The sequence below is a fragment of the Rhipicephalus sanguineus genome, chromosome 1 (assembly GCF_013339695.2).
Source record: "Rhipicephalus sanguineus isolate Rsan-2018 chromosome 1, BIME_Rsan_1.4, whole genome shotgun sequence".
NCBI classification, from domain to species: domain Eukaryota; kingdom Metazoa; phylum Arthropoda; class Arachnida; order Ixodida; family Ixodidae; genus Rhipicephalus; species Rhipicephalus sanguineus.
This window is the reverse complement of record NC_051176.1, coordinates 141354696-141426784: the sequence shown is the minus strand read 5'-3', so window position 1 is coordinate 141426784 and position 72089 is coordinate 141354696. Positions and strand designations below refer to the sequence as shown.

The 72089-nt window shown below is 44.0% G+C and overlaps 2 protein-coding genes and 1 long non-coding RNA gene across 4 annotated transcripts in view; all 3 read right to left on the bottom strand.

Annotated features, from left to right (window-relative positions):
• The window catches only part of LOC119399184 (nose resistant to fluoxetine protein 6), a 37106-nt gene extending 10656 nt beyond the window's left edge, over window positions 1-26450 (bottom strand). Inside the window, exons 1-10 of one of the 2 annotated variants that reach the window (XM_037666014.2) lie at window positions 25752-26450; window positions 24384-24592; window positions 19431-19551; window positions 19216-19303; window positions 17961-18052; window positions 15463-15648; window positions 13380-13473; window positions 13181-13282; window positions 5661-5826; window positions 1893-1975 (exon numbers count right to left, since the gene is read on the bottom strand). In XM_037666014.2, coding sequence (XP_037521942.1) covers window positions 1893-1975; window positions 5661-5826; window positions 13181-13282; window positions 13380-13473; window positions 15463-15648; window positions 17961-18052; window positions 19216-19303; window positions 19431-19551; window positions 24384-24592; window positions 25752-26010 — 1400 coding nt within the window. In that variant the 5' untranslated portion in view covers window positions 26011-26450. Of the gene's footprint in view, window positions 1-1892; window positions 1976-5660; window positions 5827-13180; window positions 13283-13379; window positions 13474-15462; window positions 15649-17954; window positions 18053-19215; window positions 19304-19430; window positions 19552-24383; window positions 24593-25751 lie in introns of both variants that reach the window. The other variant, XM_037666000.2, reaches the window with a different exon arrangement.
• A 7689-nt stretch (window positions 26451-34139) lies between these two features.
• On the bottom strand, window positions 34140-54770 carry LOC119399208 (nose resistant to fluoxetine protein 6-like). The gene is made up of 6 exons (XM_037666027.2): window positions 54751-54770; window positions 53529-53651; window positions 40538-40658; window positions 39445-39631; window positions 37703-37845; window positions 34140-34614 (listed from the first exon to the last, which is right to left on the bottom strand). Exons 1-6 carry the CDS (start codon window positions 54768-54770, stop codon window positions 34429-34431), a joined length of 780 nt encoding a protein of 259 aa, XP_037521955.2. The 3' UTR covers window positions 34140-34428.
• A 2331-nt stretch (window positions 54771-57101) lies between these two features.
• Window positions 57102-65208, bottom strand: LOC125758987 (uncharacterized). The gene is made up of 3 exons (XR_007416534.1): window positions 65112-65208; window positions 60955-61050; window positions 57102-57261 (listed from the first exon to the last, which is right to left on the bottom strand). It is a non-coding gene; the product is annotated as an uncharacterized LOC125758987 (long non-coding RNA).
• Window positions 65209-72089: the final 6881 nt, after the last annotated feature.

Here is a 72089-nt window from a genome sequence, read left to right as displayed (position 1 = left end):
GCTTTCATATCAGTCTAATAAACCCTTTGAGCCCTGAATTTTTTATAACGGGTAGATAATTTTTTTTTCTTGTTGAGATTGCTTTTTTTATCACCTCAAGATCACGAAAATTATCTTTCCTGAGCATCCCATCAGTGTATGAGAAAAATAGCGTCATGTCCTATATTTAGGACGCCAGGGCTTAATGGTTGTGAAGGGAAATATGGTGAATTTCGATATTGCTATTTATTTTACTCTGTTTACACCTGAAATTGTTGTGAAGCTAGCATGCCAGCAACCATATATTAGTTACTGCGTTTCAAAGGTCCAAAAGCAAGTTTTTGCACTCGTGACACAGTGTTCTTCAATGCACCTGAATGGCAATTATCTAATTACTGCACGCCTTGTAAGATCTAACATCATAAAAGGTTGCCGTATCCTTCTTTGGTGCGCCGCAATTGTTGTCGCGCGTGCCTGCATGGGTAAGCTGATGGAACTGCACATCATCCTCGTTATCTTCAAGCCCTCTCATGCACCATTCTTACACTGCAGCAAACGTATTCAGATCAATTATGTACAATCTCGCTGTTGGGACCCCCTTGCAAATTAGCAAGAAATGCAGGCTCATTTCCCAAGGAGAATAACAAGAAATTGGAAGCAGACACAAGCGCTACGGCTCCGGGTCATCATGCAATGCATTCAAAGATCTCACAAGCACTAACCCCTGGTGTCCTATATTTAGGACATGAATATTTTATGTTGCAGCTGCCTAAGCGGAAGTGTTAGGGAACGACCACTTTGTAAATAAGCCGTCAAGCACTTTAGAAACACAGAAAAAATTATGATAGCTACAGAAAAAATAGTTATTTAGAAAAATGTCATCAAATATTTGGTTGCGGCGTTTGTCGTCTTTTTCACCTTCCGCCGTCTTGTTTTCAACATTGCATACTACCGAGGAAGAGGATAATGGAAAAACCCCTACATATGTTTGCACAGGTGTATTGGGGATACCACAGACACATTTTTGAATTTTTCAGTAATTTATGTCACAATTTATAGCAATCTTTCTTCGTGTCCTTTTTATAGGACACCAGGGCCGAAAGGGCTAATAAACATTACATTTGAATTCCTATGATTCAGCAAGCTATATTGAAGCATTGCTCGACCCCGGTGGAATACATTAACGAAAGTTACGTGCGATATTCACATGATTGCACCATAAAGTGCACTTAGTTTCGATAATACTGACGTATCTACTCTAACGTGAGGGCTGACATTACGTCGCACCATAAGTTACCCTTTAAACGTCAGTGTTGTCGACGTGCCTGGTAAGCACACGATGCGCAAACAGCTGCTACACTTACAAAAACACGTCGATCTACCTCGTAATGCTTGGCTGAAAGCCATAATGTACAGCATAGAAGTACTCGTTGACTGCTTCGCATGAAACCGATTCCCACAACGCGTGGGATCTGCCGAATTTTCTGCACACCATGCGTAGTACTTAATGTCCTAACATCCGTCCAACAGATGATAAGAAACTAGCCGGTTGCTGGTATTCTTTTTTTCGTAAAGAAGTTAATATGTAGAAACCTTGGTTGAAAATTTTTTCAATAGTTTTGCTGTAGATGTTGCAACCGGCGCATATTTGGCAGTACAAAAATGATTGTTGAAAAGCCTGAAAATATGAAAGAATGGTAAAAGCGCACCTCACAGAGGCTCTTAGCGGCACAATGTAATGTGCACATAAAGGGTATATTCGCAGAGTATCAATGGTAACAGGAACACACGGACTCCGCCGTCGATTCACATTCTTTATGAACTAAAGCAACGTGATGGGAAGGCCTTTAGTAAAAAAATTGCTATTCCAAGAAATCGAAAGGCATAGCAGCGTATAAATTGAATGCACTTACCAGACAAAAAGGATCGTGAGCGGAAATGCTATCACGAGGAATATCTGGATATCGGTGCTCACGTACCACAGGTGGATCATGCACTGAAACATGCCAGAGAACAGGAAAACGACATATCACTGCTACTGCAACAATTCCTTCGCGATACAATGAAGTAAGACATAATGACACGTCAGTAGTTTAATTATGTGCATTCACAGAATCACTTCTGCACGGATGGTTCTCGGGCAGTGAATATATGATTTACTACTTCGAAATGTTCATTTCTGTCCCCATATACAGCAACTTCAACTGGTGGCCGCACATAGCAGTATAGTAAGGATCGTGCTTTGTTTTACCATTGAACCCACTCGCAATCATTCGAAAGTTAAGTTTATTGCTTTATGACAGATGTATTTAAAGCCAGCCAAAGCAATCCGAAACGAAAGGCTTGAGATGTCACTATGGTTGTCCTTTAACATACCAATAAAGCGCACACGAGAGCACGAAACCTAGAGGGTTCTTGGAACCTCGAAAATTTAGACGCTCATTCATGCCGAAATGAGATAGTGACATACCTGTTGGCTGCATGTTATAATCACGATTATCCTAAGCCTGGCTTGTTGGTTTACTTTCTTGACGACTTCTCATGACAACATGTACCTTCCCGACATGTTTCACTAGGAAAGTTGATTTTTTTCCCCTTTAAATTTCTTGTTTCTGATTGTTTCCACGAGCTTTAGAAAATTTTCGGTCGATCCATGTCATAGTTTTTCCCGTTTCTCGTGTTGTTCATCCTTTTCTAGTTTTGCGATTTCTAAACTGTCACTCTTTGTTTTAACCGCATTTTCTTAATGGCCGGCCCCACAACACATAATATACAGAGCTTGTTGACAGTGTATTCTACCCTTATATGCTGCGTTATCCAGAATAAAAGTCGTGTTATTGTCACCTAACCTTCCCTGTCCATAACTCTTGTCCCGTAGCTCGCACTGTTCTCTATGACTCACGTTTGTATGCCGAAGAGATGAGTCTCTTGGATAGTTTAACACGTCACGCTTGACGTCCGTTTGCCCATAGTGGTCTAGTCAGCGCCTACGCCGCTGTAGCATTAGACAGATGCAGCTCGAAGGTTTCATTCAGGATTTATGGGTAAAAGTGTTGGGTTCCACGCTGACCTATATATATGAGTTCCACGCTGACTTATATCATCCGACTTCTATTTCTGCTTTGTGGAGAACATTTTAAGTCTTGTGCGTCCAGTCGCATGAACCTAACCTTTATAGGAGGCTTTAGTTGTGGACTAACTCAAGTACACCTACAACGAAGACATGCCTTTCAAAGAACCGCTAAATTGACTTGAATGACTTTTGTTGGTGCAGAATAACAAGGAAGTAATTCTAAGATCTCATGTGTTCAGAATAAACTGCCGCAAGCTGGTAAATTTTAAATAATAGGAAGCACGAAGTTTACAATCCCATAACTCTCTACCAGAAATGCATATTGCCTGTAGTTCTGTCAAATACATCTGTTAAATATCAAGTGGACAGATCTGTCATATCAATTTACAGCTTACGTACGTGCAATGTTTACAACATTTACGAGAGTTCTTTTTTTGTTTAAATTTATGCTCGGAAACTGGCTGCAGTATGATTTAGAGCGATGTATAACACTTCATTTGGTGCAAAGTTGAAAGAATTGTAACATCATTTTTATTCCTGTATGTTATATTTGTAAACCGTCCTGATAGCTTCATAGTCTTGAAACCTGATGCTGTTCTTACCGAATTATTAATCTAGTTGAGCTTCCTACCTTTTGTTACTGCCTTTCTTATCTATCTATCTATCTATCTATCTATCTATCTATCTATCTATCTATCTATCTATCTATCTATCTATCTATCTATCTATCTATCTATCTATCTATCTATCTATCTATCTATCTATCTATCTATCTATCTATCTATCTATCTCTTGCAATTTTCGAGGTAAATCGACTTTATTGCTAGATCCTACCTTCTTGCTAGATCCTACCTTCTTTTAAAGCCAACCACTCTCATAAAAATTGGCGAATATGTTGCCGAAAAGAACGGTTTATTCATTCTTATGCATTTAGATTTAAAACCAACAAGCTTCCTCGGTATCTGCGATGTACTTGTGCGCATTAAGCTCAACTTGAGCCCTTGGAAACGGCGTCATCATGTGCCTGCGCAAACGCGAAGCATATTACATGCCCCCTGATTTTATTCAGTGTTCTCCAATAAATCTGAAGACGCGGTAGACGATTTAGTCCGTGTCCTCAGCGAGCGGATTTCCGCTTTATAACGTTATAACAGCTGAATCAAGCAATAGCTGCTAAAGGGCTTTTCTCGATAAAATGTGTATTTTAAAAATTTGCGATCCATGTTTACACTTCCATGAGCATGCAGACGGATGCGGACGCGTGTCTACTTCTCTGTCACTTCTGTCCCGCCTATACGTTTTTCTTTTCTTTTTTGCACTTTTATGAACTTTTTTTAAATTGAAATATTCTTTTTTCTTTATTTTTTTATATATTCATTCTTTGGCAAAACGCACACTTATCTTTTGTCTAGTAGCATGTCTGCGGCGTATATGGCTCAAGACAAATGTAATAGCAAGCTTCAGTGGCCGCAATTCCCTTTATTCAAATATTCTAAAAACCACTTTACTTAAACGGAGCCTCAGTGTCTAGCTGTGTTGTCACCTTCTGGTGGCAAGCAACTTTTCTCTCTCTTTTTTTTTTCTTTTTCATGGCAGCATACCGCATTAAGATGTGAGCCCGGGCGAAGCTTTCTTTTCTTTTTCAACGCTGGCCTAACTTGAAAGCTTCGTCTTCAATTGCGCATCTTCCTGCGTAACACGAGGAATCTGTACACTCGAGGATAGGCGCATTTTCTATGTATTTTCAATGTCTCCCATTTTTTTCCTAATACCCTGCATTATGTTGTACTCTGCGCCACAAAACTGACCGTCCTAAGAGGAGGAGAGAGAATAGTGGTGGCAGTGCTTGGCGAGTACTCTCTGGCAACACGCTACCCCGTATTATAGAACAAAGTCCCACTCAACGTTCCACCTGGACTTGAGAATGTCGATGGGAGCGCCATCTCTAGGCAAAAGAAGTCACTGCGTATCAGTGATAATATGCAGCAACTCCTGACAAATGAGCCGTCATTTTTAGTAGAGCAACGACGCTGTACACAACTGGGTCAAGGGAAGGATGAACTTCGAATCGATGCTAGTCTGAGAATATGGAGGGCAGTCATTGCGCTTTATTAGAGCTTGTTCAATATTCGCGTCATTCTAAGGCTTAAATTACTCAGCGCCTTATATATAACTGTTCTTTGCATTAAAAAAAAGTCACCCAAGTTGGTAATACTACTTTGAATGTTATCGTATGGGCATGCCGGCCAGATATTTGTCTTCAGGTGCGGTTCCCGTTTTCGGGTATATGTTGGATTCATAATGCGAGGCGCACCGCAGACGACCTGCTGGCGGCATGATTTGTTGCTTTTAGGCAACGTGTCACTGGTTTGGGAACTGGTTCATCTGTACGTCCCGTTGTGTGAATCTAGCTGCACGATCGGCGTCAGAAACGCAACCCGCTATTCCGTTTGACTAGATCACATTTCCTCGCGTGGGCGCAGTAAATATTTCGTCCATATAGTCCAAACTAAGTCCCACGCTAAATCTGGGCTTTTTTCTCGCCCAAGAGGACAACAGTAAGGCACTACGCAGCCCATCGTACTGGGATCTACGGAAAGCATCTCACCATTTTGTCAACGGTGTAGAAGTTGTTGAAACTTAGTAGAACCGCCCACCAACGGTGGATGCACCCGTCCACCTGCTGTTGCAAGAGCTCGTGGTCGGCAGGGCCGTCAGCAAAGTGCGGTAGAAGGAAGCATGCCATCACCACAGATATGATCGGAACCATTAGCCTGCGTACGGAAAGCGGTGTGCAGAAACTTAACGAGATTTCCTGTGGTACAAGATAAATCATAAAAATAAATTTGTAGACCTATGTGTTTCGCATCAGACGAAGCCGTATTTTCAGCATGAGTGCGAAGAAATAGTGAGGCTGAACTGGCTAGACGCTACACGCGTAGTTTTGTAATGCGTCCCTGAGCTCACTTCTTGCCTTAACGGCGGCCACTGGCATATGGATCACTTTGGCCATCGCTTAGCTACGCTTACGTTCGCGATTTTGTTAACACTGGCTATTAACGAGCAGCTCGATAGTGTCCACGGCTGTTCTGGCAGGGCTACATAGCCTTTGGCGGCATAGGCCGTGACAGTAACCTAAGGTAGCTGCTTAGTATATATAATTAGTTTTGCAAGGAATGAATATATATTGTGCCCGGCTTTCAATTGTAATTGTCATTCTCTAAACACCCCGAGCCGTGCAGCTTGTGCACTATGTTGAACTTAAGGCTGTACATTTCGGCACTATAGGTGATGTGGCAGGGGCCTTTGTTGTAATAGAGTAAATAGGCTCCGCCGATGGAGGAAGTTGCCGTAATTATGCGTGCTACGCAACGTCACCAGATCGTTTGTTCACCCAAAATTCTATTACGCATACTAGTCGGTTCATGTCTTAGTCGGTTCATGTTCTTACAGAAGTCACGGATGTGGCTATTTCGCGCAAAGAAATCACAAGGGAAGGGTTAAGGGGAGCGCAATGCATGCGCTCCCCTTAACCCTTTCATTGCGCGAAATAGCCACCTCGGTGGCTTCTGTAAGTAGGTACTGGGTGGCACGTGCGCTTTTCGGCATTTTTCTCCCTCTTTCTTCTGTCGCGGAAGGCAGCTCGCAAAACGCTGTGTGCCTTCCTCGAGCAGTCGGATTTTGCTGTTCGATTGCTAGGCGAGACCTAGTGGGCGGGGCAGGATGACAAACACTCTTCAGGAAGTCAATCAGGAAGTGAACTACGAATAATTCTGTCACTCCATTGCAAACATGTAGATAGCCCCTCTCTATATTCTCCTATGTTCTCTCCACTTTTCTTTACTCTTCTGCTTCCACCCACACTACTGACCTCCGTTCACGTGTCCGCCGTTCGTGCTATACGGTTACATCGCGGTAAGCGATAAATGAATATTTATCTAGCAGAGTGTGACGTTGGGCGAGTTGGTACATAGCTTAATAAAATAATTGTGGCGCAACTGAGACAAGCAAGGAAAAAAAATACAGTGAAACCTCGGTGATACGATCACGGCTCATACGAATTTCGGGGTGATGCGAATTTTTTTTTTTTTTTTGGTCCCGGCCAAGGCCCATTGGCCTGCAGTGTAATGGAGTACGGTTGTTGCGAACAGATTTTCACCCCACGACGTTTGATACGAACGTACGCTACCGCGCAGGTACGAAGGGGCGCTGTCCGCGCTGTCGCGGAAGACGCGTCAAACACGTGCGGGCGCAGAAACGCAAGCGCGGGCATGCGCTCCGCGCCGCTAATTCGTCAGAATCGCGGCGTAAAAAAAATAGTTTTCTTACACAGTGATCAGAATAAACCTTCCGTGACGAGTCGTAGCCTCCGAGATTGTGTGCGCGAATCTTGGGGGCCCTAATGCGCCTCCGTGTGCCTTCGCGTTTAGATTACAAGCCATGTCCTTCATGCAAGCGATGTCCTCGCGCATCAGACACCCTATGAAAGGTGGACGAGGACCTAAAGAAGACAAGGGCGGCCTTGGTGAAAGAGCTAGGCCTCACAACGTCAACATGAACTACTGTTTGGGACGCACTTGTGCGGGCACGGCCCTAAATCTCTCGAAAATCATCCCCAACATCACCGCGATAAGAAAATAATAACGTAGGACCAGCGGTTGTGAAATTTTCTGGCCATCATCTATCGCGTCAAAGCGCTCCTTAAGTCACATTCACCGCAGTACTTTTGTTTCTTACGGAAAAGCATACTAAGGGTCTTCTAGCCTTTGCGCCTCACAACACACCTGGTTCGATAATTACACACGCGCGCACGGTCCGTATATTTACGAGTGCAGGTATGATTGTTGACGTCTAAAAACTTCACTGGCAATCGTTTATAGCTGTTCGTGACTTTGATGAGGCCCTGAAAAAGAATTTCGGATGATACGAATATGTTTGGTGATCCCACGAGATTCGTATCACCGAGGTTTTACTGTGCAAGCAAGGAAAAACAGAAAGGACAGGTTAGGGCGCCAGACAGGATAGGGCGCATATCTGGAAGCATATATATTTGGGTGATGTGAGGAAAATAAAACTAGTTGAAAGTCTGGCGCCCTATCCTAGCTGTCTTCTCTTTTTTTCCCTTGCTTGTCTCAGTTGCGCCACAAATATTTTATTAGACTATTTATTTATTTATCTATCTATTTATTCGTTTATTTATTTGCTTATTTATTTCATTTTTCTAAATAAACAACAGATGACTATTGCCGTCTTCCTTTGCTTGTCATTGCCTGAAGCACTCAGTGCTGCCAGAAACATGTATTGTCCATCAGCACAACCTCTTAAGGTACGCGACACAGATGGTGCTAGATGATATTAAGATGTGTCTATATAACTGCAACATTCTAACAATTCCGAGATATGAGTTATGCGTTATGCGATCTGCAACAATCAATAAGGTAAATACATAATCCCATAGAGCACGTAGATGAATAGCGATTGAGATGAAATGCACAGGAAAGGCAGGTAGGTTAACACGGTTGCATCTAATTTGCCACGCTACTCTGAGGATAAGCAGTGGGAGCGGAAAGAGAGAACAAGTGACACGTGCGCACACCTAACAGCGTTCATTTTGCATTCACTGACGGTCACAGCGCTCGCTGATCGGATAACTACTTTAGAATCCGGTTCTTCTCCGGTTTTCGCAGTGGAAATGGGGGCACAAGATGGCAGGGATACTGAGCCTTATGTGCAAAGCAGACTGTAACACATGTTCTTTAGCTGCTAAAGAAGGCGCAATATATTCTTGCCAGCAACTTTTCAAGTCTCACGTCCATTGTATTCAAAGGTTCCTTATAAGTAGTATATCGATATATTTGGGCCACTGAGATGATCCAGTCTTTTGCTGCCGCAATATTGTGTCTCGATCGCAAATATTGCTGGGGCTTCCTCAATTTCTGGGGCACATGCGGCTAAGAGTTCTGCGTGCATAGGACGGAAGAATTTTGCTTCCGCCTAGCCATATACAGCTTTGCCCTAACAAAAAAAAAAGGAAGCGTTCTCTACATTAGTATTTGTCACGAACGTGACAAAAGAGGATAGCCGCCACTTCGATGGGTGCTGCCACGTCTGCCGACGCACAGGTTTTCTTGTCGGGTTTGGGGCCGTATGCTGTATACGAAAAATATCTTGCCCGACGCAAACCCCTCATGTCGTTTGCGTCTCACGCATGTAGAGCGCCGACGGCGCTCTGTTTTCAAGCAAAGCTTGTATGGCCCGACTCGCGTCGCCGTCGGTGTGGCTGTTGGCTTATGCCAAAACTCCGGTGGGTACGTGCCACAGAAATTGGGCAAGCCCTACTACGCACCACGGCTCCACCAAAAATGAATAAGTCGTGCGCGGGCAAAAAAATGTATGTGACACAGAAATTGGGCAAATCCCACTACTCACCACTGGTCCAGTGATTTCAAGAACAGTTTCATGAACTGTCAGGACGGTCTATTAACATCCATGCCGTCCACTCTCCGGCATGGAGGAAGGAAAATCTTAGGAGGGAGCATAGCGCAATGCGAAAGAAAGAAAGAAAGAAAGAAAGAAAGAAAGAAAGAAAGAAAGAAAGAAAGAAAGAAAGAAAGAAAGAAAGAAAGAAAGAAAGAAAGAAAGAAAGAAAGAAAGAAAGAAAGAAAGAAAGAAAGAAAGAAAGGAAGAAAGAAAGAAAAGCAGCAGGCCAGGCACGCACACGCCATGCTTCGTTTGCCCCCATTTTCCCGATTGGAGAAAGGCTCCTGAATTTTTGAAGCCTTAAAGCATTTGGTGCCCGTGTTCTTAAAATATGCATAGTCCTGCAGCCGAGGCTTAAGAAGGTTATTCTTCCTTCGTCCTTCTGCAGCTGATAAACCTGTACTATAACCATTATCTACAAACGCATCGGCTTCCTGCCCTACTTACACGAAAAATGCACTTATTTCAGACCAATGGTAGACATCACAAGAGTGCAAAAAACTGCATTGCCAGAAACTACGAAATTTGTTCCTTCTACTACGCTCTAAGAAAAAAACATTACCTGTTACTCTTTTTTGCGAGTCCTGAGTTGCCACATGTACAAATCTCTCTAAAGATAAACGTTAACTCATTTTAACACGAAAGTGTTTGATGCCGCGGTCCACCACGACATCAGTGACGCATTTCCGTCACGGAAATGACGTCGAAGAAATGCACACGATCAAATGGCAAAGAAAAATAGTTCCGTCAACGGGAGTTGAACCTACGTCTCTCGGTCCGCGACAACAGATGCTGGGCACGCTATACCCTGCGCCATGTTCACACACTCCGGAGGCTTTACAAACGCGCCTTTTATATCTCACTCACACTTTCCTCTCACAGTGTTCTTGGTCGGCGGAGTGGTGTCGCCCTCTGGGAGCGGTAAAGTGAAGTAATGCATCATGACCGTGGCCTCCGCCATTAGCTCCTGCAACGCGTCGTTGCCGCGCGTTCGTCCCATTCGGCGCGTGTCCGATAGGAGAAGTGCAATTTTATCAACGCCTTAACAAACCGCGAGGTGGCGACGTTAGCCCAAGCGTCGGCCTCGCTCATAGCATCCATCCATACCAAAAAAGTCACAGTTTCGCTGCAAGGGCGAAGCAATGAATGCGATAGCAAGAAAAGCGGCCCGTGATAAACGCGCTGCTACGCTGCAAAAACATCTGCCCCCCGACAGAAACTACCGCGCGAGCAGACAACGGAAGGGCAGGGTTCTCCCTGCGAGAAGAAGCGAGCGAGCTGGCCGACGACTTTTAAATGCGCTCCTCGCGCCATCTCGCTGGTAATGAAGAAACGCTTATAAGCGCCTGCCGTCTCTGAGTCCTGCCAGCGGTAAAGGGTGTGTATATAATGCTCGCCGTTAGCTACCTGAAGGATCTGCGCTTTGTTGCGTAGTGATTAGCGCCACGCGCTGCGGAGGGAGAGGTCGCTGGTTCGATCCCGCGCTTCGGAAGCATTTTTCTGAATTATTTTTCTTTGGGACTTCTATATATATATATATATATATATATATATATATATATATATATATATATATATATATATATATATGCATCCTTATACATATACGAAGCATGACGGCGGCGACAAAAACCAGGCGAGAGTCTCCATATAATTGATAGCGCTATACAATAGCTCTGCGACGCGCGCCTGCTTCGCCTGGCTGTAACACCGCTTTCCCCGCTTCCGCTTGCCCCGTGAGAAATCGCGGCCGGGCTGCAGGAGACACGACGCGCGTTGCGTTTCCCTCTAGTCCGGCCGTGGTGTTCAATAACTCTTTAACATGCCGCGGGATGATGACCTTAGCCCAAGTTCTGCGTCCGATGAGCGGCGCTCTTCTGACTGTCACACCGCTTTTTATGATTACGCTCTCACCGTTAACTACTACAGCTACCCCAAGGGTTTCTTTAATCATTAATCATGGACGTTAGTCGTCGGGATAAAGTACCGCCAAGCGTCAACGTGGGTGCATCCACATTAAACGGTGCTATAGCTGCCAAACACCAATAGACATTGTGCAAGCTCTCTTATATCAAAGTACACTAAACATTCAACTACTTCTGTAAGGACACGTTTTACTTTCCTGTTATACCGATTCCTAGATGACGGAGGGATCAACCATGTTTTGTTTTGTTTTTTGGAGAGTCACGCCTCCGAAACGATATAATGATCTCCAAGAGAGAGTTAACGTGTACCTTTAAAGAGATTTATGGGTCATTCTACGCCAACTGTCCCAGTCGGAGCGCTCAACAAAAATCAATTTCTCTAAAAAAATCTGAGAAAATTACGCACATATAGACATTAGTTCTACAGCATTTTCCCGAAATATTTAGAGCGTCAAAAATTTTTCGGGCCCGTGGGCGCCATTTGAACTTTTAGAAATGGTGGGAAAACAGGTACGAAAGAAAATTTTGCTATAAATGGACCATTCCACGCATTCATTCGAAACTTGCTTTTTTGTGTTTTTAGAGCATCGCGCTATTATTATGGGACAGTTGTTATAGTAGCTTTATATTTTTCCTTCCTTAGCGCGTAGGTAAATTTGAGTAAATTGCAGCGTTTTCGGGATTTTTTTTTACAAAAGACGATTGTAGACCAAATACATCAATTGTTTTTATAGAACTCTCCATAAAATGAACTATATCTCCTAAAGGTTTTGTTTTGCCTGTGTGCGGCGCACAGGCTCAAAAATAAAATCCTGAACTTGACAAAAACGCTACAGCGGCCTATGTTGAGACGTCTGCAGCACCCTAAGGTGGTTCGCAGAAAAACGCATATATACGCATATATACGCATATATATGCATATAAATGCAATACGCAGAAAAACGCATACGATTGAGAATCATAACAACTTTGACCACAGAAAGCTTAATCGAAGTAGTTTTTGTTTTATTCAAGAAAAATGTTTTTGAAGTTTAGTCCCACCGTTGCATTATTTTGCTATGGGGTCAATACAAACCGACTGAATTTACTGCATAAAAAAAGAGGTAGTGTATTCGTAGCACATGGTTTTCAGTTCCTTTTGTTTGCACTTTATAATGTATATCACATATCAAAGAGATAATAAACAGAGGTAAAGATATAACAATACCATTGGCTCAGATGCGAAAATTCCCCCAATAATGAATTTATAGCAAATTTTTCTTTCGTACCTGGTTTTCCACCTTATCGAGAAGTTCAAATGGCGCCCACGGGCCCGAAAAACTTTTGCCGCTCAAAATATTTTGGGAAAATACTGTAGAACTAATGTCTATATGTGCGTAATTTTCTCACATGTTTTGAGAGAAATCGATTTTTGTCGAGCGCCCCAACTGGGACAGTTGGCGTGGAATGACCCTTATATATGTGGCAAATCATAACTCACGAAGAAGAGTAACAGGTAATCTTTCTTTTTTTTTTCTTAGAGGGCTGAAATTTCTCTCAGAAAAGTCAACGGGATCTTCAGGCACTTTTTCGTCCCCATTTCAGCCTAGTTCAACGAGTTTTGCACTGTGGCGCTAAGCTCGTTGAACTAGGCTGAACTAGGCTTAGCGAGCTTAGTGCCACAGTGCTAAGCTCGCTAAGCTGCGGAATAGCGTTAACTATTCCCGCAGTGAACGTTTCTTACCTGATGTACCGACGAACAGCGGCGAGGATGTAAACACCTATAGGATTTTGCTTGCGAACAACTGCGCGGGACTGGAGCATTAAGAACGACATCACGAATCCACTGGAGAAGAAAAAAAAATACACATGACATCAAACTCAAAGAAAATCAAGCAGAAAGAAAAATGGACGCTTCATTATCTGGGTATATTCGTGCTGACCTTAAGAATAAAAATGTAGACACGCTGAGGAGACCATTGAGCATCAATTGAAAGAGAACCTTCTCCGACAGGTCTACAAAGATGAACGGTGTTCCTGCAAAGAGTATTTGGAAATGTGTGATACGTTCACAGTTAACTAAACAAAACGCACCGCCATGTAGCTAACTCGTCCAGCTGACATTATGAAGACTGAATAAGCGCACTTTCTGGAGGTTTAAAAATGTCGGCGAAATTACTGTACTAATTTTTTTTTGTAGAGAAAAAAAAATGGCATATAAATGACTGCTAATATGAATGCGGGTACATAAGGTCAAAAAGGGAGTAAGAAAGAGGGATAACGAGTGAAAGAAAGTTTCATGGTATTCAGACCAGGAGAATGACAGGATATTATTGAAATGCTCTTTTTAACAGTGAAGCTGTTTAAGCCGACCGTTAGTCCGTGCAAAGCGAACAGAAATTATCATAATCATGAACCGGCGCGAGCTCTCTTCGTCCTCTTCTTCATCGTCTGCTTCGCTCCCAGAACACGTGCGCCGATTTTTCCGGCGTGGGATGCAATAGCTCTGATAGGCGAGAGAACGAGTGCAGAAAAGAAAGAAAGAAAGAAAGAAAAAGAGAGAGAAATAAAGATACGGAAAGAGAGGAATCCTTGGGCAGAAAATTTCTTGGCGAGGCGAGATTCGAACCCGCGTACCTACGATCCGAAGGCGAGCGTCTTAGCCACTCGGCTATCCAAGCTCGCAAGCAGAATATAGCCTTGTATAGTTTTACCACGCGCGCTTCTTTTGTTATGTAACTAGTCTGTTGCACGCGCAGCCGCTGCCTTGCGCAAGCCACGCCCTAATGTCTAGGAACCTTCCAGATTATGTTAGAATCTTCTTATAAGCTTGAGAGCGAAAACGCGAACAGCTGAGATTATTCTGGATTTAACACGGCAACCAGCGATAAAGCTCGAATGTTCGATGCCGCATGTATAAATGCCGACGCGCCTTGCTGCAGATCAGTTTTATCGACGGCCGACGCTCTGTTCACCGCTATCAGTGTACGGTGTGTATTGCTGTAGTTTGACTTTCCGTTTCCCGGCCACAAGTACGGCCAAATTAGGAGTTTCATTCTGGACACGCCGACTGCTGCCTTCCTCGACGTCACGACCCCGTGAGAGTAAAGTATAGCAAGAGGGTGGGAAAGGAAAGTGATGGTGAGGAGGACAGATTAGATTGTGGGGAGGAGGGAAAGAAAGAGGGGAGAAGAGTTCGGAGAGAGAGAAAGAGAGGAAGTGATAGAAAGAGAGAGAGAGGAAGAAAAAGAGAGAATCTATAGAAAGGAAGGGAAGAAAGAGAGATAGAAAGACAGAAAGAAAGAGGAAGAGAAAAAATAAACAGAAAGAAAGGGAACAAAGAGAGAAAGAGCAATCATATCATGGTTGTATGTAAGTGTAATCTACACTCCTCCCTCTCCATCCCTGTATTTTGAAAGCCGGTGGACTCGATCGGTGTTTGGGACTACCATGTTTACACGCATGCTACCAGCAGTAAATACCACAGGTTAATGTCGGCTAATGTTGCTTAACTGATGACTAATATCTGTTGGTGTTAGCTATTGATGGCTATATGATGAATAATGTCAGCCAGTGTTGCCATAAGTTCGTTATGTGATGCACTTGCAAATAATGCCTAGGCACTATCTAAGAATTCTTCAGTATATTGTGATTTTCTGCAAGATTTTATCGGCCCAGCCTTCTTCGAGGAACTTGTTTTGATTACCGTGCAGTGCTGTAATGACGGTAATAATAATTTCCGGTGTTTTACCTGTCCAAAACCATTATGTGATTATGAGGTACGCCGAAGTGGACTACTCCGTATTAATCTTGACCACCTAGGCTTCTTTAACGTGCACCTGAACCTAACTAAGCACACGGGTGTTATTGCATTTCGCGCCCATCAAGATGCGTCTTCATTCCCGCCGGAGGACGGAAATCAGACCCACGTCCACGAGCTTAACAGCACGATACCTTGCCTGATAAAGTACCACGGCGGGTTTGGAGATTTTAGGGCGTGTAATAAAAATATAGATATCCACTTACGTGCAAATTCTGGCTGTATTAAGACGTAGCAATGTGCGTAGATGACCCAAAGTATGAGGAAAATCTTGAAGCCACTGAGGAAAACCAGATTCTGATTTTCTTTTCTGGCTGTGGTCTTCAGGAGGCGTTTTGTGTTGCTGATTGCAGAGAAATACATGAGCCATCGCAGCGGCGGCCATACGCGTACTGCTAGCATCAAGAAGAGAAAAAAAAACAGAGAGGATGGGGAAAGAGGGCATGAAGTGTGTTAAGAAGAATGTTACAAACACAGACATGCGATTCAGCAGCTACAATGTCACTACAATCACAAATAATCAAGGGAAACAAGGGCAAATTTTAAAAATTATGGGGTTTTACGTGTCAAAAACATGATATGAGACGCACGTAGCAGTGGTGGTCTTGTGATCTAAGCTTGATTACCTGTGGTTCTTTCACGTGTTCCTAAATATAAGTAGTGCTTGGGTGTTGTTGCCTTTGGGGCAAGTCGAAATGCGGCTGTCATGGCCGGATATCAAACCTGCTTCCTTGAGCTTAGCATCGCGAAACCTGACCTGCTGAGCCACCATGGCGGTTTTCACCAATTCGTGCGTGTCAATTCATGCTCACATTTTGCCCAGTTCGTGCGCGGTTTGTCATGCATAATGTTTAGTTGAGAAAGAAGTCGCGGTGTCGGTCAAATTCATGTACCGGTGGGAGGAAAAAAAAGGAAGACCTCGATTTTTAAGTCGGTTTTCAATGTTAGCAAGACCATGCTTGCTTATCGAGCTTTTATGTTCGCACCTCTTAAACATCTTCCGACAGGCCCTATTCACAACAAATATAATGTTGTGAGCCCTCTGCATATGCAGTGGCTGAGCATTTTCGGCTTTCCAAATATGCATGCAAATATTGCAAAAATTTCAGTTCTGGTATCGTTATTCTTACGTCTTCTTTTATTATTTTGTCAATTGATAGCACGGCCATCTACATCTACATCACCATTTCTGTCATCACTGCAAATTTTAATTTTGTAGCGTTAACTGCACCGCAGGATATGTCTCTGGTCGCCGAATTGTGATCCGACGACCAGCGACATCAACTTGTGACGTGCCTCATAATCATATTGTGAACCACAATATGATTATGAGGGACGCCGTAGCGAGGACTCCGAATTAATTTTGACCACCTGGGGTTCCTTAACGTACTCCTAAACCTAAACACACAGGTGAACTTTGCATTTCGTCCCCATCGTAATGCGGCCGCTGTGGCCGCGAACCGAACCAGTGCCCTCGAGCTTAGCAACGCGACACCGTGCGTGCTGACAAACTCCAATAGTAAATCATTCTAAGACAACTCAGAAATGTTGCAGGGCCCTTTACACGCACAGCTTAAAATATAGCAAGATTTCCATACCGATGCTAATATTTGTGTTCTCATCTGGTCGCAAGAGTATGGCTACATTTGTGGTTTCTAGATGTTGCGGGATTACATTTTCATTAGCTCTTAAATTGATAATTTTAGTTGATTATTATAGCTTTCAGAGGCAGAATATTCAACCATATTTTCGCAACACCAAATATGACTTCATTTATTTCGCATTTGCAGTTGTGTTCTACAGACCCTCACTTCTCACGAGCTTGAAATGCGAGCGCGTAACTTAAACAAGGACTTCGGAAGACAAGAACAAGCGCATGCGCTTGTCCTTGTCTTCCGAAGTCCCTGTTTAAGTTACGCGCTCGCATTTCAAGTATCATGAACCACCAACTCGCCCAATCAGCTATTTTAACATCTCACAAGCTGTTTGTGCGTGCCATTGCCCAAAGCGTGTTCTTCCTTGTGGTAACGAAATGTATAAGTGACTGCGAAACTGTAAATATGTTTCCTTCTTCCAAGACATGCTCTTTTTCACGTTATATTGTTTGCTGCGAGTTTCAGATCCTCGGATCTTGGCCCTACGCGTCGCAGGCCAGCAAAGCGACGCGGTTATTGACACTATTTTTAAAATCGATGGGATTAAGCGATCGCTTGTAGGCGTGTAATGGACAGGCGCACATGTACCCTGACAGTGCTTTCTTCCTTCTTCTTTCTTTCTTTTAATCCCTTCATCCCTTTCCCTCAGAGTAGGGTAGCAAACCGGACACGCGTCTGGTTAACCTCCCTGCCTTTCATTCATTTCCTCCCTCCTCCTCCTCCTTCGAGATTCCTTCGACTCTTATTTTTGTACCTTGTTTCACTCTCTCTCTTCTGGTGAAATATCATATTTTTTGTTTGGACAACGCGCAGTTTTGTGTAATAGCGTTTGTTTGCACCTAATTTCGCTAGAATAATAGGCGCATTACTGCAACGCAGAAAGCTTCACTGCGGTACCGTCGACCACCGATTGGTGTAAGTTCTTCACCGATTAATAAATTATTGCCTCTTTTACCCTCGCCTTTCGTGACTTGCGAAATCAGGTTTAGTTCGACAAACTGACTCTATGGAAATAGAACCGTAGGTGCTTATAGGATACAAACACAGACTGGCTTCCATGTCCGGCGCCGGCAGCGTCATCACGATCCATTCAATAAGTGTTCCTATAAGCACAAGAAGTCCAAGGACGCTCAAGTAATATCTGAAATGCAAGTAAACATGAAAGAAACATCAAAGACACAAATGGAAAAATACGGACAAAATTTAGGGATCATCATGCGTAGCGTAGCCTTCCAACAGGTTGGAGCGCCTAGGAGTACGATTTCAAGGAATTACAGTCTGTTCATCGGGAGGAAAGTGAAACAATAACTATCGAAGACAGACACACCTTACTTTTTGAGTACGCGATGACATGAAAACACCCCACGAACGACAGAGGCAGACGCATAGGTTGGTGCGGTGCTTCTATATCAGTGCGTGTTCAAAATCATTATGAACTAACTGGCCCTATTTACTGCTCTGATGACATGTAAAGGGTCTCCAAAGTTAAATTTACAGTAATTTTAATGAAAGCGCGATAACGGCCACTCAATATCTCCTTGCACAAACGTTTTTTTTTTTTTTTTGTGATTTGCTTGATGAAATTATCGCGAGCAGTTAGGGTTGTCAGAGGCGCAATGAACAAGAGCGCGTTGATTGCCTGTTTGCTATCGCGATTGTGATATATGTTTATATTTCAAACGTCAGCAGAACCGTATTTGATGACAACTCCATTTTGCTTGATCCTCCTGGACGACATGCGTTACGAGACGGTCATTATTGAATTTAACACTCAGCCAGCTTACTTCGAATTCAGGGGCGTGAGGTCGAAACAACGTCGAGCCGTGAGGGAGCACCAGCGTGAAGAAATGCGAAAGGATCAGTCGCTTGTTTTTGCCAACCGATAGCAAGTGCGCAGCTGTTATCAGCTGCGTTTCATCGTGCTAGCGATATGCCAAAGACTAGCCAACGCCCGAATGAGGACTTGATGTTGTCTCCAGATTCATGCTCCTGAATGCGAAATTACCTGAACGAGTGCCAAATTTGGCTATATCGGAACAGGAGCGTTCCGGGACACAAACAAAAATTAAGTCAATCGTCGGTGGATCAGCATCAATTCATAACAATGTCGCGAATATTAAATAAATTTTCCTCCAACGAATCTGCTGTTACAAACTTCACCACGATAGCGTTTTACCGCCAGATATAACGCTTGATGAAACTCGGAACTTGGGACAGTTGTATGCGAGCTAGCCAAACTGTATACATTCAACGTACCTTTTCGCTCGTTGTCAACAAGCTTTGGAACAACGTAGTAGTACTCACATTGAAGCATATTGAAGTTTAGTCAGCTCTTTTGGATCGTCTGTCCGGCAGCCGCTAACCGTTGTGTTGGCGCCGTATTGCTTGAAAACTGTTGGGGTCGTCATAAAAACAATAATTGCAACTTCTCAATCAAAACATGAAATCAAATTGGCAACACCTCACTAATGTTCACTAATGGAATAGAATGTATTTGAAAGCGTGCATTATTATTTTACCTCCAGCAGCAAGGAACTTGATTTCATCCTCGGAGCAAGAGTTGAGAGTGCACAGTCCGATACGCAGTGCTTTCTTTCCTATCTTGGCATTCGTGGTGACGGTAAGGGGGTTCAGCCTGCCCTAACAAACGAGTAAACCAGGAAAAAAATGAAACGATGACATAATCTTAAAACTTTTGAACGACTAAAAGTTTATCAGCTCTCGAGTTGCGAACATTTGGGCTAACATTGACTCAGTTGATCGCTGAATGAGCTGAGGCCTATTATTGCTAAGTAGATTGTTTTATAAACCGGCAGTCATAATAATAATATCTGGTGTTTAACGTCCGAAAACCACGATATGATTATGAGAGACGCCGTAGTGGAGGGCTCCGGTAATTTCGACCACCTGGGGCTCTTTAACGTGCACCTAATTAACGTGCACCTAAGTATGCGGGCCTCAAACGTTTTCGCCTCCATCGAAAATGCAGCCGCCGCGGCCGGGATTGGATCCCGCGACCTTCGGGTCAGCAGCCGAGCGCCATAACCAGTAGACCACCGTGGCGGGGTTTAACCGGCAGTCAGCCCATGGCAAAGCTTAAAAGTCGGTTATATTGTAAGCGGCTAAGGAGCGGCGACTTCCTCCCCACCCTTCATTTTACCTATAGGGGACCATGCTATTGCCGGACGCGTGAATCTGGTTAAAACTTGATGAGACACTTAGATGGAGCATTTCTCATCATAAAAATTTGTAGCCTGACACACGCAAGTGCATATTTGACGAATATGATCTGCTCAGCTACACTTCGATGTTATGTTCCTGTCGATTTTTGTTCGAATTTCTTTCAAAGCGATTCCTGTTCTTTAGTGTTTGGATAAGTTCTACAATTCACTCGCAGTTGCACTTTGAACACAGAGAAAACCAGCGAATCCTCAATGAACTACAGTATTTTTTAATGAGATCGCGAAGTACGTCGTAGTGGAGGGCACCGGATGAACTTTGACCACCTGCGATTATTTAGTGTGAACATTTTAAGCACACGTGCGTACTCGCATTTCGTTCCCAGAGCGATCCGGTAGCTGTGGCCGAGAAATGAACCCGTGCCCTCGTACTTAGCAGCACAACGCCATAGCCTCAGAGCTGTCACGTCGATTTGTTTTCGTACTTGTAAAATGAATCCGTACGAACATTTCCGCCAGCAAAGTCAGAGCCATAAAGAACGGACGTATCGGGTGGAAATGTTCTTGCATTTCTTGACAGGCACCGTAAGAGCTTATGAGTAAACACTGTCTGGCAGGGGCGTAGCCAGAAATTTTTTTCGGAGGGGGGGGGGAGGGGGGGTTCAACCGTACTTTATGTATGTTCGTGCGTGAGTTTGTATGTGCGTGTATATATACGCCAGAAAAACTGAAAAATTTCAGGGGGGGGCTTGAACCCCCCCCCCCCCAACCCCCCCCCCCCCCTTGGCTACGCCCCTGCTGTCTGGCATATAAGGAAAATCAAAATCCTTAATATAAACTTGATCTCGCTCACATAGCACGCACAATAATGGGTACATTAAGAACATAGCCTTACTAAACTGACTGGCTACGTTTGTGCAGCTCAAAATTTCGTTTTTGCGGTTCTCACAGCAGAGCATCGGCAAGAAGAGGAGATTGTACACATCGCATGCAGCAAGCTGATACTTGTGTAGTCGATGGTGTTATTATAAGGGTGCATGCACACAACATTGCGTGTGAAGAGAACAGCGAAATGCCGGAAACAACTTGAGCAAGCATTAAATGTCTCGCTGAAACGCTTGGTTTCCGCGCGAGGTTCTTTCTCTGCAGCTTCGACATCCGTGTCGTGTCTATGACTGTCTGTGGTTTAACTCGAACCTCTCTGCGCTGAGAATCAACATAGAAACAACCTAGCATTACCTTGCTAGAGCCTAGCAACAACCTAGAAGCAACCTAGAACCTTCATCACCTAGCTAAAGCACAGAAAGAACCTAGAAGCAACCAGATTGTAGTGTTCAGAATCATCCAGTTTCGCTGTTTCAAGCCTTGCGTGGCATAGTGCAAGCTTTGCCAATTTTTCAACAAGTTTTCACGTCATTTCAAGCATCATTGGCGAAAGTCAGCGTGTTTGCACTAATTACGTTGTGAACGACAACCTTATAATGTACCATATAAAGTGAAATCTCATGCGGTAGATATCCGTGCACACCTGACTAAATTAGTTAAACTGCCGCGGCGGTCTAGTGTTATAGGGTGAGGTCGCTGTGTCGAATCCCGACCGCGGCGGCCGCATTTTGATGGAGGCGAAATGCTAGAGGCCCATTTACTTATACTTAGGTGCCTGTTAAAGAACCCCAGGTGGTCGAAATTTCCAGAGTCCTCCACTACGGCGTCCTTCATAATCATATCGTGGTTTGGGGACGTAAAACCCACACAATTGTATTATGACTAAATGAGTTGATAAGACGGGTTATGGCGCGATGTACTTTTCAGCAACAAACTTCTAATGTATGTCTACAAACGTTCATCTATAGACGCTTCTCTCGGCAGAGCCAAGAGAAGCGTCTTTATATATATGTATATTATGAGACGACGTCCGGTACGGCAGGAGAAACGTTATATTTCACTGCAGTCGCGCGAGGCCAAAGCGGCGCAGCCCGCATGACAAGCGATGATGATAATTACAATGGCTGGTATATATAGATGAAGACGATGAAGTACACACACACACACACACACACGCACGCACGCACGCGCACACACACACACACACACACACACACACACACACACACACACACACACACACACACACACACACACACACACACACACACACACAGGGTGTTTCAGATAAAAAGCACCACGTATTAAAAAATTAAACATAGACGCTATGCGCGTCTCCAATTAGCGCAGTATTGTTCTGAGCCATATAGAGCACGTCAGAACGTTTTTCCAATCCGCAAAGCTCGGCAATTAACAAAGACTGCTTGATGGACTTTTTAAATAATAACTGTAGAGAAAAATCCCCAATGCAGTGGTTGTGGCGCTTGTTCGGAAACATCGAATTTTTCAACCTATGATAAGATAAGTCCCCTGCTTAATTTTTTTCCGGCCTTTCTTTAAATCGCGCCAATATTAAAAAAATACCACGTGACTGCCGCCTAACGCGCGGCGCTTTTAGTGCCCTCAAATGTAAGTTGAACGAATTATCAAAGGCTGCTCTGCGCACGAAGGTCGATTGAGCAGACTATATCAGCGACTGCGTTGGACGCTAAATGATCTTAGGAGCATACCGACTAAAAAAAAAAAAATATGCGAAACAGCGGCCGCCACGTGCCAGTGAATCTTTTATCTCGGTCTTTCATCACGCTGTCACCCTCGCCCCTTTCAATGTGTTTTTTCACTGGTGCGAAAAGAAAAGAAAAAATGCCTACGCTGCATCAAATGCTGCCTACGGTCTCATGTGGCATTTGCTTCGTTGCTGCCGCTTTTTCGTTGAAGAACTTTTTTTTTTTGAAACGGTATGATCCTTTTGTCGCTTAACGTCCATCGCAGTAAGCGATAGCCGGTTCAGTCGATGTCCGTGCGAGAAGCAGCCTTTGATAATTCGTTCAACTTACATTTGAGGGCGCTAAAAGCGCCGCGCGTTCGGCGGCAGTCACGCGGTATTTTTTTTTAAATTCGCGCGCTTTAAAAGAAGGCCAGAAAGAATTAGGTAGGGGATTTATATTACAATTGATTGAAAAATTTGATGTTTCTGAACAAGCGGCACAACGTTTGGATTGAAGATTTTTCTCCGGAGTTACTTTTTAAAAAGCTCAATAAGCAATCTGTGTTAATGGCCGGACTTTGCGGATTGGAAAAAAATATTCTGAAGTGCCCTATATGACTCAGAACAATACTGGGCTAATTGGAGGCTCGTATGGCCTATGCTATACTCGGTGCTTTTTATCTGAAACAACATTTATATATTTATATGTATATAGGTCGGCAAACTCACTCCTGAATCGACTCACTCAGTCTCACCAGACTGAGATCGGGCCGTGAGTCTGAGTGAAACCGGGTGAGTAATATTTTGGTAAGTTTGAGTCCGAGTGAGTCCGACTGAGGAAAATTTTAGTGAGTCTGAGTCCGGGTAGGTCCGGATGAGAAAAGTATTGGTGAGTCTGAGTGCGAGTGAGCCCTAAGCGCAAAAGATACTTCTTGAGTGAGTCTGAGTGAGCTCCACCTTTCATTGCCGACCTATGGTCATATCCACTCATTTACAGCATTACCATGAGCCTTATATCGGCTTATGTTTATACACAAGTCCATTCACACCTATACCAGCACACTAGCGTTCATGCGACACCTTCATATTTATTGATTGGAGGTATGAGTTAGGGGAGGGGGGGAGGGTGCCACGACGTTCAACCTCCAATCTCTTTCACTGGAAGTTCCTCTTAAAAATGGCTCGTGTGAGTCGCGTAGTTCATAAAAATGTCCTTATCGGATTGCAACCACTGATAACTCGTATTTAAAGGTACAAGATCAAAAGGCGTATCGTAGAGCACCGATTATGGGACATAGTAGCGTTAGAGAGCATTGACACCATGATCGAAAAAGACAATTTTACGCTAACGGACTCATAAGTCGACTCAGGTTCACTCAGGCTCAGGTGAACCCGTGAGTCTGAGTCTGAGTCAGTTCGGTTGAGAAAAAAGTTTAGTGAGGGTGAGTCCAGTTGAGGAATATTTGGGTGAATCTGAGGGAGCTCTAATTTTCTTGCCGACCCATATATATATATATATATATATATATATATATATATATATATATATATATATATATATATATATATATATATATATATATATATATATATATATATATATATATATATATGTATATATATATATATATATATATATATATATATATATGTATATATATATATATAAACAAACTCAATATCCAACTAAAGTAGCTTACTCTAAATTCTCCAACAGCCTGAAACTTCTTCACCAGAGTCTCTATGACCGACCATGGTGGGTAGACGAAGAGGCTGCAGTACTGTCCCTTGTGTGTCACCTCTCCCTCGGAGTTGAACACCCTGGTCTTGAGGCACTGTTCGTAACCTCCGAGGCTGATGAGACTTCCCTCGAGGACATTGTTCGGCAGCAGTCCATTAGCCAGAATCACTGCGCCGAATGAAATTGTGCTAGATACGAACAATCCGGGAACTGAGTCATAGCTGTTTTCCTGTGGCCCTTTGAGTGCGATGCTCTAAACATTTCATTTTCAGAATAGATAGAAAATGTCAAGAACTTTTATTGAGATGACGTGCTAAGCTTTGCCGGTGCAGGGCTCGTAACTGACCTACGTCTTTCCCACTTCTAACCTTTCATGGCACAAAGAGAGAAATTCTCTTAAATTTCTCACATCAGTCGCCTCGAGTGCATCAGAAAACGTTTGTTTACTTGAGTTTTAGCGCAAAATTAGTCGGCTTAAAGTCACAAAAGTTCGCATAATGTCGATAATTTCGTCGGGGACTTTCAACGACGCTTGAGTAAGGGAATAGGAGTTCAGTTCCATCCGTTACCGATGAGACATCGGTTCCCTTTTTTTTCGTGATTAAAGGGCGATGAAATTTTTAATAGACTTTGCGGTAAAGCATTTCGTGCTTGCGTACAGCTCCTCTGCATCTAGTGCGCGTGTGAGCGTGTGCAGCCAAAGGAAGCGAGCTTGTCGGCTCGTAAGAAAGAACCAATAACCAATCCCAGTTGCAGAGCCAAAATGCTTCCTTAAATTAAAATTCGCCATGGCCCAAAAAAAAGGCAGGAGACAGGGGAAGGTGAAACCTTGTGATGAAAAAATTCGTAAACAGGGTTTGTATGCTGGAGCCGACGTTTCGACAAGCGGTTTGTCTTCTTCAAGTTCCAGCCTTGAAAAAGACAAGTCCGCTTGTCGAAACGTCTGCTCCATCACACCCCCTGTTTACGAATTTTTCATCACAAGGCGCCATGTTGTTACTCAGCGAAATCACAAGCGTATTCGTTAAACTCAAATCACGCTTAACGAATATTCATGGCAAACACGAGGCAGGAAGAAAAGTTCAAAAATTGCGAGACCCCCGACTTCGGGCTGGTAAAACATTCCTTTTGTGCATGCTTTGAAGACCGAAGCGTAGTCCAACTAGTGCTGTCGCTCTTTGAATAACAGGACAATCAGAACGCTCACAAGTGCTACAGTAAACACGAACAGACAGTACGTTTCAAACTACGTTCGCATGTTCGCCCGTTCCCGACATTCGGAATATCCGGAGGCACAAATGTAAGGAGAAAAACGTCTACTGCTCACTCCTTATGGCCCATGGCTCTCTTGCCCTTGTAGCCTTGAGGATCTTGAACAGGCTTCCAGCGCATTCGGGGCTGAGCTCGGGGCTGGTGGCCAGTTCCGATGCCACTGGCATCATTTTCTTCATGAGCATGCCACCAACATCCGTCAATTCGGCTTCGAGGCTTTTTGTAGACGTCTCTTGACCGCTGACGAATGGTGAGTTGAGACACGTCCGCCCCACGAGGACTATAGCCATCACTAGATACACCGTTTGATGCATTTTCGTTGGCCCTTGCTTGTTGCGGGTTGCAGGCAAAATCTCGAGAACACTGTGTAACGCAGTGTTTAAATCTTCCAAGCTTTTTACTGGTGTCTGCAAGCAAAGTCACTAGCTTTCAACCATTATCGCACGATGTCTCACTTGGGAAATGCACAGTCACCGAAGACGGAGTTCTTTCAGCTTGATGATCATCTTGACTTCTTGACAGGTGCTGAAGAAGAAACCCGATCAGGAAAGCGCTGGCGACCCTTCTCGAATGCCGATAACGCTACATTCGGTGTAACATCATCCTGACTTCTGCGCGTTCGCCTCTCATGTGTGCCTATCAGACACGTTCATTCGTGAATTCTTGCATTACGAAGGCACCTGGTACGCGACTTCGTGCTATGAGCAAGTGACGTCACTAAGGTGTCTCGAAGCTCACTCTCCTCTTCACTCTTCTCTTCGACAAGGGGCCGTATGGACCATATAACGACAGAAAACATTGGGCGTCTATTGGGCGAATGGGCTTTCCTCAGACAATCTATAATAGTGGACATGGAGGTGGCTCACTAACGATGAAAATGAAGAGAGAGAGAGCGAGCAAACGCGAGTCGGCTACACGCAGCGAAGGGCCCTTGGCCCGTCACAATGTCACCCTCGCAATACCAAGATTACAGACGATTTGGCACGCCGCCCAAATGACCGTGGCGCGAGACGCGTCTCGCGTCCGTTAGCGTATGGCTGTACGCGGATTTGGCAGAGTGCTGCCTTTGATAATTCGTTTTTGCAATCATTGTCGTGTACACATTCAATGACCGCCGATGAAAATTTTATTTTGCTTCTCGCTTCTGGAAGGGGGTATCGTGCGGACACAATGTCTAAATTTGTTAAGGCTTCTATTGCGAAGATGGAAAACAAGAGGAGATGAAAAAGGGAGGGTTTCGGAAGGTACGACTGAGTCAGCGTTTGCGCGAGCAACTTGGCTAAATTCGTTTGAGTTCTGTTGTTTGCTTTTCTTTAGGTTTTATACTCAATCGCATAAGTACAGAAAGAGCGTTGTCGCTTTGCTCTGTCCCCACCCAATTCCGAAAAAGAAAAATGGTGAGCGACGCACTTGACAAAAAGAATAAAAAAAATGAAAAGAGCAGCTTGAAGGCAGTCACTGATTGCCACCTCGATTACTGCGTTTGAACAAGCCCATTAGGTCTGCAAGAAACTTGACATGCAGTATTACCACCCATGAAAGTGGTCTTGTGGTAAAGCAATGTCTCGAGTAACCGAAATTATTTTTACTCTGATATTGAAGCTAATATTTCCCGCTAACGTTATTGAAAACGTTTACGCAGTAAATTTTCGCCCGCCCCTCCAGTAAGCAAGAAAATTATGTTGAAAGAGTAGCTCTCACAGGCTATATAAAAATAAAGGCTATTTCTTCATAGAACCACTTTTACTTCTGGTCTCTTTATTTGTTTGGTATTCTACGTGAAATAAGACAAAACGAGATAGACACGACAAGAAAAGAAGGAAGAAACAGGCGGAAAGATGGGGAGGTTAGCCATTTCTTAGACCGGTTGGCTACCCTGCGCTGGGGCAAAGGGGAAAGGGGGAATGAAAGAGAATCGAAAAGAAATGCTACGAAAACAAGGAAAGAAACAAACAAACAAAAACAAAAATAAATTTAAAATATACAAATATAAATAGATTACGACACTGAAGTCTGTCTCTAAGCCTGGTTGGCCTTAAAAAGCACAACAACGCTTTCAACGCCTTCTGTGCTGTCCTTTTATTGGAGCACTGAAACGGGGACAGTCACAGAGAAGATGGGCAATCGTTTCTTCGCAGCTGGGTGATTCCACGTAAGATCGAACAAACGATGGCTGGTCGACCTCTCAAATTTATTTCAAAATTTTATATATTATTGCCTGATGAGTGGAAAGAAGAGATCCGCAATTTGTTTTGCCGCGAAAAATTTTTTCGAACCACAGGAAATCAATAATGACGAAGAGGTGGAGTGGAGCGCTCATCCGCTCTGCTGTTTTGGCCAACTTTCGTTATGAATTGCACAAAATATATTAAAGTTAGGTAGCTGAAATTTATTTACCTAAATATATGCATGTTTTTGCTTCTGCTCAGGCATTTTTAGTTTTTATGTGTAGTGTAGATGTTTTTATAAAAAACCTCAAAAATGGCCCAATCGGCAAAATTTTCTTTACTTTGAAGGTCTTTATCTCAAAAAGGCCTTGTAGCAAAGCGACAAAAATTCTGTATTACGTTCTTCGCATGCTTATCTACCAAACTGCCAAATCTTGTATTTATATAACTTTTCAGTAAAGAGATATGATCGGGCTAACTTCAAGAAAACACCGAACAATGGAAATTTCTGACGACAATTAAAAAAAAACCCCATTTTTTAAATTTCTTAAACTTTGTCCACTTATTCTCCTCCACACCAGCTTTCAAAATCATTAAAAACATGTTGCATAATGTCGTTTCACTAATAGTTACGGCCCCTCCAATGAGACCCTTAGGCAAGGATGGGCAATTCCGACTTCTTGCCCAGCAAGTGTATAAAATGCAGGCAGGATTGAATTTCTTTTTATTAAAAGGCCAGCAGGTACCTAAAAAGGTGTCGCCGGCACTGAAGACGTTAATTTTGAAAATATTTGGTCACTGCAGCGGCCACGAGCGCGGGGCTACCGAGCAGGAGCGCGCGCACCCGAGATGCTCGTTGTAAGAGACGGCGCAGTGAGAGCTCGTTTTCGCGTCCTGAGACCGATTGAGTTCGAAACAGCAACACCTCTCGGGTGACATGAACGCACGTGCACCGGTAGTCGCAGTGATCTGGTTAATTGCGTCGATTTCTTTTTCAGGGGGCATAAGAATGTCATCGTTAAACTGTGCGTTCCGTGAAGATCTTTCATTGCAGTGGTAGCAAAAGCACGCGTAGCACAAGTAGTCCGTCTCACTGACAGTCACTGATCTTTCGGGCGTTAAACGTTCCTTCAAAGCATTTATGTCTAGGTCGGTAACTCTGCGAAATTTTAGCTTCTTTGCAATAATTAAAGGAGTACTGACACGATTTTGAGACATCGCAAAAGAGACATTTTTTGCTTCGTTGGTATGCAGTGTCCACGCTGTCCACACACTGGAGTCGGAGAACACGTATAAAATATTTTAATTTAACTTTGAAGTTTTCGTCGCTGAGCATTTGCAAGCCAGCCACACTGCAAGGACATTATCCCGACAAGTCAAGACACTTCCTCCGAGTTCACGAGTTCTGCGTCCTGCATGCAGCCTAAATAGTAGAAATCACTGTCAGGGTCACTGGACGACGATTCACTCATTGTTGTCTATTGCACCACGAGCAGATGACGGATTTCCCGCGAGTACGTCGCGAATTTCTGTATCTCCGTGACGTCACACTGCTATGAAACGACACTGAGAAGCCATCCCCTCGATATCGAAACCGAAAGTGTCTTTTTAAGGTGGCGCTAATTAAAATATATAGGATGCATTCCCAGGCACCACAATAGTCGTTTTACGTTTCTCGACACCAGTATTTTTATTTAGAGCAACAATCCGAATTTTTTTAAATTCGTGTCAGTACTCCTTTAAGCTTCTTGTGCTTCGAAAAGTAGTCTCCACAATACACTCATTCAGAGCTATACTTTCTCGTCATGAGACGCACAGGAGGAGTAGAGTAAGAGCAAAGCACAAGAACTATCAGCGCCGAATGAAGTGTGAACAGCGCACCGAACGCGCGGCCAGTTCACGCCGTCTGCTGCCGACATCTAATATAGACAAGCGCATCCGGTTACCGATAGTTTTGCTTTTCTTTTCTTTGACAATCCATATTTTGCTTTGCCACTGGAGCGCCACGTTCATGCTTTCCACTGATCGCAACTGGCGCAGCGCAGTGTCTGTGGCAGCAGCGTGCGTGAAGCGAGCGCTCATAGCTCCCTTATAGAGTTTTCATCTTGCTTACACCTCCGCCGTGTTATCAGCGCCTAGCTGAGATGCGAACAGAGGGCGGATAGAATAGCGAAGCTCCAGTGCACATGCATTCAAGTCACCCGAGAGGTGTTGCTGTTTCGAACTCAATCGGTCTGAGGATGCGAGAACGAGCTCTCACTGCGCCGTCTCTTACAACGAGCATCTCGGGTGCGCGCGCGCCTACTCGGTAGCTCCGCGCTCGTGGTCGCTGCAGTGACCAAATAATTTCAAAATTAACGTCTTCAGTGCCGGCGACACCTTTTTAGGCACCTGCTAACATTTTAATAAAAAGAAATTCAATCCTGCCTGCATTTGATACACTTGCTGTGCAAGAAGTCGGAATTGCCCATCCTTGCCTAACGGTCTCATTATAGGGGCCGTAACTATTAGTGCAACGACATTATGCAACATGTTTTTAATGATTTTGAAAGCTGATGTGGAAGAGAATAACTGGACAAAGTTTAAGAAATTTAAAAAATGGGGTTTTTTTTTAATTGTCGTCAGAAGTTTTCATTGTTCGGTGTTTTCTTGAACTTAGCCCGATCATATCTCTTTACTGAAAAGCTATATAAGTACAAGATTTGGCAGTTTGGTAGATACGCATGCGAAGAACGTAATGCGGAATTTTCGTACCTCTGCTACAAGGCTTTTTTGAGATAAAGACCTTCAAAGTAAAGAAAATTTTGCCGATTGGGCCATTTTTGAGGTTTTTTATAAAAACATCTACACTACACATGAAAACTAAAAATACCTGAGCAGAAGCAAAAACATGCATATATTTAGGTAAATAAATTTCAGCTACCTAACTTTATTATATTTTGTGCAATTCATAACGAAAGTTGGCCAAAACAGCAGAGCGGATGAGCGCTCCACTCCACCTCTTCGTCATTATTAATTTCCTGTGGTTCGAAAAAATTTTTGGCGGCAAAACAAATTGCGGATCTCTTCTTTCCACTCATCAGGCAATAATATATAAAATTTTGAAATAAATTTGAGAGGTCGACCAGCCATCGTTTGTTCGATCTTACGTGGAATCACCCAGCTGCAGTTATCGCATGCAGGATTGTTGGCCATTCCAATCCTAGCATTCGTGTGGGCCACACCGAGCCACAGACGGCACTCACGCCAGCACCAACACGACCTTCACAGGCATATCTGCTTGTGAAGGTCGCATAGGCGTGCATACGAAGGCTCATTTTGTCCGCTTCTATGTACCAGGTCAACGGTCTTTTTTTTTTCTGCGTATGGTAATCACGCCTCTCGACTGCAGCACACCACAGTAAACATTTCATCAAACATAGGAGCTTTTTTCGTACACAAGAACGGCTCTGTGGGCCAGTTGGTAAAGCATATTAAATGGAGTTACCGTACACAGACGGTGACAAAATGAAGAAAGAACAGGGCAAAGCGCTGAACTACAACTGATGCTGTATTAAAAGGAGCATCACATATGCAGGTTTAACCAGCCAATGAGAGTCTTGCAAAGCCAAATACCAACAAAAAAAAACGCTCGTCATTTTTCCCTCTCCTCTTTCCACAGCTGATTTCATATACTCAATTTCCTTTTTTTTTTTTTTTGAAAGCGTCTCGGAGGCCGTGCTTACGCAGTTGCCTACCACCATAGATTTCCTATGGTTTGATCACTTCACGTGTCAGCTTGACCTTTTCTTTCCTAATCACCGAGCACTGCCTGAAGAACGGTTCACGAGCACAACTTCTACAGTATAATGGCAGGTGACAGCCTCTCGTTCACGCACCTACTCGACTGACCGATATACCTTTTACGGCAAAAACCTCATCAAATGCGAAAATTGACCGTCGGCGTCAGCGTACCGTGGCGTTGGCGGCAACTCGAGTGATGCAAAAAATCATCATCACGCGATGACGTCACCATACGACGTCATCGCATGACATCGTAACTTGGTCAAAGGAGGGCCGATCGCGGATGCAGGGCTAAACTAGGTGAGGTACAGAAAGCTTGCAATGCCTCCGATCCTGGAGGCAGTGTAAAGCCACGTTAGGTGCAGAAAGCTATCGGAGGATGGAGGAGGGGGGAACGATCAGTATATTGACTGAGAAGAAAAAGATGGATTTGCCTTCGAGTTGTCTTGGGCGAATGCGTAAGGGACCGTGTGAATTTTTTCCGAAGGTCAAGGGGAGAAAGTGTGTTACGCCTTCCTCGCAATTAAAAAACAGGTCCCTGTGTTTTTTTGTCTTGTTTTTTGAGCACCCTGTTTTCTTTTTGGCATCATAATTAACCATTAAACAAAGTCTGTTAGGGGAGGAGAAGATAAAATCTACACTAGCGCGCATGCCTACGCCTCTTGAGATAGTGCGCGATTTTATGCACGGCTGGCGCCACGACAAATCTTTGTTCCTTTTACAGGAAAGCTGTGTATGGCTAGGGTTCCATGTATTTTTCCTGTGCGTCAACAAAAACTAACAAAACAAAACAAATTTTCTTGGCGGGGGCGGATTTTAGCTCGCGTCTTGACGCTGCGAAGGCGATTGTTTTATCCACTGAAGAAGAAGACGGCTTTCGCCTTCGAGTAGTCTTAGGCGAATGCATGTGTGAACGGGGCAAAACAATTGCAGAGAGAAAACACGTTCGCTGCGTCGATATTAGCGGTGGTGGAATAAAATCCCTCGGCAGGAGAACACGTAAAGCCACGGCAGGAGAACACGAACGCTAGAAAGAACCAGCCATGCCCATGACGCCCTGTGCCGCTCAAGACAATAAATTTAGTTCGTACCTTCGGTGGAAAGTTCCGTGTAACCTCCGCATCGTGTGCTATACAGCTTGGCTAATCCTCCACCTTCGTAAAGTGGAATGGCTCCTCAAGTTTTTCTCTATCGTTTGGCTATCCTGGTCACCTCAAGTTATTTCTTTGAGCAAGGCACTCATATCAGCAGTTTAAGCGGGTATCCAGCTGGCAACAGGCGAGAAGTCTGAGCAATGAAATAAGTTCCCGCTTCTGCGTCAGGAACCTTTAAAGGCCGTCAGTGGACAGCCGCGTCCGTCTAAATGCACTTTGGCAGGGTTTGTATTTCTTATTGACGGATAATAATACTGACAGGTAGAGTATTTAAATAAGCACGCGCAAAGATGGTTATGTTGTCTCGATGTTCATTCATGGACGCAACAAACCTTGAGTCCGCGTAGGTTGTACTTGCCACTAGGCCACGTTCCTACGATGACGAAACACGTGCAAAGAGACCGTTAGAGCACAACATAAAAAGATTTCTTGCTTAAAACAAGTAGTGTTTCGTTCAAACTTGTCAGTCGGTAAACAATACACGTTGCTGATAAACACGCAGTTTGCCATACTCTTACTAGGACCACCGCAACGTTAAATTTACGTCTAAACATCCGCCAAAACAAACATTTTTTTTCGAATTCGTCCCCAGCTGTGCACACTATTTCAGGATATATACGTCTCAAAGTATTTTTTTACCTGCAGTACAACGTTCTGAAAATTATTTAATGTAAAATATAGCCTTTCACTGAAGGTTAAGCTTCTACAAAATATCCCCAATGTGGACCATTTTGTCCATATTTAGTGCCGCATAAAAAACGAATGAAAGGTAAAAGTTGATAAAAGCAGTTTGAAGAGTAAAGCCTATGATCGTTCTCTAGGGAAAATTTCGTGCTAAGCTAATTTAGGGGGAATACCTTTTTTTTGACATTGATGCATTTTACTAATCGTGTTTACGAGTCATGCAAGTATTTGTTTGTTCTTTTATCAAAAAATAATTCGGAAGGAGACTTCTTGCTTTAGGTAGATAGTCCACAATTTTCTTTCAATCAAATCGCATATGTTCGAGAGCGAAGTCGGGACAGTTGATGTCCATACTATAGCAACTTTGCATATTGTCACTATCATTCCAGTCATTATCTTCCTGGCACAGTGGCGTTCCCCTATAAGCAGTATGTTTGGGAAAGTCATCGCACTTTGCCTGTAAAGGTTGAATAGGAGGAGTTTCGGTCTTCTGTAACTCACCTCACTTTCGTGATGTTGCTTGTTTTGCCCCCGCACTAGCTACCCAAGTGGATGTGAGCGTAGTTGTTCTCATTTAAGTAAGACAAAGGTGTAAATAGAGTGTACTGCATCTACGGCAGCCACGTAAAGTGGTTCACGACAGCAGAGACAATGTGACAATGCAAACGCCTTTATTGTGCCCGCGTGTCACATGAATAGCAACAGACAAGGGATGGTATTAAAGTACAGTGTCACAGTAAATAACTTATGCGTGTCGACCGTCGAGCACCATGTTCATGATTTTTCCGTCACCGAAACAATACAAACGAAGGATTCCTTTAACCTAGTGATTTGCTAACGTATGCGGATAAGGCCGAAGTAATCATTAGGGTGCCAAGAATGTCTGCTGAAGTGGTTTTGATGAGGAAGAAACGGCTTGTTTCCTCTTACAACTAGTTGGTTATTATAGCTTTGACCGCTGTTCGCCATTCTCGACCGCAGATGGCTTGACATCAGTAGACGACTTGCTCTTCTCGGAGTCACGCTCGAAGAGGAACTTTTGCATGTGCGAGACGGGTGCTTCCACGCACAGGTGCAGCGCTAACCCGAACACGACGCTGAACCAGTAGATGCCCATGGATGTGCTGAGCTGCAATGTCGAAATGATGGTCGTTAAGAAAGAAGTCACCTTATAAGCAGGCTCTGAACTAAAAGTCCTGCACTCAGTGGTTCAAGAGATTCAGTTGTTTCGCATTTAGATATGTACAGTTAAAGTACCGAGGCAGATTTTCATGAGTCTCGAAAGAACAATTGCTGTGCTCTGGTGAATCTCATAAGCTGAGGGATTTAGCCGACACAAGAGATCACTTGTGGGAGACGAATTTCCGTTAGGGGTGTGCGAATATTCGAGTTTCGAATTCGAATCGAATAGTTCCTAATCGAATAATTCGATTCGACTTTCGAATAGCTAGTATTCGAAGTTTCGAATAATTTGACAGGACGAATATCTAAAACGCTACAAAGGCCAATGGTGCAACTTGGTTGGGGTGGGGTGGCAAAAACTAACGCTAACGTCGTTACAGTAGGCCTTTCGTTAAAACTGTCACTGACATCCTGGTTCAAAAGCGAGCGCATGCTGATCTTAAATGAGATTATCTCATTTCCGCACGTAGAAAAACACATGAGAAAACTGTCAAGCCCTTCACAACTTCATTCCCGAAACGAGGGCACGGACTTCTTGCGTATTTCGGTCGGGTATGCCGCAAGCACCGTAAAAACTTCCTGACTTTGGCCTGCGAAACCCTCGGTCATTGGCTTTGAATGTAAAAATTTGTTCACGCTGGGCAGTCACCACTGCCGCACTGAAGCACTCGTTCAGAAACTTCCATCGTTTCGGCACGCAGTTAAAACGCTGCTGTGAACGGGCGCCCGAAGATTTTCGGGCCCGGATCACCCATCGCGATGAAGCACATTACCGTGTTAAATCACTTCCAGTCTTGAAGAAGACAAGTCCACTTGTCGAAACGTCGGCTCGAGCATCCACCCCCTGTTTACGGATTTTTTCACAAGATTGCCGTTGTCAGATGAGCCGTATTGCGCGACCATGGGGAAAAAGACTAGCTACCGTACCCCCTTTGTTAGTCGTTAGGAGGTTTGGAGTGGCGCTGCTAGCTGACTGAAATGGCGGCTCTTCTATCAACATGCTCGCGCGCCCATAAAAACTGAAACAAAAACAATTCTCGAACAAGTGCGTAATAAATCTGTCGGCACGCCGTAGCGTCCCTGATTTTTCCTTTGTCTTGCCGTAAATGGCGGTACACATTTCCTGTAAATATACTATTCGATATTCGATTCGATATTTGATATTTTGCCCACTATTCGGCACTATTCGATTCGAGGTGAAATTTCACTATTCGCACACCCCTAATTTCCGTACAAATACTTCTTATAACAGTCATGATCTTAAATATGAAGAGGAGATATATTTTGGGCTGTACCGCTTAGACACAAATGTAAGGCCTATAACCGGTTGACGATGTTCTGTGTTCTTCGTGATCGACGCGATTGGTGATAGCTGCTATTGGCTGTCGGGCAATGACTCGCACTTTGACCCGCACACGCACCTTTTGTTCGATATGCGCACGTTTTATTAACAATGATATACCCTTTAACTCAGCACACAAGAGAAGCGACAAACTTGGAACAGCAGAGACTGAACATTGTTCCAAACCATCGGCTTTATCAGCGACTCTGCTGCTAATAATTTCGCCCGCTTCAGGTGCATTCTCGACTAAAAAAAATTGCTTCAAACGTAGTGTCTCGCTGCTATAGGGTATACTGTTTTGTGCTACTGCCTAAGGGACGACGTAGAATCAGAACTTTTTCTTGCATGCATTTTCTAAATTCAATTTTGGGCTGCGCCGTGTCTTTCAATAGCTTAATGCTTTTCCGTAAACAATACACTTTTCGTAAAACTCGACGCGACATTCGTACAACAGGCCCCCACCCTCACATTTTACGAAAAGTTTAGGAAAGTTAGCGGGCGTGTTTAAGACACATATGCGTCGACCCCCGTCCAGTCCCGTGTTGCGCAACGTCGGGCGATGACGTAACTGAGAATAAGTGAGACCTCGGCTATTTGTTAAGGCGAAAGCCTAGATCTCTATGCCTCAAGGTTGCATTGTGATATACAAAAATATCACGTGAGCGCGCGAGCTGCGTTTCCAATTCGTCTTTGGGGCGTTCGCGTAAATAAAAATATATAAAAAATAATTGCTGCTTCGAAATAGTGGTGCCAAGCCTCAAGGAAGAGCGCAGCTGCTTGGCCTTGCTTGTTTATCTTTATTTTTAATTTTTTAAATTTTTTCTTCTCTTTATTTCTCTGTCTCTCTGTTTTTTGTATCTATTTTGTACCTCTTTCTTTCTATTTCTTTTTCTCTGTATTTATTTCTTTCTCTTTCTCGTTCTTTCTATCTTTATTTCTTTTTGTTCCCTTACTTTCTCTCTCTCTCTCTGCTCTCTCCCTCTTTCTTTCTTGGTTTCTCTTTATTTATTAATTTCTTTCTGTTTCTGTCTTGCTCTCGCGTTTTTCTGTCTCTTTTTCGTGTCTGTTTCTTTCTATGTCTTTCTCTGTCTTTCTATCTTTTTATGTATTTATTCTCTTTCTCTCTTTCTTTCTCTCTCTTTCACGTGTTGCACGCTGCTTCAATTCACCGAGCAGAGTTTTCTTTTAATGCTCGCACCTGCTGTACTCCGTAGTGGGGCTTGCCCAGTTACTGTGGTGCATACCAACCTGTGGAGTTTTTGACGACGAAGCACAAGTTAGGGATAGCTTAAACAGCTTCGCTGTTAAAGTGCCCAAATATCACGTGACCAGGCCCGAGTCACGGGCGGGAAAGACGGGCGAAAGTACGGCACGGCAGATGAGGCTAGAGCAACTAGAAACGCCGCTCGTCGTAACCGCCGTCGGGAGGAAGCGGCTATGGATGAAGCTGCGCCAGAGGCCCGGCGAGGACAACATGCCACCCTAATACGACGCAGGAGTTCTGGGAATACATAATTGCTGGAGAGAGAGAGAGGCCGCAACAGCAGATAAGCAGAAAGTTCAACAGAAAGTTCAACACCCGATCAACAGAAGGTCGAACTAGTCTTTTGCATTCACGTTCCTAGGAAGTTGTAGGCATCCCCAATATCTTTTTCATATCAACAAACCAGAAGACGTTTAAGGAATGCCATACCTGAAAAAACTCGTTCAGCTCAAAGTTGGTCTTCATATTTCCTGTGCGGATGTAGAACATGGGAACGTGCGTCAGGTAGATGCAGAAAGTCAACCTCGACAGCGGCCGAAACATTGTCCATGAAAAGAAGCTGTTGAACCATCCTGTGAGCAGAAACATCACACCAATGTATGTGAACAACCATATCAATTTTGTACGAAGTCATCACACTGGTCATACCCACTTATTTAACTCTCAGACTGTGCAGTTTTTTTTTTTCACTACAATGAACGTCAGTCAGAAAGTGTCCGTTCGGTTACGCGAGAAGTTTTGTGTGTTCTTCGATACCTTTGGTTCTGTAGTACAAGCAGGTTCTCCAACTCAAATTTAACCGACTAGGAGTGTCCTATTCACCTGATTTTAAAACACGCTTTTTGTTAGAGCTATAACACGGTATAAGTAACCCATGTTCGGCATTTTCTTCGAAGAACTGTCTTATTTGTTCTCCTTGTCTGAGCTCTCTGAAGGTGTCAGACCTTCAAAAGAATTTGTGACAAAGTATCACAAATGTCAGTACTACAAATCCTATAGAAATACATTTATTTGGAGTCTGTGTTACTATATGCTCATCATTGGTCCCTATTATGCAAAACTGGAATTAATTTACGCGTTGTACTTTTGGTTGGATTTGTTTTGCGGTTTCATTTGCGATTTGTATGGTCTATTTACTGTAGGTTTGTTTAAAACTGGGAGACATGTTGTTTTCCCTGATTTCATTGTGTTCCGGAAGTCTGCATTTCACCTACCGTACGTCAATCGCCATGCAGATAAATAAAAGAAAGCTTTTGATAAAGGTACTTCGTATCAAAACAAATGTATGATCTATCTTGTCTGCAGCGCTTGAGAAGAAGCAGACTTTTGTTTTTATTGTAAAGTATTAACCATGGATCAACCATCTCGATAACCATGCCTTAAACGTTTATAAAAAGCGGTCACCAAGGCAACCGAACCAGTTCTAGTCCCTGTGTTGTAGTTACGATGTTCTTTCAGCTGTCCTTGCATGATTTATCAAGATATCACGGCACTTATCAAGAAACAGTTTCTTATTTAAAGGACGCATATTTTGCAGAATTTGCAACGGTCTGCATTTCACACAAACTTCTGTTCGGCACTATAGAGGCAGTGCACCACATTGAAAAATATTTTGTTCACTTGTCATGCGCGGATATGTAGTAAGCTTCACAGAGCTGCTCTGTCGACCCTGCCACACTGCTCAGTTGCGTTGTAGAGCAGAAGGCCGCGGGTTCGATACTGTCCACAGAATCGGGACTGGGATGAAGGTGAAATGCAAGAATGTTTGTGTACTGTGCGTTGGTTTCGCGGTTAAAGAGTTCCAGGCTGGAGATATAATTCCGGAGTCCTCAACTGCGGAGTGCTTCATAAACACCATAGTTTTGACATGAACAACCCCGGAATTTAGCTTAGTTCATATGCATTTTTAAGGTAGGTGCACTTGGCATCATTGTTCTAAGGTAAACATTCTGACCACGCATGAGATCCGACTTCGAGCCGCGATCGTCATTTGCCCTCGCGGTCTCTCACTCGCACATAGAACATACGACGCGTGGGAAAAGGTTATCCCTTTTTACTTTATGCGGAACCTCACGGCGACGGCGACCACAAAAATGAGCCTGGAGTGTCCATATAATTTCTATCGCAATAATATCTGAAATTTCAATGAGAGCAACAGTTTTGTGACAAACCTCCCCGTCCTGTGGCGCTGGCGTAGCAAGGCCACAACAAGGCCACGCTCCAGAGTAGTCGGTGGAATCCACCATAGATGGCGTTCACGGGGGCGCTGGGCAATTTGCCTTCATTCCATGGCACCGTCACGAACATCACGAACAGAAATAGAGCCGCGGACAGCATCCACTGTGCTACCTGGAACCACTGGGCACCGTGGCCGCACGTGAAATAGAACGCTCAAGAAGATGGATCGAACAACGATAGTGAGGCCTAGATTAACAGCAGTTCGATATTTATTCAGAAATAGCGTGAGTGCTTATAGAAATAAGGGAAGATTCGGGAAGGATAGTTGTTGCAGCCTTATCTCATCGAGCAATATGAAAGGTGCACTCAAACGTACATCCAAGGGTCCATATTAGCTCTAAATATATGCCGAACGTGAGTGTTTCACGATATTGCACAGAAACATGACTTGGTCCTTACTGACATATCAAGCTTGAGCCTACCTTCCGTAATTAATTGATCGGGAATTGGGAAAATTCAGAATGCTCACAGCGTACAACCCACATACTGCGATAGCATTGCGCACCCCGCCACACTAGAGGAGGGGAGAAGTAAGTTGTGCACTTTATTATGACACTCATGGCTCATTCGCGTGGTCGTTTTAGAGCGCTCTGATGGGGCTTGAAAGGGGTGAATTCAACAGCTCTAAAGCTCTACAACAATAACTAGCAGGTATTCAAGTCATGTTCCTCCTTCCTGATCTCAAATTGGCCCGCTTATTTTAGTGGCATTTCTTAGTTGATCTTTTACATAAATTTTTCAGAGCCTCCAGAGCGCTCTGAAACAGCCACCCAAATGTATCCAAGTCTCATCTACAGTGTCCCCATACGCACCCTCGAGGACACACTTGTCAGTGTTTCTGAATCGGCATGTTAAACAGCGTTTGACTCTGCTCTGATTGCCCGCTTGAGCACTTCTCCGCAGTTAATACGCTAGAAAAGATTGAATGGATCTAAGCAGCATCGTACAAAGCTGCAAATTGGAAGCAGGGGGCGGGGGGTGAGGTAGTTGAAATGGTCAAGTGGGAAATAAAGGAAGACGTCTTACACGACCAAGAGGCACTGATCCGTGGCAGACCGACAGGTATCCAGCAAATATGCCGACCACGTAGGACACAACGTGGCAGAACGGCCTCACGTAAATGTACTCCAGGTGGGATAGGCTGAGGCTGCAAAGTAGAGGAGACGACATTTGACGGCATTACATGCAGCTGTTGACCAATGAACGGAGTGGTACTGTTTAATGTGGCTTCGAACAACCTTGTTTACACATTTGTGCGTTCCAGCCGTTCGCAATTCCTCCTCGAAGCCTTTGCGTATTGCTACAAGCGAGAACACCAAAACAAAAAAAAAAGGCTTCACTGGCATGCGCTTATCATAAGTGAGTATCCATGTGCACTCACTGGCGTCGTCAACGTTAAATAAATCTCTTTTCTTTTTAAGTTGCAGCAGCCTGAAGCGCTATGATTGATAAAGCCGGAACGTATATGAATGATGTGCTAGAATCAACGTGATGCACTTGCTCTATGAGCATACCAAGCGCATGTAGGCAATCCTTCGCTAGGCTTACTCTGGATTCATAAAAGCGTAGGCCGGGTAGCACGGGGCTCCACAAATTTAGAATGCATTCTTGTCCGCTAAGTTTTACCCTGCTCTATTACCTGCCCAAGCTACTGCACTTCGTGAGAGAGATAGAGAGAGAGAGCAACTCGAGCAGCTCTACGCTGCTGAGATGATGCAGCGCCATTCTGTTGTTTATCGACTGCGGGCAAATAGGGTTTCGCTGCTGAAGAGTCCAATGTCTCAAAGTTGCAGCTAAAAACAAGAAAGCTACATCAGAAGGAAATATCTGTAGAAATAAACAGAAACAATGAAACAAAAAAGGATTGTGACTAAGAGTATTAGTTAAAAATAGGTACATATAATGCACCTGCGGAGTACATGAGCAGCTTTTAATCATGCTAAAACTTTCAAAAACGGCAAATAAAAGAAAACTTCACTCGGAAAATCTGTCATAGATGAAAAGTTTGATATAGAAAAAAAAAACATCACAATGCACAAAATCCCACTGACCCGACAAAGTTGTCGTGACATTACAGTGTATTTAATAACGTCACATGCCGATTCGTTATGTCATTTAAGGACAGAATCAGACAGTAACAAAATATACTGCACTGTAAGGGTCACTATTAGCTGCAGCCTCCTTGAAGTAACCTGTATGCAGGGGCGTAGCCACGTTAGGGCACACCGGGCCCGTGCCCCCCCCCCCCCCCCGAAATTTTTTTTTGCCATAGCATACAGAGCAGAAAATGACACCCGACCACATCTGCCTGCTCGTCCCCACTACAGATCAAGGAGGTGCCCCCCCCCGAAAAAAATTTCTGCCTACGCCCCTGCCTGTATGCCCTACTAACCCATTGCCGCATAGCACGATGGTGGCACCATGTAACGATGACGACTTTGGGCTGAAACTGTAGCATTTGTGACGAATTATCAGGCAGCAGTTATGGGGCAGATGAGTTTTAATCAATAAACTCTGCGGTTTTCTGCTGTGTGATTGAATTCTCAGCAAAGAAAGCCATTTGGAATGTTTATCTTTCTGCTAGAACCTTAACGTCATCGATGCTAAACACCAAGCTTAGTGTTTGTTTGTTTGTTTGTTTGTTTGTTTGTTTGTTTGTTTGTTTGTTTGTTCGTTCGTTCGTTCGTTCGTTCGTTTGTTTGTTTGTTTGTTTGTTTGTTTGTTTGTTTATTTGTTTGTTTGTTTGTTTGTTTGTTTGTTTGTCTGTTTGTTTGTTTGTTTGTTTGTTTGTTTGTTTGTTTGTTTGTTTGTTTGTTTGTTTGTTTGTTTGTTTGTTTGTTTGTTTGTTTGTTTGTTTGTTTGTTTGTTTGTTTGTTTGTTTGTTTGTTTGTTTGTTTGTTTGTTTGTTTGTTTGTTTCGCCTGCAACCAGAGTGTCGGAACGAAATGTTTTTCCTTCCGACACCGCAAAAAGTTCCGTTCCATTTCTCTTCCGGAACCAAAAAAAAGTGTTCCGTAACGGTTCGTAGGTTTTTCTTCAAAAATTTGAAGTTAAAGTAATCATAAAGAAACATTAGATTTGTGGTATAGTTACTTGCGCTCCCCTTAAGAAAGTGGGACAGGGGTAAAACACGTTATACAGAGGAGCGGAAATAATTGCGCCATGAATTCCTACCAAACAGCACAAACCTACCAAACAGCACAGTACCCTTCAAAGTCATAATATTTATTTTGTCAAAAGCCAATTACGAATTTTTTTTAGCGCGCTAAATGCTTTGTGTTAAGAGAGCGAGCACGATATCACAAGCAGCATGATATTGAGTGTACTCTCTGATGTGCGAGACCGCTGTTCTGATAAACAAAATTCGCCCGGCCTGCGAGCAACACGCAGCACAGTCACAGCGAAAGCTGGAAGGGCGGCCTTTCTAGAGCCCGTTGTTGACTATCTTGGGGCAACTATACAAGTACACATGCAAAGTACCCACTACGCCATAAATCATCGTAATTTTTCTGAAGTAGGGAAGCACCCACTATGCCATTTTTCGTCATTGGGGTACCCGCTACATGGGGTACCCGCTACACATCTGTAAGGCATTATGTGCACTTTGGGCTGTGACTGATGACGATGAAGAATAACGGCTGAGCCGTTTGTAATGGCTTCGAAGCATTCAGCGACCGACTTGTTGCGCAACTCGCATTGTGTGATGCCAGGTCGTTATTTTACTCTTCTGCCACGCTATATTACATGTGTTAACACGATTTCTTGCCCGAAATGACACCTGTATAGAGTATTTTAACAGCGAAGATGCTTAGCAAGTCGTTCCTTGTCCGGCGAACCAAAAAACTATCATCATCATCATCATAAACGGGCTTGTGCCACAGAAATTGGGTAAATCCCACTACTCACCACTGGTCCACTAAAGATTAAGACCACTAAAGATGAAGAAGGCAACAGTTAGCCCGACAAATGCCTGCGAAGCAACGGCGGCGAGCCGAAGACACCGAGTACATACGACGAGAGAATGCTAGGGAACGGGAAAGGCAACGGCGGCTGCGAGAAGACCCCGAAGCGATGGAAGGCCTACGCCAACGACGACGTGCCCGTGTGTGTGTATATATATATATATATATATATATATATATATATATATATATATATATATATATATATATATATATATATATATATATATAGATGAGAGGTGCGAACGGTTGGTTTCAGCGCGAGGTTCAGTTTGGACATTCGTGTCGTGTCTGACTGTCTGTGGTTTAACACGAACCTCTCTGCGCTGACAATCAACGTAGAAACAACTTAGCATCACCTAGCTAAAGCCTATAGCAACGACCTAGAAGCAACCTATAAAGAACCTGCATCACCTAGCTAAGGCCTAGGAACAACCTAGAAGCAATCAGAGTAGTCTTCATGATCGTTCAGTTTCGCTGTTTCAAGCCTTGCGCGGCTTAGTGCAAGCTTCGGCAATTTTTTTTTTCTTTTTTGCGAAGGAGTTTCAAGCACCAGCGTGGCTATGTGGTAGAATACTCGACCAGAGGGCGTGGGTTCAAATCCCATCCGATCCTAAAATTTGTTTCTCCTTTCATTTTTTCTCATTTAACGAGATAGTGGTTACGGACACCGGCGGTGGCTGCAGCGGCGGACAACTATGGCGCCAAAATCGGCTGTTGTGGTCTATTAACAACTTTCGCTGTGACAAACTTCAGTGCCGAGAATGCCCTCTCCACGCTAGCCTGCGTGACAGGCACGTAAAACTCCACTTGCGTTGATATGAACATCTCTGGTTGCCACTGTTTTCGTATTTCGTACAATTTCAACATATTTTTGCTTTGGAATTCCTGCCTGAAGTACGCGCTAATACTGTACCTTGAGATATGCATAACTGCTCGCGTTGCATGACCTCAGTTGTTCTGGATTGCCAAATTTTCTCGTGAAGCGAAAAACGACTTTAAAAATTTCGGTTTCACTGTGGAACGAAACAATAATAAAGTTTCGGTTACGTTTTCGTTCTGGTCAAAAATATCGTTTTTCTTTTTCGTTTTCCGTTTATGGTTTTCGCTCTGTTCCAACACACTGCCTGCAACTGACGTTAACTCAATAGCAGGCGACTTTCATTTAAGCTGGGTCAAAGTTACGCGGAAGCCTTCATCGTCGCGTTACGTGAACGAGAATCCACTGCGTCGACATCGCAGCAGGAAAGATAGGAGCTAAATCATACTCCGCGGCCCTCATTTTCACATCAAAACAATATAAAAAGATGCTGGCTTGAACCCAGCCAGCATCGAGAGCATATACTCCTTCGGCACCAAATGTATTGTCTACAGGAAAGTGCCTCTTCCCGATAAAACAAGGAAAACCTGACCTTCGGTGTCAAACAATTGCGATTCACCTTCGCGTTGCCATTTGGAAGCTAGCCGCGACCTTGTGCAGCGAGTCATGAGGAAGCGAACAGTCTGCTTTATGAAGTATATTGGGCTGTACACGTGGCGCGGAACTCTGGTTATACTAGTAATAATACGGCTGTGCCTTACCCACTCCCCCACTCCGTCCCCCACTCCGTCTCCCATACCCTCCCCCTTTCTGCATCGGGCAGTCCTCAGCTTTCCGGTGTCGTGACAAGAAAAGAGAGGATTACGATACGGGCTGAGTCTATTCGCAACGGGATCGCCTTCTGCAAAAGCGTAATTGGTGTATTGAGCTTTACTAATCTGCAAATGAATTCAGCAGGTTGGCAAGTGCGGGATAGACTGTTCACCTTGTGCATTATTCTACTGGTTAAAACAAACTGAACTGCCTTCTTTTTTTCCCCTTTTCGCGTTCGATCTTTGCAACGCAGCAACAGCGAGAGAAGCGTAAAAAGAAAGCAGTGTTGAAAAATAGTTCGTGGAGGTCACCTAATCTTCCACTGACAAAAGGAAATGCGTAGCGTATAAAGAGCAAGAACGTAAAATAGTTTCATTTCCATAAATACATTATTAGGTAACCTAATATTCAATTACTATGCAATGCTGTCGTTGACAAACGCTTTCAGTGGTGTAATGTTGAATTTTTTTAAAAAGGAGATTCTTCTGAGGTTTTCTTGTGTTTGATAAAAACAAACACCAAGAATGTTCTGTTTTAGCAGAGGAAGCTTAGTATCTCGAGGGTAGGCAGTATTCCAGGATACGATTAATGGAGGTGATATTCGGGGATATTGTGATGTCCAAGTGTAAACATGCGAATGGCAGAAATTTCGCGCAGGTTTGGTTAATCATGAGTGTGTGTAAATACTAAAAAGATCATTCGCACTAATTGCATTTATACAGTGATTTGGTACTTTGTTTTTATACTTTTCTGGCGCAGTAGTTACGGTGCTCGGCTGCTGACCCGAAAGTCGCGTGTTCGCTCCCAGCCGCGGCAATCCCATTTTCGATGGAGGCGAAGGGCTAGTGGTCCGGGTGCTTAAATTTAGACGCACGTTCAAGAACCCCAGGCGGTCAAAATTTGCGGGGCCCTCCACTACGGCATCTCTCATAATCATATCGTGGTCTTGGGACGGAAAGCCCCGCAAATTATGTTTTAAAGCACGTCCTGTTCTCATTGTGTGGAAAGTGTAAGAACTCGTGCGCATACACTTGACAAACTGGGACAGAATTTACAAAGATTTTCTTTTGTGAGTGATCCTTGCCATTGGCTGGACACCTTCGCTAATAAATATATCCAGCATTCGCAGTGGTTAGACTCTGTTCTTACAAAAAATTCTAGCGTAAAGGCTTGCTTTATATGCGTAGCTATATTTGTCGAGCCGGCAGAAAAATTTTGCGTGAAGCCAGAAAACTTGTTTGGGCCCAGCTTGATTGGATCCAACACCGTCAAAAAGGAACACGAAAGAAGACCGGAAGAAATCATGTATGAAATGTAAGACAATATGCATAAATGTATATACGTGTATATCGTTTTTACTCATACAGCAGCAACAACGCAGACACCACCCGTATACATGGGCAACACTAAAAACAGAGTCACTCGCTGTCATCTCTTCGGAAACACTGTGCAATCTAATTTGATATATTCCGTGCTTTTACGTGATTGATCTGATTCAAGACAGAAGCTCTAATAAATGTTGCAGTAATATCTACGATGACTCGCCGCGCTTAGAGACGCAATTCGAGCATTTTTCCGCGCTTTATACCAGCAGCATGCATAGTTTTGCTGACTGAAACGACACTGTGGCTTCCATAATTGGCATAACTATCTCAGAGCAGGTTACTCGATCTCTCTACAACGAAACGATCGACACGTGCAATCCTACTAAAAAATGAACAAAGCCCCCTGACTAATGGTCCTTTTTTTTCTGACGTTTCCTTATTTTATACTCGTTTCGCAACTACCTCATCTCTAGCCCTCTATCATTTTTCTTGGCTAAAGTTGCTGATTGCAAAAGCTGAGGACATTGCCTTTCTTCGTTAATCACCGAAGTCACCTTATGGCTCTCATCAGCGCGAAAGGAAACTTTGTCGCCGCCCGACAACGAGCAAGGGCAGAGGGTTCCCGTGCACGCAGGATGGTATCGCGGTTCGGGACGGAATATTGCGAATCATTTCTTAATGCATACTGAGAAGGACGGAGGAAAACGCGTTGTCGACTTTTACTGGGATGTTTATTTTTGCCCGGACGTGCGCGCTAGCCCAAAATGTGCAAGGCGTTCTCTTGGCATTGCCCTGTGAGCGCTCACAAAGACATTGTGACCCCAAGGTGACTCGAGCAAACGTGAGAGAGAAGGAGAGAGAGAGAGAGAGAGTGGGAGGGAGAAAGGTTAAGTGAAAGGCAGGGAGGTTAACCAGAAGAAAGTTTTTCGGTTTGCTATCCTGCACTGGGGAAGGGGTAAGGGGGGATGGAAAGTTAAGGGACGTAGAAGAAAAGGGATAAAAAAAGAAAAGAACGCACACACACTCAAGCACGGGAGTGTCATAGTCGTTTAGCGAGGCCGGCGAGGCCGGTTGAGCGTAGAAACTTCAGCAGCGCCTTCGTCACTTTCTGGTTGGAAGCTCGAACGTTCCGGCACTCCAAAATTGATTGTTCAGGAAACGGCTGGTTATAGAGGCGTGCTAGCAGTCTGAGAGCTGTTGTCTCTGTGAGCTGTAGTGAGGACAATGACACAAGACGTGCGCAGTGGCTTCCTCGCTGGCACAGTGAGCACAGGCAGCACTGTCTGTCATTCCGATTTGGTAAGCAAAGCTGTTCGTGAAAGACACTCCAAGCCACAGGCGGCAGAGGACTGCTGTTTCGGACCAGGATAGTCCGGGTGGAATTTGAACCAGACACGCCCTTGGCGCCTGGATCAGCCTGAACTTTGCCTGACAGTGCCAGGGGTTCGGAAGAAGGCGGAACTCTCGTCGCCAGCTTTAAAGCAGCTGTATCTGCTGATGCTACACGAGGAATACGCGCACACCACGTTAGACTTTACACGGATGGCTTTACAACTGTTAGGGGATATGCAGGAGCTGTTATCTTCCCTGCAAAAGCCGAAATCTATAATTTAGGAGCGTCTCATAGGACTACGTCGACTGCTGTGGAGCTTGCAGCACTCCGCAGTGCACTTCGAAAAATTCAACTGGAGACAACACTAAAATGGGGCATATTTAGAGACCCGAAGTCATCCCTGCAGTGTCTGTCATCAGCTTTACGTCGTTGTGCACAAGACCAACTAGTATTAGAAATAAGAAAAACCTATCAGCAATTAACAGACAAAGGGCATGACATTACTTATCAGTGGCTTCCAGGCCACTGTGGCATCGACGGCAACGAACAGGCCGATAATTCTGCAAGGAATTCTCATGAAAGTGCCGTGCAGGAAGCGATTCCATTATGACGAGCTGATGCAGCATCAAAGATTCGCTCGCTCGCACGTGATCTAACTCATTCAATGTGGAATACGTCCGGTTTTCTGCATACCCGCCTTCTCCGTCTGGATCCGTCACTTCAGCAAACGTGAGAAAGCCGTGTTCGCTATAGTGCATCTTGTCTAGTGTTTAATCAAATGGGCACGATAGCAAATCATACAGCCAGTGGACATTACAGCGAATATTTCGGTACGCAAGTTGATCTTGTATACTAGTCGTCGGACACTTCTGACGATCAACATAGATTAAGCTTATTTACAAACGCTGCTCTTACGTACACCGTCATCAAAACACTTGCTGTTCGTCAGATAACAGGCACCTTTTGATTTAACTCTAATGCCTTTTTCTAGTCCTTGTACCAGTACAACGCGTTCCTTGTAGCTTCTCCACCCTATTTCACTAGACTTAGGAATATAGCGCGCCGTATTAATGTTCCTTAAATTAGAAACGTGATTGTAATAGCGTTGTTGGAATAGCCATGTTCGTCATGACATTGAACTAAATCGTTAAACATTATTTTTGGTTGGCTGAATTGTGTTTTTGTATGTTTGAGCCTACTATATTTGCAATATCATGTATATTACATTGCGTTACCAAAATAAATTCATTAGAAGCTCTAATTAATTATTACTTTTCCGACTATGCACACTTCGTAAGAACCACATTCATCCATGAACTACACAAATGATTTGCGATCTGCTCACAAAATCAGGGTAACACTTCAAGATCTCACAACGATATTCTAAGAAAGTTAATGAATACTGGCAAGGCGTGTGACTTCTACATGCCGCGACACCTTAATAGACAAGATCGAACATGCCGACACCGCATCAGACTAAACGTCACCTATACGAATTACTTCAAGAGCAAGCTTAAACTGGCCGACTCGTCAATATGCATTCAATGTAACGCCCCAGAAAACATGCAACATGATCTGTGTGACTGCAGGCGAAATGCATCATGAGACGTAGTCTCTGAAGGCGGCATTACACCTTCAACGGGACTCGAGCTTAGAACTGCGGCATATTCTCGGCGCATGGCAGAGCACCACCTACATGCCTTACGTGCCACGAAAGTGCTGTTGACGTTCTAGCGGGCCACGAGCCATAACGAAATTTTCGAAACAGAGTAATATACAGGGTGTTTCAAGAAATGTGTCCGAAAATTATAAAAATAAAGAAAATAGAATATTTGCTCGCTGCCTTTATAATAACTTTTTCTGTGGTGAGAAACACCGAAAGATGACTAGACACAGTAATTACAAATATAACTTCACTAACGTTTTAACTATAGCGGAGACAGGCGGTCGGGTCAACTGGGAGAATTGCTGTCCTTCCTGCGCTTGAGACTTTGACAAATCGCCCTTTGGTAATTATTGCAGAGCAATGAAATTCAACCAAGTTCACCGGCGGAACTGAAACCGGAGCTCCGATGCGCGCAACTAGCAGCCGATTTGAATGACGTCACTGTTCACGACGGCGATTGCAGTGGTGTTAGTTCTTCCGCATTTGTTAACGTACGTGCGCCACACGTGCTCTAACCGCAAACGAAACCCATACAACCACGAAGCGAAGTCGATCGATGATTGGCATACAACGGCGCTCGCTCATTCAAGACGTCTAGGAAGAGTACGGCAGTTGCGCTCTTCCGAGTTTCGGTTTCGGTTTCGCCGGCGAAATTGGTCAGGTTTCATTATTCGCTAATAATTGCCAGCGGCTGCTTTTGCGAAATCTGAAAGCGGCAACAGGCTCTTCGCAGGAAGGGTTGCAATTTTCCAATTTGACCCGACCACCTGTCTCCTCTGCAAGGTTAATTAACTTAATTCCTGTAATTACTGTCTTAGGTGATGCCTCTACTCGTCTTAAGATGCCTGCCGCCACAGAAAAAGTAATTATGAAGGCAGCGAGAAAATATCTATTTTTTCCTTATTTTTGAAGATTTTGGGACACATTTTTTGAAACACCCTTATATGTGTGTGCGCGTGTGGCTGTATGTGCTGTTATGTGTTTATCAGTGTATATATCATAATCATCACCCAGTATCTGGAGTAGCATGTCAGGCGAATAGCCAGGCTAGCATCTCCGGCATTTCATTAAAGCATTTCTCTCTCTCCCTCTTCCATAAACGCACTGGGCTTCACTCCTGCTCCGCCTTGTAACGCGCATATCTTTCTAACCTTCTTAATTTGTAGTTTAGGCAGAAAATTGTGCGCCTAATAAATCTCGATTTACTGTTCGAGTACCGCAGAATATTGTTCGAGTACCGCAGAAAGTATTGCTCATCTCTTTAAGCGAGGCTTACTTTTAATTTGATGTACACTGAATGACAACAGCCAAAACTAACCACGTCGTTTGCATCTGTAAACAAGTATACACCTTAAAGCAGGAGTTTGTCTTAAGGCCAATAGTGTGTGTGGCAAACTCTGATTCAAGTCGGCCGTGTATTCAGTTTTAGAGCACTACACATTTACGTTGAACGGTCCGTTCCCCGTTAAAAAATGGGTAGTAACTTCACCGGGTGCTCTATTTGCGAGTTGTCGCTAAACAGTAACACCATTCCTCGCAAACACCACCGAATTCTTTCGTTAAAGATGCTCCCAATTACGTGGAGTCCGCGCAATATTTTCTGTACTGAATCCTACATCATTTAGACAGCATATCGTAGTCACGTCGCTGCGAACGTAATGAAGAATAAAAAAAACGATCTTGATCATGCTCCAATTTACTTAGTTATGGGACGCGTTCGCAGGATGGCGTGCGTATTATAACGTATGTAGAAAGCAAATTGTTTTCTCTGCGCTGCGATACTTTCGCCTTATATGTCTTCGGGTGCTCAGTTTCGAATGATGTTCAAGGACTGAATGACAGGCCACGGCACGTTGACCTTTCGTTTCGTACGGCGGGTAAACAGAAAGCGTGGGTCGTTCACTTGCCAAGCAGGCCCGGACGAAAACCTGAACCACGCGTCTGAGTGCAGAGGCCATAATCATGGCATGTTCATGTGCAAGGTCGAAGTACAAAAATGTCCATCGCTCACAAATTGTCGCAGTAAGGCCTGCGGTAAATGTGAGCAAGGTTCGTGTCACATAACGCAGGTACTAACGCCACAGCGCTGTTCCGCTGTTCACGCACGTGGCAGTAGCAGCAAGTTGTAGTGGTGCAAAAAGCATTCAGCTACGTCTACTCGTGTGCGTTGAATGCGCAAAATGGCTTCTCATTTCGTCACACTGGCAAAAGTGCAGGAGCACTCTGTGCAAGCTTCCCCGTTTCATGCCGCAACGTTTGAATAACGTGTCTGTTGACAAACAATGAAATAACCAGCTTGTCACTTCACGATACCATGCAGCCCAGCCTCCACGCTGAGGCCAAAATAGCACTCCAGTGTGCCAGGCCATACCAGAATACCACGTGAGCACATGTCAGACATAATCGCAAAACATCGCTAGAGTGAGGTCAAGCTGCAGCACTTTTCATGCGTTTTGTGGCAGGGGAGCAGCAACACCGACTCCAGACGCCAATGTGCGTGCTATCCGATACCAGCCCCTCCCCCCCCCCCCCCCCCAGCAACAAACAATTGTACCTTTCAAGAAAAAAAAATTAGAATAAAAAGCAAGACTGCCAAAGTCATGTTTCAGATGCCGTCTAAATCCATCGATGATTTTCTAGCATCCATTAGGAAGTCGAAGACGACGCGCTAAATGGTTTTGTGCATTGCAGCATGCGTTAGGCGAAAAACGCTCGTACGATAACGTAGTTAGCGAACTAGTTACGTCAACATTATAGGTGTTAGTTCACGCACCACTAGTTCTACGCGTCGTTTCTACTCACCGTGAAAAAAACCGGATGTCGACTATACATTACGAGAAACTTTCGTTGAAGCTTCTTGTAATAGTTACAATTTGTTTTCGCTTCCAATTTGATGTGTTGTTCCATTGGGCTTATGGCGAGCTCGTAAATTCAGCGCAAAAATTTAATTACCGGACTCCGTCCGGCTAGTGCTATATTGCAATTTCATTGTGACTGAGCAGAAAATAAAGCAATAAGGTTAACAACCTTTGTACGTGTCGAGAGTTTATATAAAACTACTTAAACACTTTCACCCTTCCACCCACCCATTTAGTAATGAATAAACGATATCACAGGTAAACATTCACCGTCATACGTCAAGAATGCAGAACTGTTAGTTTGCTTGAACTTGTTCATGGTTTATGACGCATAGCGCGGCCACTTGATTGATTGAAGCAATCATACACCATGTAAATTTCAGCTTCTGGATGTCAGTGGCAACTTCAATGCGTTTTCTTACCGCAAGTAAAAATGTGGACAAGACTCACAAAGGCGCACGCATTTTTTTTTTTCTTCAGTTTTTCTATCTTTCTTTTTTAATCGAGCAAAGAAAACTTAGTCAAGGTGCTATACAAACAAGCCCACAATTCTGCTCTCGTCAGCGGCAATCTTTATTTGCCTGAGATCCAACGTTTGCACACGAACGCAGCATGAGGCTAAACAAGAAACCAATCCGAATTCTTTTTTTGAACAGAGGCTTTGCAGTTCTAAGAATAATTATGATTGCGACATGGATTGAACCTCGTACCAGTGCCTCAACATTGCAGTCAACCCACAAACTCATTCGCTGGGAGGCCGGAAGTGCGACAGCGAAATGTTAACTTATTTATAATGCGAAGCGCATTAGGATTGTTTATAGAGTTTACTTTGTAGGACCGTCTTAGGTTTAGATGAATGTCAACCTTTTCGTTTATAATTATTCATTCCCCGAATGGCGTCTTTATACAAAACCGCTTCAACTTCACTGGCGCAGTTCGAGATTAAAGCGAATGTCCTGAAAGTGAGAGTACCACGGGCGATCACTCCTGTTTAGGCCCGCGGACCATAGTCCGCGGGCCTAAATGGTGGCGGAAGTTGCTTTTAGGCATGCGAAGTGTGCATAGCCAAAGCATGCTGTGTTTACTATTGCGACTCCTTCAAAAAACATGGCTGCAATCCACTTGCAAACCAGCTAAATTAAATATCAGACCATTATTGGACAAACAAACAAAAGTTACCTCGCACTTGCACTCCGGTCACCCTTTTGCCTGCAGGATGCATGCAACTGCCTGAGGCTTACCTAATATCCGCAGTTCCGACAGTCACGGAGTATGTGACTCCCCACTTGTAGATCTGGTACGACGTCAAGCCGCAGCAGAAAAGTGCCACGGCGCATGAAAGCACGGAGGAGGTCTTCGGGTACCTGCAAACCCGTATAATCAGGTCGTAGTTAGATTAACAGGATCTCTACGGTCTACTCATTTTTAGAGAGACACAGAAATATCGGCCTTGTGTTCTTTTTTTTCTGAGATGGGAGGCTTTATGTTTCAAATAATTAAATTAGATGAAGCAGCGCACAAAAGGACAAATTCACGCACACGTAAAATGACACAAACAAACAGCGCTTGTGTTTGTGTCATTTTATGTGTGCGTGAATTTGTCCTTTTGTGCGCTGCTTCATCAAATATCATGGCTCACCAACTAGCCCATCAGTACATGTTAATTAAATTACGTCGTTTAATCTATTCATGTGATCAATTAGCCAGATATGGTAAAAAACATAAAACTATACGCCAAGGAACAGGACACAGGAAGGAAGTCGACAGGACCAGCGCAGTCCTGCTGGACCAGCGCTGGTCGTGTGCACTTCTTTCCTGTGTCCTGTTCTCAGGCGTAGTTTTATTATTTTTACCACGTGTTACCACCCGCCACAGTGGTCTAGTGGTTATGGTGCTCGACTGCTGACCCGCAGGTCGCGGCATCGAATCCCGGCCGCGGCGGCCGCATTTTCGATGGAGGCGAAAATTCTCGAGGCCCGTGTACTTAGATTTAGGTGCACGTTAAAGAACCGCAGGTGGTCTGAATTTCCGGAGCCCTCCACTGGCGTCTCATAATTATATCGTGATTTTGGGACGTTAAACCCCATCAGATATTAGTGTTAGCACGTCTTACCAACTAGCCCCCCACCGCACGTTCGTTAGTCAGATATATAGCTTAACTATTAATAAATTAAATCTGACGTGCTCCAAAGACGAATCAGCAAAGCATTGTAGTCGTAAAAAGAAATGTTATTTACTGCCCAAAGTATTTGCTGCAGTAGTGACCCTCTCACAATTGCTGCAGCACGATCGTTCGAACCGCTATTGCCATATACAAGTGGTTGTGCGCGGATATCGTGTGCCACACTTAATAGTTAAAGTTTGCAAGGAATAGACGGCCGCGTCAGTGTAATAAAATGCCAAATAGTAGCGTTATAACCTGCTGTGTCTTGAAATAGCAATAATAAAATACGAAAATCTTACCTCAATATCGCCAGCGCCATGGGAAGCCCAACCACAATGAATATTTGAAGGTCAGCACAAACGTACCAAAGGTGATTGAGGCACTGTAACAAAAAATACAGCCATCTTAATATGAAACAATACTGCTTGAGCGGCACGAACTCACTCAATGCAAGAAATGGCATCCTAAGCAGCAAATGCGTAGGTGGCAAGTGACTCACTCCAAACTTTGAGCACTTTCTACAGCGCTAATGCAAACAACCGGTCATTATATATATATATATATAATATATATATATATATATATATATATATATATATAATATATATATATATATATATATATATATATATATATATATATATATATATATATATGTATGTATATATATATATATATATGTGTGTGTGTGTGTGTGTGGTGTGTGTGTGTTACTTCTGGGAGCGCGACAAACTTTTGGACACGCGCCTGCTCTGTCTAATAAGCCGCTTAGCCGCCACGGCAGCGATGTCGTTAAGGCGCTCGGTTGCTGATCAGACAGACGCGGGTTCGATCCTTGACATCGTGGCCTAATGGCACGCAGGTAGGAGCCGCACACACAACCTCTGGGTTACGTGTGTGTCGCACTGCTAATGACGTTAACTTGTTACTCATGGCCACAGCAATGACAGTGCGGCCCGAAACCCCGCAGATGTGGAATGATGTGCGGTTAGATCGAATGGTGATGTCACGCTGCCGAGCTCACGTCTTTTTACCGACGTTGTTTTGCGGCCATAGCGTTTATGGCCTATTGCATGGCTCTAAATTACTCAGATTAAACAAAATCTTATCCCAATTGAAATCTTCCACTCAAAAGTTTAATCACCCGCGCTACAACTGTTGTGTTTCACCGAGATAAAATCGTAATTACCTGATAAGTGAGCTTTAAATTATCTCAGAGAGACTGGCCTAAGTGGCACTTGGTAAGCATTATAACGAAAACGCACGTTTGGACGGAGCAATTGCCTTCCAGGTCTGCCAGGCTAAAACCACATAGCGACCACCACCACCACCACCACCACCTCTACCAACCCCGCACCGCCGTCATGGTTGTCGTCAGACTATGCCTTACTCTTTCTTTTTTGTGTGTGTGAGTGTTGGGGTTTTTCTCTGCATTCATTTATGCTCTTTCCGGCTGGTGCAATGTAATTATGCACTTTTTAAAAAATTCGCGGGCAAGAGGAACTTTCAGGAAAGTGAATCTTATAAACCTTATGAAACTTATCAAAATCTGATCATTTCAAAAAATGGCGCTTGTCCTGGGATTGCGTCGCACCAACTATATTTGATTATTCAGTCCTTCGTGTTTTTGGTTAATTTGCTCTCGCCATAGCATCTACTAACCTCCTTATTAACTCAATTTGGCAGACCGACAGCTCCCGAATGACTATGATAATACTGGCTTTTCTATCTGTGGACAGAAACATTTCTTTTCACTTTCATACTTTCTAGGGGTTACGCAGGTAAAGATGTTGCGACGAAAAAAAAAAATTGGAGCAGCTTCGCACTAGCGGTGCCGAGCCTGAAGGAAGTGCGGAGCTGGGCGGCCTTCTTTGTTTCTCTTCAGTTTTCTCTTTCATTCTTCATCTCTTTCTTTCGTGTTCTCTCTTCTGTCTATTTTTTCCATGTCTTTCTTGTCTCTGTTTATTTCTATTTCTTTCTTTCCCTCTATATATATTTCTTTCTTTTTCTCACTCTTTCTATCTTTCTTTCTCTTTCTTGCCTTTCTTTCTCTCTATTTCTCTCTTCCTATGCAATGCTTTACTCTCTCCCCTCCTCCTTTCCCTCCTCTTCACTCTCACTTCGATTTCCCACCCCCTTACACGTGCGTGCCCGGAACTGTTCATGCGCTTTGTTGCAGGGGAGCAGCAACACCGACTCCAGACGCCAATGTGCGCGCTATCCGATAGCACTGCATGAACATACTATACTATGCTATACTATACTATACTAGGCTATGCTATGTACTGCTGCAGCGTGCCTTGATAGCCGAGCGGTTACGACGCTGGCCTTCAGATCGCGGGGACGCGAGTTCCAATCCCGCCTCGCCAAGAATTTTTTTCGCCATGAATTTCTGTTTCTCTTTTTCTCTTTCTTTCTCTCTCTCTGTACTCGTTCTCTCGCCCATCAGATTTATCGCATGCTACGCCGAACAAATCGGCGCACGTGTTCTGGGAGCTAAGCAGAAGTTGACGAAGAGGAAGAACAGGCCGAGCAGAGCTCCTGCCGCTCCATGATGATGATAGTTGTTTTGTCCACGGTTAACGGCGCAAGCCAAGCTTAACAGCTCCGTTGTAAAAATTTCAGGACCAGTGTGCGTGCTCACCATTATATGGAGTGGCAGGAAGTTGTTCATGAGGGCTGGCACGGCCCAGGGCCTCTCTATGCAGTTTCGCTCATGCAAAGCCAAGTTGTCTTGGTCAGCTGGCCCGTCCACCATCAAGGGCACCAGGTAAAAGCACAGGATCAGAGCCATTGTTGGCACTGTGACCCTGGTTGACGAGAAATAGCTGTCAGAATCCTCAAGTGTTTCGTAAGACACAAATTCATCATTCTGGTCGCTGTGCCACACCGCATACGTCATCGTTCCCCGAATCATTCAATGAAGGAATACAAGGTTGACTCTTTGAAAGCCGTGTGCCCTGTTTTGTTTGCTTGCTTCCCTTATTTCTTTAAATATGAACTGATATTTAAGTCCACTGTTTATCTGCCGGCAAATATTCACCGCAAGAAATAAATACAACGAAATTAAAGGAACGCGCCTCTGGAAAATCGTAATGAATAGAACTGAAAAATGAACGCTTTTGTGTCACTGTGCGACAGATGCCGCTTGTCGGTTTGAAATAAATTCACTTCTTCAGTATAACATCCACATGTTGATGCTCAGTTTCGCAAGTTTATAGGCTGAGCAAGAATTCATGCAGGAATTGACGGAAATATGCACCTAGACGTCGAAAGTACGGCAGCATTGAACAGAGTTCGTATATTGCGGAAAGTTATTCATAAGCTCTATATCTGTTCGTTACGCTGCACCTGTTGATCATTGGAGCATTAAGCAGATAAGGCTTTTTCTTCCCACTGTGCCCATTTCCCTTCTAAGGTTCATAATCCTGCTAGAGACCCTTGAGATTCTCAAGAAGAACCAATCAGATTCAACCAATTCGCATGATTGCTGCTGACACTGTGACAAGGAGATAATGACACTCGCGTCAGCGACGGAGATCTAGGGCTACTGCTGCCCGATATGGACAGACACCTCAATCTCCTACTTCGAGAGACCGGCAGACTTCTCTAAAGCGACAGCTACCCCCCCCCCCCCCCCCTGCCGCCACCACCACCGCCTAATGCATAACAGTGGGAGAGCCGAAAAGATGCAGAGGCATCGAAAGCGGCTGTGAATGTCGCATGGCCCTCACTAACACCATTTTGCACTCATGGAGAGCCGGCGCAGAATGTACCGCAATGTACTTCATCGACCACAGGTGATTTCCACAACGAAGGCCTACAAGTCCTCGCTGTGTTGAGATCTCTCATAAGCAAGATGCGCACTCTCCTAAACAGAATGACAACTCCGTCAGCTCAATGCGCCCTGCAAGTTCTGGATTCCTTGGAGCCATTCCTTGGAAGCCTTTTTTAACATCTTGCATTCCAGTATACTTTACGACAACCGCAGAGTAACCTATCTGACATTAATGAGAGCAGCATTTTGGGCTAGTTGGTGGTCCATGACATCAAAGAAATTGCGCGACGAAAACACGGACAGAAGACAAGTACAAACACAGCGCAAACTTTCAATTGGATTTATTGTGCCACTGGATCAGCTTATATATGCCACAGTATACATCACGCATGCGCGCGAATGGACGCGACACATGAAAAAGACCGCGCATGCATAAAAAAATAAATAAAAATACTGAGTAAAATAAACAGTTACGCGTAAGAAGATCTTAGGAACACAAGCTCCTTATCGGTGAGGGCCAGTGATGGTGAGCTAACGCACAGATCACCTAATTTGATAATCGCCTCGGCCTCTCTCTGTCACTTCGCGAATTAGCTGTGTTCTGCCGCGTGAAACAACCGTACACAGAGGAAAGGAAGGAATGCAGCCACAATCTCGACAGTGAATCACCAAAAAACCACCGGTGCCATTTTTTACATTGTTGTGGTGTTCACGTAGCCGGTCATTGAGGCAACGCCCGGTTTGCCCAATGTACTGCCTCCCACACGAAAGAGGGAGGCAGTACACCACACGTTCGGCACACTCAACGAACTTGTTCCGGTGCCGCTTAGTGCACTTCTCTGGCGGGACGGCATTTGGATCCGTAAGCCTGCATAGCTTCCCGAGCTTGTTGGGGGCTGCTTTCTGACATATTTCTCGGTTGTGACTGTCCGGGTGTACGCGGTATTTCATATGTGTGTGCGCGTACCCATTGTTCTTTTTCCTCGTGTTTTTTCTATTTTTATTCTTCCCTTCCCCCTCCTCCCGCGTAGGGTAGCAAACCAGGTACAATCTGGTTACCCTCCCTGCCTTTCCTTGGCTTTTTTTTTTTCTCTCTCTCTCCCGTGTACTGTGGGACCTTTCTTCTGAGAGTTTCATTGGCTTTGTTGGAGCTGATTGTCTACTGTACAAGGTGGTTCAGTGACCTTGGGGTTAAGAATGCTGAGCACGAAGTCCTTCCTTCAATTCCAGCCTTTATCCGTCACATTCAGACAAAGGCAGCATACCAAGACGGCCATGTAAGAAACTTAGGATGGGCGCTGAAAAATCCCGCGTAATTAAGATTAATCGACAGCCTAACTATGGCGTCTACTTCCCAAGGTGGCGTCTTGAGCCCAGCACTCTTCAACCTCGTGCTCATTGGTCTTGTGGAACGACTACCAAATGTGGTTACGCCAGTTGACTGGCGTGACACGGCCTCAGGTACGCGCAAAGCTTCCCAAAGCTGCGACGTTGGTATCGGTGTACCTCAATGAACAAGGTCTCAAGATCTCGCCAACGAAATGTGCATTGATTGCCTTTAGCCGAAAGCCAATCAGACCATACGCTATACCTATCGACGGCCAAGCCATACCTTATGTCAGGACGCACAGATTCCTGGGCGTATTCATACTGCTGGGGTCCACATGCGGCCTGCCTAAAGAGGCGCCTGACGAACATTGCTAATTTGTGCAAGTATCTTGGAAGATAAACCTTGGGGACCTCAGTACATGCACTGATGCAACTGTACAGGACGCTTTTTCTCGGGTATTTGCGATAAGCGTTTTCTGTGCTGACCAATACCTGCAGAACCAATATCCGCACACTCGAAAGCGTTCAGGCTATAGCGCTTAGAGTTTGTCTGGGGCTACCGCTACGTTCGTGAACAGCTGAGACCATTGCGATTGCAAACGACTACCCGACCAAGACGCACATCGTAACCGAAGCGCACAGAACACGCGTGAGACATCTTGCTCGCGCCCCTGCCCATCATTTAGCCTCACTGCCGGAAGACCGACCTCGTGCCTCATTTTGTAAGACAATCCTTTCCTGCCCTACGTGCCTACCAACAGAATATACATCGAGAGTTGCAACTCCCCCATGGTGTATGACTCATCTACAGGTTCGATTCATGGTTCCCGAAATATGGTGTTGCCGAAGTTTCCTGAAATGAATTTCAGTTCTCCTGCGAGTGTGGCAGCAACTACATATAACAGCACAGCTTCTCTAAATCATCGGATTCGGATGAAGACCGCGTCTCGACGTATCGGCAGGGAACGCCCTTAGATGTTAGTAACCCTCCGCCCCCTGTACCCCCCACCCCCGGTGCGTCCAAGGTTTGTTTTCACGGACTCGCTTCCCTGCGCTTTACTTTCTTAAATTTCAGACAGTCATTTCTTGCACCCAAGAATGGAAAGGTTAGGGCACTTTACGAGGTGCAGTACAATGAAGCTAATCCTCTGCACATTTACGATTACTTTTTTTTTAGAATGAGACATTTGTACACAAGCTCCTGCTGTTTTAAGAAATCATTATGATTGCAGTGTGACGCATACACTAATGGGCCTGCGCATCGGAAGTCGTTGCATCCTTGAGTCGTTACCTTGTGTTTGTACCCTCTTTAAGGTTGACGCAAACAGCTGTGCCCCGTGACGCTGACAGCATTTTTTTTTTTTCAAGGCAACAGAAAATTTACCTTCGTACGTACCTCATGTAACGTTTTATGATTCCCACCAGATATACTGTTCCTACGCTTCTTTTGCTTGTTTTGGGATTTGGCACCATAAATGGCAGTACGAAGCCACTGCGAAGAGAAGATAAATCATTTATGAATTCTCCCAAAGAAAGGTTGTAGAACGCTTTCGTATCACGACGCACCCCATTTCTGCATATTACCTCTGTCATATTTTGAAAGGTACGCAAGGGGTGATGTGTTGTTGTTTCCTCATTTACACGCTTTCAATGTTCTAGGAAGGCTAAAGCGTGGGTTAAAAGAATAAAGAAAGGCAGAAGTTTAACGAAATTCATCGACAGTTTTCCTATCTTCGAGTGTGGGGAGGCGATGAAAGAAAGAAAGAAAGAAAGAAGAAAGAAAGAAAGAAAGAAAGAAAGAAAGAAAGAGAAAGAAAGAAAGAAAGAAGAAATAGAAAGAAAGAAGATAGAAAGATAGATAGAAAGATAGATAGATAGAGATAGATAGATAGATAGATAGATAGAAGATAAGAAAGAAAGAAAGATAGATAGATAGATAGATAGATAGATAGATAGATAGATAGATAGATAGATAGATAGATAGATAGATAGATAGATAGATAGATAGATAGAAGAAAGAAAGAAGGAAAGAAAGAAAGAAAGATAGATAGATAGATAGATAGATAGATAGATAGATAGATAGATAGATAGATAGATAGATAGATAGATAGATAGATAGATAGATAGATAGATAGATAGATAGAAAAAAAAGAAAGAAAGAGCGTCATATGCTGACACACTGGGAAACGCACTGCGCACATGGTCGAAATTTCCGGAGATCCTTCACTACGGCGTCCCTCATAATCATATCGTGGTTTATAAAGGCGTCTTTTGACTGCCCCTTGTAGCCTATAATTTTGCTCTCTTTTTTTTTTTCTCGTTTGGTGCACAGAACACAAATGCCGCCCTTTCCGAAAGTTTTCCACACTTAAGGTGGTTTTGCGCGGCCTCCAGGACTGGTGGCATTGCAAGCTTTCTGCATCTCATCTTTGCACATCGGACCGAGCATATTTTCCTAAAATAGAGAAGATTTGCCAGGAAGGATTAAGCTTGCTTTTGAAAACGGTCTTAAGTACGGGTCGATTTAAGGCTGCCCGGGAAAGTGACGAATGAGCTAGTGTCCATTTTGTGCACAGCTTGCGAAATAAAAGGTGCTTCGAACAACAACAAAAAAAACAAGACAGCTTCACTACTGTGAAACCTGACGAAGTGCGTAGCAAGGGCACGGCACCCGGCGATTCCAGTTCGTAGAGTTCCCACTGCTCCGTTTACCAAACCGTCAATGACATCAGTGTTTTAGGTAAGCATGTAGGGTTTCACCGGCACGAGTAGAATCTTGTTAGGGAGATTCGCAAACTCGGTGTGTGACATATGCGCGCTACATTTTGCTGCGCTTTACGGACTTCCTGCTTGTTACGGCAGTTGAGATACGTGTCGTCTGCAACGAGTTCCGTCATGTGGTTTCCCCCTTCAGATGTAGCCGGCGAAGCGCCGGGGGAGGAGAAATCGTGCGCTCTGCGAGGCGGTCGCGTCTTCTTTGCGCGGGGCAGGAGTGAACCGCGTGTTTACCAAACGTTTTTTAGCGATTTTAAGTTAATTATTCCGATTACTGCTTGGTTATTTCGGTTAATTGTATTACTTTAGACCTCGTCCGTTCATGTTAACCCGGCTTTGAGCATTATACTAGCCCTGTTATGAGCAGTATTGAGCGCTTGACTGTGAGCGTGATCTATCGTTTAAGGCCTTACTGAACTTTTTGCGTGCCAGTGGCCTATTGAATAGGCTTTAGTACTGCCGATCTACAGCTTCCTTTTGTTTATATCTTTTTTTTTTTATCGCGCGCCTGCTCTTCTCTCCGCTGTCCTTTCCATCTTTCTTTCCCTTTCCCCCTCCCCTTAGTGTAGGGTAGCAAACCGGATGCTACAATTCTGGTTAACCTCCCTGCCTTTCTCTCGTTTTATTATCTCTCTCTCTCTCTAGCCGCACGAGATCCATGGATGGACGACAAGCCGGGCTCCTAAAGTGGTACGCACTTAAAAGATAAAATCCAGCACACTTGATGAGGGCTCATGCTCCTTGAACGCAGCCGTGACAGCAGGAACAGAACTGACATGACACTACCATAACATGCAGTACTCTACATACATGACGCCAAGTCTCGCCATGAATCTATACCAGCTCGCCCAGTACACCACTTTACTTCAGTACTATGCATAATAAGCACAATACGGTGTAAGCAATACTCTTCATGACTATGTCGTGCCGTCATAAACTCGTCCTCGAAGTCAGCCTCGTCAGCGAAGTTATCACTGCCGGTATAACCTTGCAGGCATAGCGTAGAGTCCTTTATCGAGAGCTTAAGGTTTTTAACATTTCCCGAATTTGCGAAGTCACATTTGAAGCTTAAAGGGAGGAAACGGAATCGCAACATGTCACGTACCAATATTTTACCTTTTCACGCGACGCCTCGCGCACCCCTTAACCACTTCATCGTATTGTCTCTTAGTAATTGATTTATTTCTAATCTCGAGCGAAGCATTAATTTTGAGGTCGTACTCTTCACAGAGAGGTATCATGCTTGCTTGCAGTGGGAAATTTACAGAACTTGATGACCTTACTTTGCATTGGTGCCGTGATCTCTCCTGGCCGTATGCTAAATTAGGTGTATTTCTTGCGTTCACGAACACTAACGAGGTAAAATGGTTCTAAGCTTTCCTCTATTCACCCGCGGCTCTTTACAAACCTGTCTAGCAGTTACAGTCGAAGCTTAAAATGATACGGCTGGTGGTAAAAACTGCATCGAATACGCTGAGTCACGGAGGTTCTCTCGGCGGCGCGGTTTTTCCCGGCACGAACATGCAGACGGATATCGACGAGTATGGCTAAAAAGAAGCGCAGTCATCGATACGTGACGAAAGAAAGGCACACGACGTGCCACCTCGGGCCCTTCTCGAAGATATTAAGAAGCGCCGTTCAATGATACCTGCAGCATACAGCACGAGTAAACTGCAGTCATGTGCGGCCGAAGATAAGGGTTTGTACTTCATTCGCTCTATACTATCACTGAACATATTATGGTAAATAGCGCTCACACTGTCTTGTGATTACTTTCCTGGCGTTACCCCGATACTTATACTGTTATTGCATGTACTACATTTGAATCAGAACAAAGATGCCTTAATAATACTGCGCCTCGTCGAGATACGCCGAGTGTTCAACTTACATCTGTGTATGGGCTCCAAATGGTTCTCTATACTAACGCTATCTGGCATCCTAGGACTTATGCCCTGCCCTTGAAAACAGCGACAGATCATGAATTTCTTGTTCTTCTCATACTTAACAGAAACTCGTTTTTTTAAAACCTTTAAAAAATTACGCTGAAAACCCTCGTTCGCTTAGAAACTCCTATGCTTGGAAGTTAAGCGCAATGTAGACTAGACATGTGCGCCGGACCCAAAATCACCGGCGGCGGCGCACCGGTGTTTCCACCTCCGGCGGCAAGATGGTCTCCAGCGTTGCGAAAAAAAAAAAAAAACCTGAATCCGCTTATAGTCTCGCCTCTGAATATCATTGGTAGTTTTACATGCTCATTTAAAGTTGTTCTTAATTAATTTTCAGCCATTCTCCTCTGGGATGTTTTAAGAGGGTTTCCTCTACATAATTAATAATTGCTGGAGTTTAACGTCCCAGAACCACGATATGATTATGATGGACGCCGTAGTGGAGGGCTCCGGAAATTTCGACCACCTGGGGTTCATTAATGCGCACCTAAATTTAAGTACACGGGCCTCTGGCATTCTTCTACATGTGCAAAGTACAACGTCAGTTGTCATATGCTCGCCGGCAAACTTTCTTTTTTTCTTCCTATAAAGAATTTCTCTCTCTCTCTTTCTCTTTCATAATAATAATAAAAAGAAGGATAAGAATAATACTGAGAGCTTCCTTTTGTTGTTGTTGTTGTTGTTGTTGTTGTTGTTGTTGTTGTTGTTGTTGTTGTTAGGGGCGGGACGCAAGGGAGCGAGTGAAGTGTAGGTCACAGCAAAAATTGTTTGATTCCCCCCCCCCCCCCCCCCCTGTAATTCGTACAAGTAAACCTTGGTGGTTTATGCTTACCTTAGAAAAAAGAAGGTGGAAACACTCAGAACAGCATTCGGCAATACCTGAGAATGAACTTTTGAAAAAATTTCTAAAAGGGAAAATAAATCATCTGTAAAAAGGAAGAAAGGTTTACGGATCAGAAACAAATAAAACAAATTCATGTGTTGCATAAAAGCGTCTTGTATACTCGTAGGCTCTTTAAATAGAGAATTATATTCAGTTTGTACGTTAATTTTTTTAATAGTGCAAGTCCAGTCGTCTGTGGAGGGACATTACGAAGGCAATAGATATTATCGTAAAAGTTGTAACTGCCTCTCGGATTGAACACGAATTTGTCGTTGCTTAAACAGAAGTCGTGATTGCGCTATAACTAGCGCTTCCTTCAGTACGCAAATTACGGTTACAAAATTGATGTTCAACTTTGCTAAAAAAAACTGCAGCGCAAAAAAAAAAAAAACACAGGGACGAAACAAGACGACAAGGACGAGCGCTGATTATGTTTTACTTGGACCATGCTCAACTTGCCCATGGAATCCTCTGTCGAGGAAATAAACACACGCAGGAGGCCAATCAATTCGCCGTACGGTTGGGAACAGTCACTTTAAATCTACACCGGTCTAATCTCGCTATTCCTACAAAAAGGACATGGCTGCTAGCACTAGCAGGTTCTCTAGGAATCTCATGTTATCCTTCGCTTAAAAATAATGAAATAAACGCTTATTTAGTTTGTTAGCTTCTGATCGGGACGGTGATGCTTGTCTCAAGTATTTAATCAATTGCTGAGTGGGTCAGCTGAGCATAACGTTTGCTCAGAATTTATTGCCTTGAATTTACAAAGACTATAACGTTGTATTTATCTTTAAGGATGAAACAACGCATATATTTGTACTTTTTACAACTCGTACCTGTAATTTTGGCGAGTGTGATTGGACAGTGTCATTTTGATTCTTCACGAGGTGGTAAGCAAGCTGAGTTACATTACATGGTGGTCATATCGTACAGGTGCATGTCTGTGTGGCAAGATGAAGCAGCGAAAACACGCAAACCTTCACATTTCCATGCTAAAGACATTGCCACCGGCTCTTATTCTCCTATTGGCCATACCTCACTTTAGCGTAGATCAGTGAAGAAGTTTCAGATGCTATTTTATTCTTCCTTCCTAAGGTGAACTTGCATATTATGTTTGCCCCTTATTTGGCACCTCTATGGGCAACACGCGCGCCCAGTTGTCTCATGGCTGCAGTAGAAATTGTGTGTGTGTGCCCTCGTTCAAGTGCTCTTTATTCTAACCTACATGCGACGTCATTTGCCCTTCTTTTTCATATACACAGACAGACTATTTTTCAGTGTTATGTATGGTACAAAACTTGCGTTACGTGAATCCCGCTTTAAATGCGCTACTTTCAGAAAGTGAGCGTTGTCAATCGCATACACCGCAAGTGTCGGTTCGTAAACGCAGTGTTGTTGTATACCTGCAAACTCCATCTGTCCAATTATGTATGCGTGTCCGTAGACGACCCAAAACATGAGGAACACTTTGATTCCACCAACAAAATTCAGGGGGTTCTTCTTCCTCCCGGCGTCTGTCGTTCTGAGCAGCATGCGCATATTGTTGATGGCCGAGAACATAAGCAGTATCCTCAGTGGAGCCTCTGCTGCGCAAATAAATTGAGAAAATGTGACACAGCAGTGTGTAAAACAGGTTGCCTGTATAATAATTTCGCGGGAGGCATAATGGTTCGTTATACAGATAGAATCGAAAGAAAGGCGGTGACTGTTCTCGCAGCTAGAATATATTACGAAGAAAAAAAAAAACGAAAATCAGGAGTCCAGAATACAGGAGGGGGAGGAGGAGGAGGAGGAGGAGGAGAGAAAGAATGGTAAAAGAACGGCAGGGAGGTTTAACCAGGGCTTAGCCCGGTTGGGTACCCTGCACTAAAGAAAGGGAGAAAACAGAAAGGTAACTGTTGTTGTCGCCGACGTAGTAAACGTTCCGTGCTTCACGTCACAAGTGGTCAATCAGCACGGTAGCCTTAAGAAATCCCATCGTCTCTAAATCTTGTCGATGGCGAAGGCGTTTCCGTTCAGGTGCTTTAGAACTGTACGGAGGTGAAGCCTTTCATTTGCAGAAGACGGGCAGTAGCACAGGGCGTGCTTAATAGTCTCCTCGACAGCGCAGTCGTTGCACTGGGCGCTATCGGTCATTTCAACCTTAAGCGAATATGGGTTGGGGAATGTTATACCCAGGCGCAGCCGACACAACACTGTATCTTCCCCACAGGAAATACCAGGTAGCAGCAATAGATAGCGGTGGGTCTAGATAATGCAATCGACTTTGAGTATACTCAAGCGTTTGCCACTTCTGCAATGTCATACTGTGCGCTACCTTACTTAAGTGTTGAGCCGCGTCAATCCTTGATAAAGGCGTACAGACAAGGTTTGTTCCTTCGTGGGCTTTCCTGGCAGCCTCATAGGCGAGGTCGTTGCTGGAGGCACCGCAATGATTTTATCTTTACATACAGCGCGAATGAAACCACCGCGACACAGAATGAGGAACGACGTAACACATTCTTTTTTTCTTCTGTATATGTTGTTTTGCGGGAATAAAACCTACAGTTGTGAGTCAGCGCTCGTGTTACGTGGTTGCTTCTTCAATGTCCTTGTGGTTTTGCTGGTGCTGTGTGTAAAAATGCAGATGTTCGAACTCGCCCAATTAGATACCGTACCGCATTGATTTGGCAACCACCTAAGCACGACGTGGTGTCCTTTTTCAATCGCGTGGCGGCGCGTTTCTCGCATCTCTGACATAAGTTGTTCGCAGGATCCGCGAACAAGACTTAGCCTGGGGGCTTTGCCCTCGGGCCGTAGTTTCTCTGGACAATAATAAAGTTCTTGCCATGCCATGCCAGTGCTGGCAAAAGACATTGTATGGCTGCTTTTGAATTGCAGAATAGTGCCCATCGATCGTTGGTTAATATATTCGACGGGGCCTCGGAGGGCAACAAGCTCCGAACCGGTCGATGTTCCCCCGTGACAAATCTTGTAACTGATGCTGATGCGTCGTGATGGAATGACCGCTGCGCTGGTGGAGCTGATCTGGGGGTTAAAGCTATCCGCGTAGACGTCGATTCAGTCACCGTAGAAAAAGCGCAAACCATCCAGAACCGCTTGCGTCAAGGTCAACGTAGAAAGGTCCTTCTTCTTTCTTATTCCTGGAACGGAAAGATGCACTTCGGTTTGACGTAATAACCGCATGGCTGACAGGGAACAGGCAGAGGGTGTGAAGCCCGATGGTAAGAAGGCCGATTAGGGCTCACTACGTTGGAGAACGATGTCGCGTATATGCCACTACACAATTTCATATAAATCAATCCCTGGCTGTTTATCACAGGCGCTTATCCAGTCCGGTCTCCACTAAAAAATCTGTCAGAAGATGTTCGCCTTTTTCTGGAAGATGCATCTCAGGCCATGGTCCCAAGTAATTTCTTTAATGTGAAGGGGCCGTCTGTCCAAACTTGCTAATTTTTTCTTTAATTTTTCTCTTTCATTCGCGTATTTAACGCACTCCAAAAGAATATGGCGAACATTTTCTTCTGCTTGACACAATGGCATTCCGGGGAGTTGGATCGATGTATCTTGTGCAGGAAGCTGTTTGTGTAGCTACTTCCAATCGAAGTCTGTGGATTAAAGTCCTCTAAGTGTCGGGGAGATCTGTTGCTATGAAAATTTTTCTGTGTGGGATCAACTTCATAAAGTACTGATTCCTTTGATTTAGGGCTATCAAACCACTTCTCCATCGAACAATGGTTAGCTCCTTGCGTTATAAAATGTTCGAATATCCGCCCCAGACACTACGGTTGTTCTGGCAGGTACGCAACATGACTCAATTCCGTTCGTGAAATGCAGCGAATATGCACCCTCCGCGCGTCGGTTGTGACGTAATTAGTGATCGGATGGTCTCGAACCAATATAACTATTCCGGCTATTGAGGCGCTTCGCGGAAGGCTGATAAAAACAGAATGCGGAGATCCATGAAGCCTAATTACAGTTTTATCGGAGGTGATATTCAAATGCTCACGCTGCGTCGTAGCGACGCGTTCTCTATTGATTAGCTGATAGGTCGCATGAAAGTCTTCGATTGATGAGGTAGCTGCTAGTGTCTGGAATATTTTTTTTTAACTACGTCTTCGTTGTATTTTTTCTCTCTTTTTTTCTGTCATTGTGCCTCGGTATCGTAGTAGAAGTAACAGCAAATGGAACCATTAATGCCAGTTGTATGTGCACGCAGTTCTCTGTACCATGTCTGTGCACGCGCTTACGTTTCAAGGAACTTACTAGGAAGTAGGGCTACATAGAGTTGACGTGATTAGATGTGCGCCACAACGGCTGTCGAAGGATGCAGGCTGCGGTTTCATTAATGAAAGAATTATGCGGATACCGCGGGCCTTGAGAATAGAAAGACCCGAAGCGCCTGTGATGTATATGATTATGATAGCGTTAAATTAATTTACTTCGTCTAATACATTTATGTTAATTTAAATGACATGTGAGGATATACCGCGGCCGGCTTTACGTAATGTAAACTCGATATTGTTGTCCTACATGTGATGACATCGCTCGTGTTTAAGTGATCCACGAGAATGAATGAGGTCTACTTTTCTATTCCTCGGACGATGTGACTGGTCTTCATTGCGTCCCGTCCGACGGTCAGTTATACTTACCAATCGAAAGATTGGTAACTACGCCCAGGAGTGTCTGTTAACGGTCCCAACACCATTGGTGAAGTATAAACTGAGCCACTTGACAAGTCTTTCTCTCCGTAGACCTCCACGCAAACTGTGTAGTAGATCTTCATACTTTGCCTTTGCGCATCGCGGCTGTGTGAAATACTCTCTTGCCTACGTTTTACACGGTGGGACACCGAAGCCAAACCTGGTGAAAGAAGCAAGGGAGATACATTTGCGTGCTACACGTTAGGAATTGCAATGCGATGACATTATCAGAACTGAGTGCACCGCCTTCAGTATCACCTCGCGCTGCAGACCGCAGTCAGTTTCTTACGAGGGTTGAGTATCATACATTCTCATCATGACCTGCCCATTAAGTCATCGCTTTTCATTGCGTTATTTCATTGCGTTATTTCCTATTACGCGGAACTTGGGATATTGTATAGGTTGCTGGCTGTGGCTAATGAAATCGAGCATCGGGAAGAATGCTATGCTTGAGTTTCATGAGAAATCTTGTTCACGCCACCTTCTACAGAATCCACGCAGGAGGCCACGTGTCGAACGACCAGTGTTGGGAGAGAGGCAAGCACCTACTCGAAATACAGTCTCAAGCTGTCAATCGTAATTAAATTACCTTAATGATTCACTGCAAATTCAAGTTATATATGAAACGAGACACGAGCTTCAGATATAGCTACCTTGTTTTATTTAATACTTTAATTGGTTTGTGCATTCAGATACACTATAGCATCCGCATTGTATCAGTTATGGCCATAAGTAATACACATTGTAATGGTTAATCAGCAGCTGGCTACTCACGTTCGTGCTTCTTGCGGGACAGGTTCCTTCTGTGGAGCGCGAATTCGACTATCGTAGCGAGGACCACGACAGATGCTAGACTGGATAAAAACGCCCTGCAGATGAAATTGTCAGAAATTATTACAGACTTCAAACACAACTATGAATTTAGTATGCATACTGTAATGATGGTATTTTTTTTTTCTTTTCAGATGTATGCTAAGTATAAGGCAGGTAGCACTAATTTTACTGCCGCAAAAAATGTTGTAGTTCTAAGGACCTTAATGCACTAGCGGACCTGCAGGGATTATTAGTCTCTACTAAACAAAAAAATGAACAATATGGAGTACAAAATAGAGTCGGCTATACCTATATACAAATCAAACATGAAAAAAAGTTAAGATAAAACGAAAAAGAAAAAAATGTTTGCCTAATTAGAAACCTACCACTGTCAAATGTCACTCCACGTCGTACACGTAATTTATATTAACACAATGGCGCGTCAACGTCTCAGCCCTCAAACGTTAAAGTCAATCAGCTTCTGTTCAGAAAATATCGTTGGCATGGCGTAGGAGGGCGATACGATAATCCGAAAGCGCTGCCTCATCTATTGCCTCATAAACGCTTGCCAACCTTAAGGGGGACGGCTTAGGCAACATGGCATTACTGGGCATTTTCCTAATACTAGCACGTCTAAGAATGAAGGAAGGAAGGGAAAATTTTAGACATAATGTATTGTCTTCTTACTTTTTCTCTCTTTTTCTTCACTGCTATCCGAGTAGCGCTCTAATGTAAACCGAGTGCACAAGCACACCACTGTCGGCCCACAGAGAGAGCGGCACTGTGGCCCCGAGCGTCGATTAAGTCAAGAAAGTTTATCCAAACGGACTCCTCATTGATCGCGTCTAAGCTCAGAAATATAACGGTCTTGTGCGATGATAAGCTGCTGAAGCCAACGGGCCCAGCGTTTTACGTGACCAGTGCTCGGAATTTAAACAAGCTTTCAACGTTTTCTATTAGTCATTGTAATTAGAGCTCGTTCAAGTTGTGTGTGGTGAAAGATATTAACCTTACTATAAATTAATAATCGAATAATGATTCGCTGTTCATTTGAGGATCACAAGGCGAATACACAGAAATCTTTATCTTCGTAAAGGGTGTTAGCAATTGGCCCTTGCCGTAGCAATACGCCGCAAGCACGAACTGGCTGGCAACGTGTCTCTTACGAGCAATTATAAGATTCTATGATACCTTTCCCTTCTTATTATTGAAGAAATACTTTCATTCATAAATTCTAGTGTATAATTTTTTTTTACATCGGTCTTTGGGACAGTGCTTACCCTGGAGCTGTTCGTAAATTCGCAAGGACATCGGTGCCGTCTCTGCACAAAGCAGATATAAAAGCTTTTATTTAATTTTAGGTTATTCCCCATGCGCTTTGCGGCAACTTCTCCCGGTGTTTAAAAAT

What these genes read in the sequence shown, in the direction of transcription:
- LOC119399208 (XM_037666027.2), bottom strand. Translation starts at nt 54,770, where the DNA reads ATGGCGCTGGCGATATTGAG. An exon ending in ATGGCGCTGGCGATATTGAG is followed by an intron (nt 53,652 to 54,750) that starts GTAAGATTTTCG and finishes ACGGGTTTGCAG; the next exon opens with GTACCCGAAGACCTCCTCCG. An exon ending in AGCTGAACGAGTTTTTTCAG is followed by an intron (nt 34,615 to 37,702) that starts GTATGGCATTCC and finishes TCGACATTGCAG; the next exon opens with CTCAGCACATCCATGGGCAT.